Here is a 72089-nt window from a genome sequence, read left to right on the forward strand (position 1 = left end):
AAGTCTTCACTGAAATCTTGAACCAGCAGAATATGAGATGACTTGGAAAGGTATTTACTGAACTAGCTCTATGAAACAAGAATTTGTACTCTCAAAAGTATTTATGCTAATGGTGACAAGTCTACCCAATGAAACCGATTAGTTTAGTATAAAGTTAAAATCAAACTCTGAACACTTGCTCTAGCACAAATCTTTTATTGCTGTTCTGTAATACACGTACATGGCACTGAAAGAAATTGCAGGCTGGAAAGAGGACAGTAGCTGAGCCAGAAGGGAGCTGGAGGACCAAGCACAGACAATATGGCAGTAAAGCAGTGGGAGAACATGTCTAAAAACCAGACCAGGTACAAAGTCTGTCTGTCCTAGCTCATAACAGAAAGAATGCTATGGGAGTTGCAGAAAGACAGTTCGCTGAAAAAGGAGTAAGCAGATGCACAGGAAATAAGTTAACGATGGGTAGTGAGCAGCAGCTGTGGGTAGCAGATATTATTTATTTATAATAGAAAAAAATATTTTCAAATGACTCAGAACCCTCAGGTTGCACAGATAGCTTAACTATGACTATGAGCTCATTGTCACCCTGTCTGCCTCCCCCTTACCCGCCTACACTTTCTTAAATTCACATGTTTTGTCTTGTTTCAAATGAGACTGGAATCTCTTTGGGCCAGAGATGATGTCTTCCCATAGGTTTGTACAAGGCCTACCACGGAGGGGGGGTGGGATGATTCTGACTGGGGCCTTTGGAGGGCTACTGGCATAAAAATAAGAGTAATAGTGCAAGCAGAACAGTAAATAGATGCACTATCCATTGAACCTGCTGCCTGCAAGTATAGCCAAAAAAGGTATTTCTTCCGTAGACCAATACTCATTGTGAGGTTTCATGCCACATTAGTGAGCACAGGAATTGCCTAGAATGCTGGGGGAGTGGGGTTATACACTGTTTGATTTTCCTCTCCTCTCTATTCCCAATGCAAAATGTAATTTGTACCGTTCAAGCCTACAGAGGAGGAATCCAAGTAAATAATGTGGAGTCTGGTCATTATGAACATACGCATAACACATATGTGCACCTGAGGGAAGGTAGCGGGAAAGCGATTGTCTCTGCTTCCACCGACACAGAAAGAAGCCTACCAGGGTCCAAAATGACTGCCTCTGCAGCTCCAAATCCCCCAAACTCCTCTTCTCTCCCTGTTCTCTCCGAATACATTCCTTCCCTGCTTAGCCCCGTGCACACCCTGTGGCAGGAGAGAGAGAGAGAACGCTGCCTTGTATCTTGGTGTCTGTTGGTTCTGGTGTTTAAACATAATGAAGGCGCAGCTGCTGTACATTAGCAGTCGTGCCTGGTGCTTGAATTTAAATGCGCTCTTTCCTCTGAGGCCAAGAAAGTATTGTACAAGCCACATATTGCCGAAAGATTATATAAACTCTGAATACAGCACATCCACTTGTGTGGAAAGTGCAGAGGGAACATGGTTCATCCCTGTTGATATGCACAGTTAGTGGCTGTTGACAATTACATTGTTCTGTTTCCGACTGCCTTTTCTGTTCCAGAAATGTAGCAACAGCGACCTGAGTGAAAAGTGAATAATGGTTTCATGCTGTGCTACTAAACCAACAGTAAGGTCGTGTTCACTGTGACAAACTTGGCCTTAGGCGGTATTTTACGATCATGCATTGCTGATAGAAGTAAGCAAGCAGGATAGAAGTGCCTCATAGTTTGTCCAGCCATGGCGGTGATTAGAGCTGCTTAACTCACTCAGTTTTAATGCTTATTTCAAAAAGATACTTTTAGAACAAGATTTTATTTAAAACTTGTTAAAGTAAATGTAACCGTGTGTGTGTGTTTAAAAAAGAGGGTGCCATTCTCTTCCTTTCATTCTTTGTATAGCAATAAAAAAAAAACCCAAAAAACCTTGAATCCCTTCTGGGGGAGAGATAATTATCCCTTCTTCTTAGAGCTGGAATAGTAGTGATGTTAGTTGTAGGTTCCTTTAGACTTGCACCTTTCAAGTTAAGATGGGGTACCAGGGATAACTAGTCCTGTTTTTTATGAACTCGCTTTTTAATTCTGGTCAGTGTTCCCACATTTTGAAACTACCCCTCTTGGGATCTCTAATAGCAAACAAGGAAAATGTCCACATATCACACATACATTGGGTTTAAAGCCAACCACATTCAAGTAAGCTGCACAGTCAAGCATCAGCTTCCCTCTCTGATTCATGCTTTAAAACCAAGTCTTGGCTTTGCAACTGAACAGTTTTATCATGTGGTCACATAGATTGGTTTTTAGATTAGGTCTGTCTAGAAGGGACTAATCAGAACTGGAAAGGGCATTAGGGGAGAACAAAATCATTTTGTTTTCCATGAGACTAGTTCCTAAAACCTTTTGGAACTTTCTCCTGTTCACCAGTTAGTCTTTACGTACAAATGAATTAAATATTAAGTCATCATACTAAATCCTGCTAATGCTCAATTCATTATACAAAAAGGATATCTACCTTTGTCAAGCACTGATATAAAACAAATTGCTTCCTGCTTTTAGGCAGGTTTCAGAGTAGCAGCCATGTTAGTCTGTATTCACAAAAAGAAAAGGAGGACTTGTGGCACCTTAGAGACTAACCAATTTATTTGAGCATAAGCTTTCGTGAGCTACAGCTCACTTCATCGGATGCATCCGATGAAGTGAGCTGTAGCTCACGAAAGCTTATGCTCAAATAAATTGGTTAGTCTCTAAGGTGCCACAAGTCCTCCTTTTCTTCCTGCTTTTAGTATCACTACACAGTAAATGTAGGCTGTGTTCCTACATCTGTGTGCCTTTAAAAGGTTAAGTTATAGCCTGATAGTTACATCCACTGTCTAGCACCTGAGATTGTATTTGATAGCTGAGATGCTATTTTAGTAATGTAAATATTAGTATTAAAAACATCAACCTATGCTTTGCAGCTTCATATTTTCTCACATACTGTAATAAAAGGCTTTGAAATTCTGCATGCTGAATGGCTTCAGATAGGACCATGCCATCTGACCATGTGAGGAAAGTTTTAGAATTGTTTTCATTGTTGCTTTATTTCAACTGACAGTGCACTGTGTAATAATTAGCAAAACAGCTTTATTATATCTTCGTGTTTTCAGTATCTATAGTATGCCTCTAGCTCAGAAGAGACAAAATACTAGTTTTTACTAGGGTCTGGCAAACTTGTTCGAGAGTATCTGAACTAACCAGAATCTTCCTGGGAGTTAAGCAATCCTGAGTTCTGATCTTGGCTTTGCTACTGAATTGCTATGTGGCCTAGGGCGAATAACCTGGGACCAGACTCTGCTTCTGGTACACACCACTAGTAGTACCTTACTCCACAAATAGTCCCATTGTCGCCAAATTCAAAGGTGATGTAAATGGGAGGTTAAATTACATATCAATGAGTATATCTTGCATGCTAAGTGAGATGGAAGAGGGAAGGAAAAGCAGCAGGAAAAGCAACCTTGATGTGCAACGTATATCACCATTGTTGAATGAATTTGGCCCTTCTCCTCTCCACTTCAGTTTCCCCATCTCTAAAATAGCACAGCAATATGGTCTAGATCCATAAAGGTATTTAGGTGCCTCAACCCCTGACTTAAGTGCTTAACTCCACTGCAGTGCACAAAACTGCCACTGAACCCTGTAAGCACAATTGTTTCAGTCTCTGGGCCTGCACACCACTGCCTCACCCTAAGCATCTGGACATTTATTTCCTGCCCAAGTCCCACAGTGGTTCATGAACCAGGGGAAGACAGGCATTCGGCCACCCAAATTGTGTGCGGGGCGCAATCTAGTAGGCAGGATCAGAGAGAATTTCCCAGATTAGGTCCCATTCAGAATCCCGCTGGACAGGGAGGGAGCGCCCATTTTATAACTGGACTACAGAGTCATTCTCTCGCTCGCTCGCTCGCTCTCTCTCTCTCGCACCCAATGGCTATTCAGTAGTTATCCACAGTGAAACAGTCACTGGGTGAGGACAAGAGAGAGACTGACTCTAGCCCAGTGCTTCGGGCACCCACCGGGGAGGTGGGAGACCTCAGGTCCAGTCCCCCTGCTCCAGTCCCTGTCATAATTTATCCACAGGGGAACTGATGAGATTGAGGGAGACCCCCTACATAAGATCTCATAGCTCAGTTTCCTGAGTGATGGGAGACCCTTGTTCAAATCCTTTTCCCTTCCTCCAGCAAAGAAGAGGGAATTGAACCTGGCTCTCTCATAGAGCAGGTGAGCACGCTCACCACTGTGTTAGAAGGTGAATACGATGACCACCACCACCTGCTCCAGGATTTTGTGTGGTGCAAGGCAGCCACCCAACTCCTTCCCTCAAGAAGTGGCTTAGGCACCTAAGCAATCAGACTAAGCAGTCTGGGACTTGTCTGGATGCTTGTCTCCCACCTACCATGAGTGAGGCAGCAGCACACATGCTCAGAAGCAGAAACACAGGTGCCGCAAAGCCCTTACTGCAAAAACGCAGGTGCTCAGTGAGGTTAAGTGCCTACCAGGTTTAACAGGACTTTTGCGGATCGCAGAGGAGACAACACTGGGACTTAGGTGCCTTAGAGCCTAGACTGGCAAGAAGACAAAGGATTGGAAGGGAAACAGAGTGACAGAGATTTAATAACTTGCTCATGGGCATTCAGCAGGTCACTGGCAGAACCAAGACTAGAACTGAAGTTGGCTGATTCTCAGGCCAGGGCCCTACCCAACTTTTTTTCTCCTCTGCCCCCACCCCCATCGCACACTGATATTTTTACAAGGTTCCCCTTGAGCTGAGTGGAGCACTGTCATGGTCTCATTACAGCACTGGTTAACACAGCCAGCACAAGTTTGTTTATGGCACTGGCATCAGCACAGGGAATAAATGTAGTTGTGCAAAAATCCCAATATTCAGCACATCTTTAATCTAAACAGATCTTTGCTTTCATATTATGTGGCAAAATACATTAAACACAACGAGTAAATACACTTGTGCTGATTACATCACAAAGACAAACCTTTTGAGAATTTGTTCTTTGCTTTGTAAACACTTTTTTAGTCATAAAGTGCATTGTCCCCCTCAAAATTCCTTCGGTATGTGGCTGTCAACCCTAATGGGAAATATCTCACTCACATTTGCTGCTCTGGTCATAGAACTGTCCATTAGTAAAAGTGGGATGTATAGTCGGATAAAGTATATCGAAGACTCCTATCTTATTCAGAGTCTTCACACGGGCTGAAGAATGTGCTACAGTAATTAAGATGACACTTTGAGTTGTGAGAATAGCATTTAGAGAGAAAAACCCTTCGAGGTAGTACAAAGCCAAACCCATTTTATAAAGTGCCTTTCAGGAGAGCACAAAATAGTCAGAGCCCTCAATTAGACCAGCTAAAAGGCTTACAAGAAGAGAGAGAAATGCCTCAGCCTACTTTTAAACATGCTGTAGATATAGGAAGTGCAGTCCTAAATTCATTAGGACTGCTTCTACAGTGATGTGCTGCAGGGGCTCTCAGGGCTTTGAGAGCTCCTTGTTAAGATTCTGCCACCAAATTAAAGAGAGAAATGGGGTAATTTCCCTGCTAAATCATCCTTAGCAGACAAAATCTCTCTTCTGAAGAGCAATTTTTTTTCTCTTTTAGAATGCACCAGATTGCATCAAATGGCAGGTATTTTCAAAAGAGTCCTGGGGAGGAGACTTCATGAGAGATTTTTCCCTCTGCATCCCACATAATCAGGTTGAACACTGTTCTGTATTGTCAGTTGGCTCAGTATAACTGACCAGAACAAAGTATAAATATGCTTCGCAAACTACAACTTAATATTCATGTTAGTCAAGTGGCATTTCCTCCCCCCTTGATGATGGCTGTGAGAAAACATTTTTGTTTAACTGGTGAAATAAATGAAGAGATGTCACAGTCCTTTACTCTTCTTCTCTGTACTCATGTACATTGCAGATACATACACTCTAGCCTAGAGTAAGAGGAAAAAAATTGTGGGAGCCCCTTGTTGTAAGTATTGACCTCACATTAAGGAGTTCTGTAACACTACAGTGAGAGTGGCAAAAAGAAATTGACACCAGCTTATCTGCAGTCTGTGTAGTTACACTGTAGATATTGAAAGTAGTAAGGCATGTATGGCAGAATATGTAAAGAGTAAAATGGTCATGTAAACAGGTTAAGGAAGTCACAATTTGTAAATTATAATAGCCATTTGAAGATTAGACAGGTCCATACTTGATCTTCTTGTTAGTTTTTTACTGCTACACAAAATCCTTCTACTCTTCATCCATGCACAGTTTGCAGGTCACACTCATTTTGAACCCCGTTTACCAAAATGAACTAGTAGTGTGAGTAAAATGAGCAGGATTTGGACCCAAGAGTCCACAAGGTGACTTCTAAGAAAATATTTTCCTCCCAAAGAGTTACTTTCAAAATGTAATGGAGTTAAACAGCTCAGGCTGGATTCACAAAGCCTAAATTAGATGCCTAGGCTCCCTATACAATGAATGGGGAGAGAGAGGTGCCTTAGAATGGGATTCACAAAAGCGAGCATGCTAGGCAGGGAGCTGCCTAAGCTAGCCAATAGGAGATGCCAAGGAGAGGGGTGTGTCCTAAGCCCTGCCGCTTTCATGGAGTTCAGCTCCCGAACCTGCTTGGGATTCTCAGCTTCAAGCCCTCTCTGGGCATGAGGTGCCTGCACCATTTTTACTAGAAGCTAGGTGTGGGGGAATGGCAAAGGAGGAGCTCCCTGATAACACTTAGCTCAGTAGTTAGTGCACTCACCTGGGTTGTAGATGATACCCAGCTCAAGTCCCCCACTGCACCTCACCAGGAGAAGGGATTTGAACATGGCTCTGCCACTTCTCAGATGTGTGCCCCAATTTCTGGACTAGGGGACATCCTGATGCCCAGGTGAATAGGATACAAAATCCTTGTCATGCTTGAGCTCTGTATCTTTGGACTAATTTTCTTTCATTATTTAAGCCACAGTGGAACAGCTTCAACAGGAGAGACTGAGGAAGCCCCACATCAGAAAATCCCATAGCCCCCTGGGAGGGGGTAGATCCCTGTCCTATCTTGTCTCTCCCTCAAGTGGAGAGGGGACTTGAACTGGGGGCCTCTCACATCTCAGATGAGTACCCTAACCACTGGGCTAAAAGCTACCAGGGAGGGCCTCCCCCCACACTTTATATAAGCTCACCAATAGGGTCCTGATCCACTAAGTTGCCTCAGAGCCTGCTTACCAGATTGGGTCCCCCAAGTGGGTTCTGGCTGTTATCGCCTGGTTTGCATAGCATTCTGGATAGCATTCTGCGTCTCAGGCATCTGGACACCTGGCATGGAGCAACACTGTACATGCTCAGAGGCAGAAACATAGGCACTGAGGGAACTTGTAATGCAAACATTTAAGTGCTGGGTGAATTTAGGAGCCTACAGGATTTTGGAACAGCTAAGTGGGGTTTTGTGAATCCCACTAGGACCTGATTCTGGGGTTTAAGCACCTAAAGTGGCACTTCATCTAGTCCCTAACCTCTCTGCAACAGGGATCAGAGACCTTCACAAGTATTTAGCACAGCAATATCATCAAATGTTGCACGGAAATTAATATCCTTTTTTATTCCGTCTTGATTTTCCTTGGTTTGCTTTTTTGTCTTTTTATACTTTGTCCTTCCAGATATTTTCCTTGGACTTAAGAGAAACTCCTCCTAATGAATGGTTTCCCAGTCACCCCGGATTACAGTTGAATTTGATTATAAGGACCTATTTGGACAACGTTTCCTTCTGTGAATAATCATAACTGGCTCTAATCAATGACTTGAACATGAATTAAAGAATGTCACTGTGACTTTCCTTTCAATACTATATTTATTAAATGCTGTTACATAAGGAAGCCCCATGCAAGCCTTATAACTGCAGCTGGAACCATTAGGGATAAGTGCTTTAAAAGAAGACTAAATAGTAAAAAGTAAATAAGGACCAAATCCTCAGCTGGTGTGTATTGGCACTACTCCATTGACTTGGAGCAGTTAAGCTGATTTGCATTAGCAGAGGATCTTAAAACATCACATCCTAAAGAGAAGCCTTGATGTTAGAATGTGGATCTCAAGTTACTGTGGCCCAGATTCTCCAAAGGGCCTTAGGCACCTACATCCCAGATTTAGGCACTATTGTGATTCACAAAACCCCTCCGTGGCTGCCATCTGACCCTGTAGACACCTAAACTCACTTGGTGCCTCAATTTCCACTACAATAGTTCCCTAGGCCCCATTCAAAATCTGGGTAGAGCAGGAGGTGCCCACCTTAACTTTTAACCCAGTGATTAGGGTACTCACCTGGGATGTGGGAGACCAAGTTTCAATTTTCATCTTTGCCTGAGGGAGAGAAGAGATTTGAACAAGGGTCTCCCAACTCTAAGAGGGAGGGAGGTGCCCAAATCACTGAACTATGGAATATTCTAATGTGGAGCTTTTGCAGTCTCCCCTGTTCAAGCTATTCCGTTGTGTATAAATAATTAAACAGTAACTGGAGCAGGGTGACTGGATGCTGGGTTTCCCAGGTGAATGAAGAGCATTCTCTTGCTCTCCCTATCAGGCCCAGTGACCATTTAAGTATTTATGCACAGTTAGGCTTAGGACACATTCCTTTTATTGGCATCTCCTGTAGGCGGCTAGTGTGCTGGCTTCTGTGGATCTCATGCTTCCCCACCTAATTCTCCCCATTCATTTCATAGGGAGAGTAGGCACCTAACACAGGCTTTGTTGATCACAGTTTTAGTCACGTGGTTTTCCCAGCACCAAACATTAAGTGCTACAATGGTGAGCATGCCACTCGTAAGTCCCTTTCTGGATCCGAGGCTGTGTAACTATATCAGTATTCATAGTTTTTTTGGAAAACAATGGAAAAAGATCTTGGTTTTAATAGTGATAACCCCTCGCTCCATATGTCTTGTTTATAGGATAACCGGAGGGATTTTGAAATGTTGCAAATGAGAAAGATCGGGTTCTGTGGGCATTGTTTCAATGAACTGCAAAATCTCCAAATTGTTGTAACAAAAGCCTCTGCACATACACTACCAGACATTGGGTTTTGGTTGGTTTTGTTTCTCATTGGGGAGAGAAGCAGCTCCGCCATGTCACTGGCTCTTATGTACATCACAGTGGACAGGGTCAATGTTAGATCAAGGTCACTTGTCCTTCAGGGTGACTGACTGCCCTGCCGCTACCATGTAATTCCGTGTTAGTGACCACTATTTACAGGATCAGTCCATTATCATGAGGCGTTAGATTTACTGAAATTGATCATTATAATGAACTGATCATTGTAAGTAGTGATCATTAAAACTGAATTGTATGGTAGCTGCAGGGCAGCCAGTCACCCTGAAGGACAAATGGCTTTGTATCAATACAGGCATCTTCCAGGGGAATGTTTTGAAAAACTCCCATCAGACTCCTTGTCTAGGACTTTGGGACAACTGCCAAATAATCCATCCTGACCTTTAAGTATGACCTGCTTTGTGCTGAGCCTGGGCACTCTAGACGTGTGTTATCACTTATATTTCATGCTGACCTGGATATTTTAAATAAAGTGACTTCTTTAACATTAAAATAATGCATTAAAGGGTCCCAAGAACCTGGAATTCAGCTCCCACCAATGTCATGATGCCACTCCCTAATCAAGCTTTAAGTGCATCAGAAAAGGCAAGGTGAATGGTCTTTTCACATTTCTCCATGCTTATGCTGTGAGCTAAGTTCCCTCTAAGCTGCACGGCTGCAGAGCAGGCTATCAAGGCCCGCGCAGGCAGGGAGAGGCACCTCTCCCCTGGCCCCAGCCCCAGAGGTGCAGCGGCCAGGGAGAAGCACTCTCCCCTGGGCCCAGGCTGCTGCGGTGAGAGAGGGGAGAGTCCTCTTTCCCTGCCACAGCCCCGGGGCAGCCTTCACCCCAAACCCCTCATCCCCAGCCCCACCCCAGAGCCCTCACACCCCAACCCTCTGCCTTACCCCTGAACCCCCTCCCATACCCAAAGCCTCTCCTCCCTGGCCCCAACCCAGAGCCTGCACCCCCCAGCCAGAGCCCTCATCCCACCACACATCCCATGCCTATGCCCCAGCCTGAGCCCCCTCCTACATTTCAAACCCCTCAGCCCCACCCCCACCACACATCACCTCCATATTGGTGCACATAACAAAATTCATTCCGCACATGGATGTAAAAAATTAGAGGGAACTTTGGCTGTGAGCATTAGGGCAGCTGCCTCCTGTAACTAACTCACCAATTATTTACTAAATGTTAGTAAATAAAGTCATGAAGAGTTAGAATAATAAAAAGAAGCTTTTTTCTTGTAGTGATTTTTTTAAGCCCTGATTCAGCAAAGCATTAAGCGTATGTTTAAGTGTTTATTCTGAATACAGATGGACCTACAGGCTTAATCTTAAGCATGTGTTTAAGAGATTTATTGCCTCTGGACCTTAATGATTAGGACATTGATCCTATGCTCTTTGACGTCAATGAAAAAGTTCCCATAGGTTGCAGTGGGCACTGATCAGACCCAAAGTGGCTGTGTTAGGCTTCTTTGGCAACAAGAATGAATAGTAAAGATTTAAACATATCACAGCGTGATTTTGTGGTTTTGGGGCAAAAAAAGAAAAGTCAGAAATTTGAGGTTTCTCAAGTGTAAACATTCAAGCAAAGACAAGAGAAAGTAAGAATCTGAGACTCAAAACAGTAACTTCCATTTCACAGGGTCACAGCAGTAAGAGAGAACATCTGTCAGAATGAATCCATCCCCTGAAGGTGTCAGATACAGTTCTTTAAAACGTAAATGCTATGTATATTTAACACACAATATCCTTTTTATAAAAATATATTGACAATATTTTGGTGAATTAAAAACAACTATTCAAAATGTTTCTTTAATTTCAATGTGAGAAGCAGCATGCTCCAGGGAATAGTGTACTGGACTGGGTTTAAAGAAACCTGGGCTCATTTCCCAGCTGTGCCTCTGACCTACTTTGTGAGGGGGGCAAGCTACTTAACCTTTCTGTTTCCCTTCCCACCTGTTGTCTGTCTTGTCTGCTCAGACTGTAAGCAGGGCCTGCCTATGGGTTTGTACAGTGCCTAGAACAGTGATACTCAGACCTCAGAGATTCAGGAGCCAAATTAGCAATCAACGCTACCCAAAAAAGCCAGAGTAGTTTGAATTCATTGTTTCATTTACTATAGCACTAAATATTCATAGTTAAACAGTATGACAGGAAATATTTAGTTTATATATTGTGATACAGCATGGCCAGAGGGCAGCAGGAGAGTGGGTTTTTTTGAAGCAAAAAAAGGTGTTTTTATTTGCATAACACACTTACAAAGAAAAAACAACAGCATATGCAATGTGTAACACAGCAGCCAATCACAATTGTTTTCTCATTAGCTTCAGGGGAGGGAAGTGTTCAAGCTTGCCTGGGCCCAGGGCGGGGGGCTTCCTCGACTCTCGTGGTCTTCCACCCTTCCGAGTTACCTGGTGGCCCAGAGTGAGGGGGCTTCATCGACTCTCAAGGTCTGCCACCCCCTTGAGTTACCTGGCACCACGCCCAGTGTCACCAACAGTTCCCTCCTTTGAAAGCACCCAACAAGAGGGGCAGGCTGTGGGGTGGACAATCTGGGGGGGGCACGTGCACACACGTGTGAAAGGGCCCCTCTAAGGTGGTGGTGTCCGCAGCAGCAAATGGCTGGAGCTGGGGTCCCTTACTCTCTCCCACAATCAAAGGGTCAAACAAAGGGAACCGGATGGGGACACCGAGCAGAGAACCTTGGACAGCGCCCACTGCTCCTCAAAAGCATCAAGGGAGTCGGTGGACACCCAGAGGAACTCCGCCCGGATACATGAACGGACCGAGGATCGGAAAACGGCCCCACAGTCACAGGAAACTCCATCTGCCAAAGCAGGAGAGTGTTAGAAGGGAGCCTTATTCCCTGTAGAGGGAAGAAAGTTTGCTATAAATTAATTAAAGCACCTGAAGCCAATTAAAGCACCCGAAGCCAGTCACGTGATAAAACCCCCCTGCTTCAATCAGACAAGAGAAGGAGTTGAAGCAGAGTGGATTTGCTTTGGAGGAAAGAGCATTTTGGAGGAGTTGAAGCAGAGTGGATTGGTGTTGGAGCAGAGAGCAGTTTGGAGGGAAGCAGAGGAGAGTTTGGAGAAGTGCTGCGGTGGTCTAAGAAGACCAAGACCCTAGGTAAAGGGACACCTGGTTTGTGCAGAGGGAGGGCAGGAAGCCCCACAAGCTGAAGGGCAGGAGAGGGAAGTAGCCCAGGGGAAGGAACCGCTAGTTCTAGTGGTTTACCGCTATCCCTAGGGCCCCTGGGCTGGGACCCGGAGTAGAGGGCGGGCCCGGGTCCCTCCCGCTCCACTCCCCTCCTCTACGACACTAGTGGGGCAGTTAATACCCCAGTTCAGGGGTGAGAAACAGTGCCCTGAACCCCCCCCACCAAGAAGAGAAAGCGCGAGACCCATCATAGTACTGCCAGCAATTTGCCACAATATATAAACTATATAGATAAACTATAAAATATATTATTCTCATAGCAAAGTGACCAAGTATTATTACTTTATCAACTGCAATTGGTTAAGAACATAGTAAAAGCATCCTGGATTGGTTGTTAATTAACATTCATTAATAATTAAATCACAGTGTTTTAATATCATGTGCCGCAAAGGGCGGCAGGGGACACATTAAAGAGCCACTTGCGAGCTTCAGTCTGAGTATCGCTGGCCTAGAACAATGGGGCCCACATCTTGGTATGGTGCTACCATAATATATACAATATTTATAAAATAATTAAATCAGATACACGCCTAAATATGGATTCCAAATCTTCTTAGCTGACTCTGGATGACCACAGAGTTTATTAGTACATGATAATGGGGATTCATACTCCTTCATTCTGACAATGAATGCTCAGTCACTTTCCCCCCACTGTATAATGATCAGTGGAACTGGAATCAGAGGGCCCACATTGCCCAAAGGGACTGTTATTGAGGAGATGCCAGTGGAAGAAGGAATGTGAGAAGTTCAGCTGGAAGCAACTGTGCTGCGTGGACAACTTTTATTAAAGTTCCTGTTGTTCAACTTACCCTGCATTCAGCTTCACTCTTTGAGACTAGAACACATGCAAAAATTCTCAAATCTGACACTTACTCCACAGCTGTGAACCAGATTTGTACACACTGTTCACTTGTTTTGGAGATGTATGTGCCCTGCTTAAAGACAGTTCTTAAGAACTTGTTTTCACTGGGATTTAATCTTAAAGCTAAAACCTGCTTAAGTGCTTTTCTGAATTTCCTGAAAATCCTCCCATGTAGTCCAGTGCCCACAGTACAAGGGACCACAGAGTCAGCTTCAGCCATTTGACTGGCATAGCTTCTACAGAGCCTTGCTGAGACACTGCAAGGCATGGGAGGATGATTCCTGCCCCCTGCATGCTTTACCAGTTCTAGTATATCTAAAACAGTCAGTGAAGTTCTAGTGTGGCAAAATCAATAGCTAATTAAGAAACAAAGGTACTTTATTTAGGTGGAGCTAGAATAGATCATTCATTTTTAATGTTCACTAGGTCAACCATTGTAACTGGAAAGGGGAGGAAGGAGCATGAAAATAACCCTGCACTAAAGGCTCTGGAACATTAGTTTATTTTTAACTCCAGTTCTGTTGCTTATTTAGCCACATGTGCACAGGCACACATCTACAGCTAAGCCTCTCAAAAGAGCATCCATTTGAGGTAAGTCTTTGTCTATAAACTGCAATACATGAATGTGCAAAGACACAAAGGGGAAAATTTAAGCTTTTAAAGACACACTCAAAATCTAGGACACTTTACAGTACAAGGCGGGGTTGGAGAAAACCATATTTATCCCTCTCTAGCCCTGGCAATGGTTAATAGCTCTTTTGCACTCTCTCTTACTCTTCAATCTGCCCCCACTCACACACATCCATTCAAGGTATGTGTATGTGTGGACCACACACACGACAGCACAAAACATGGAGGCACTTAAGTCTGTACCTAACTTTAAGCCGATGAATGATCCCATCCCTTTTTAACAAAGTATTTAAGTCCCATTGAGGTTAATTTTAAGCACATACTTAAGACCATCCCTGTTAAAGCACTGAAGCATATTCTTAAATCCTTTCCTGAATTGGGATGTGATTGCTCACATGCTTAAAGTGAAGCATATTGTAAGTGCTTTGCTGAATTGGGGCCTCAGTGGATAACTGGGCTAATGGCAACATATCAAAGCTGCACAAGCAACGAGGGAAAAAAAGAGTTAAATGAATTGCCTTTGGCCATGTTCATACCCTTTTGCATTTGCTTTCTATAAATATTTGAACAATTGAGTTTGCTTGGCATAAATGTTTGCAGAAAATGAATGTCAGAGTCATGCGTAAGTACTCACATGTTTACATGTAAAATTTAATTTCCACAAGTATTTGCACTTGAAAGGCTGTCGAATCACATAATAGAGACAATACCACCTAACTGATGTGACAACTCAGCTAGTCCATACTAAAACATCATTATTTTGGTTACCCGTCCTCCCACACACTTCCTTGTTTTTTTCATCCCCCTGTTATGTTGTGTTGGAGACTGAGGTCTGGGACTTTCATGAATATATGTTGGTACAGTGCCTAGCACAGTTGGGGCCCAAACAGACCTAAGCCCTCTAGACACTATTGCAATATAGGTATTAATTCACATAGATATTCTAGCTGTGAATTTTTATTACTATTACTAATACAGACAACTGTCTACAATCAGTCCATGGAGGAAAAAAATACAAACAAATCAGTGAATAAATGTGATTCAGTTGTGCTCTGCTTAAAGACACCAAAGAAGGGTTTGGGGGGGGTCATTTAGCAATATTGCTCAGGTCTACAAAATACCCAGTGGATTTCTGCATTCTTCTGTGTCTGGAAAAACTTTATGGCTTTACTTTTTCAATTCCATTCACTTTATCTAGTGCTAAAAGAACAAACACAACAAAACTGTTAGAGTAAAACTGATTAAGACAGGGCTGTCCTACTGCAGGCCAAAATCAGATATAAAGTTAAGTCTCAACCTGCCAACAATTCATGTTCAATCTATACTTGATTAAGCTTTTGTAGCAGCACAGACACTACAAGATGTAGGAAAGAAACATTTGACAATATTCAGAAGCTTCAGGCTGTGTGTGGAAATGTTGAGGGTAGGTGCTGACTTTTCATTTTCTTTTTGTTTGTGTGTGTTCCTTTGTTCAATACAAAATGTTCTTAGTGAAAGTAGTTCACTAAGTTCTGGTTGGAGTTCTGTAAGTTTTCACTTTGCTACAAAATTCCTTTTTGTCAAAATAGTCAAACTCCCATTTTGACTCTTCCAGATATCCTTGCATCTAGTTTAGTTTAGCTTTTTATTTTATTAATTGTTTGTTACTTAAGTACACTTGGCAGTGTGCTTGCTGCTGTACTAGACATGACAATGCATGGTCCCTTCCCTAAGCTCTTTAGAGAGTGTAAAGAGACACAAAATCCACAGTGTGTTTAAAAGTATAGATTCATAGATTCCGAGGCCACACAGAACCATTGTGATCATTTAGTCTGACCTCTTGTATAACACAGGCCATAGAACCTCCCCACAATAATTCCTAGAGCAGATCTTTTAGAAAAACATCCAATCTTGATTTAGAAATTGTAAGTGATGGAGAAACTGCCATGATCTTTGCTAAATTGTTCCAATAATTAATTACTCTGTTCAAAATGTATACCTTATTTCCAGTCTGAATTTGTCTAGCTTCAACTTCCGGAGATTGGCTCATGCTAAACCTTTCTCTAGTTCTTGTTCCCCATGTAGGTACTTATGGACTGTAATCAAATCACCCATTATCATTCTCTTTGTTAGGCTCAAGAAGTTCAGTATATTTAGCTTATCACTATAAAGCATGTTTTATAGTACTTTAATCATCCTGGTGGCTCTTCTCTGAACCCTGTCCAATTTATCAACAATCTTCTTGAACTGTGGGCACCAGAACTGTGTACAGTATTTCAGCAACAGTTGCACCAGTGCCAAATACAGAGGTAAAATAATCTCTATACTCTTACTCAAGATTCCCTTGTTTATGCATCCAAGGATATCATTATCCCTTTTGGGTACACCATCACTCTAGAAGCTCATGTTCAGCTGATTATCCACCATGACTGCCAAATCTTTTCAGAATCATTGCTTCCCAGGATGGAATCCCCCATCCTGTAAATATGGCCTAAATTCTTTGTTCCTAGATGTGTACATTTACATTTAGCCCTGTTAAAATGCATATTGTTTGCTTGAGCCCAGCTCACCAAGCAATCCAGATTGCTCTGAATCAGTGATCCGGCTGTTCATTTTTTACCACTTCCACGATTTGTGTCATCTGCAAATCTTACCAGTGATGATGATATGTTTTCTTCCAAGTCATTGATAAAAATGTTAAATAGCATAGGGCCAAGAACCAATCCCTGTGGGACCCCCAAATACACGCCCATTTGATGATGATTCTTCTTTCTTAGTTACATTTTGAGACCTATTAGTTAGCCAGTTTTTAATTCATTTATTGTGTACCATATTTATTTTATATCTTTCTAGTTTTTTATAAAAATGTCATGTGATACCAAGTCAAATGCCTTGAGAAGTCTAAGTATATTTTTACATCAACACTATTACCTTTTATCAACCAAACTTCTAATCTTGTTTAAAAAAAAAGTTTGACAGGATCTATTTTCCATAAACCTATGTTGATTGGTGTTAATTATATTCCTTCCTTTAATTCTGCATTAACTGAATGTCATATTAGCCGATCCATTGTCTTGCCCCAGGACCCTAACTGGGGGGAGGAGGGGGCACGAGTGGGCCAACAGCTTGGGGCATGAAGCCATGGGGATGGAAAAATGGGGCAGCATGGGGGAGCATGCAGGGTCATGTGCCCCCCAGATTTCTGCCTTCCATTTAGCACAGGTTTTCAAGCTGTGGGGCTCACCCCCTAGGAGACCTTCACAGTTTGAAAACAGTCACCTCCTGTCAGGAGCTGGCAGATTGGAAGCTGGTGGGAGCCCCCTGGCCTGTTAGGGCCCCTGGCTCTCGGTGCTGTGGAAGCCAGGACACAGGTCAGCTGCCAAGTAGCCCTCCCTGCTTCCCAAGCCAGACTGCCTCTGCATGGCCAGGGGCTCCCTAGGCAGGATGGGTAGCACAGCTCTGAGCTTTGCCTCTCCCCCAAAGGAGCCCAGCCAGCGACAACCCATGGAGCCAGCCCTTGCTATGAGATGCTCCCTGAGATACTCACTCCCTACTGCCCTGGTGCTCCTGGCTCTGCAGCTCTAGAGGGGATCACTGGCTGGTATGGGGCTCCTTCAGGGGAGAGGCAAGAGCATATCGGGAGTGCAGCTCACAGCTGTGCCACTTGCCCTGCCTGGGGAGCACCTGGGCATGCTGAAGCAGCCTGGCTCAGGGAGCAGGGCAGGGAGAAATGCTGGGCAGGAAGGGCTGCTAGGCAGCCACCCAGTGCCCCAGCTCAAAACAACACACAGAGCCAGGGGCAGAGCAAGTTGGTCAGATGACTCCCACCAGCTACTGATCTGCCAGCTCCTGGCAGAGGTGATGGTTTGAAAACCTCTGTGCTACATGCAATGCAGAAATTGGGGGAGGTGGGGAAGCAAGTGACCCTGTGTCCCCTCCCACATCACCTCTAGGGGGCGGAAATATGTTTGCTCACCCTGGGCACTAAAATCCCTAGTTATGGTTCTGTCATGTCCAGGATCAATGTCAGACTGACAAGCTTATAATTACCCAGGTAATCCCATTTACCCCTTTTAAATATTGGCACATCAGCCTTCTTCCAATCTTCTGGAACTTCCCCATTCTAAGATTTATTGAAAATCAGCATTACTGGTCCAGTTAGCTCCTCAGCCAGCTCTTTTAAAACTCTCTGCAAGTTATCTGGACCTGCTGATTTTAAAAATGGCTACCTTTATTGGCTGCTGTTTAACATCTTCCTGAGAGACCTATGGAATGGAGAAAGTGTTCTGTTTTTTTCCCCAAACACAGAAGAGAAATTTACAGAACACTTCTGCCTTTTCTGCTTTATTGTTGATAAGTCTACCATTTCCATCTACTAATGGACCACTAGCATTGTCAGGATTCTTGTTGTTCCTAATATGCTTTTAAAATTTGTTGCTGTCTTTGTGGTGAGGAATCTCCCCCACACTGGCAGAAAAGGGGTTAAAACCTGCCCTAGGGAGGCTGCACGAGAGACAGCCAATCAGAGAAGGGCTGAAGGGAACAGCCAATGAGGGCAAAGCAGGCCCATATGAAAAGGGAGCTGCAGGGCAGAAGGAGGCAGCTCTCTGTTAGGAGTCTAGGGAGGAAGGGCTAGGTTGGGTCCCTGAAGGGCTGAGAGAACTGCCAGCACCCTGGACAGAGCAGTGCTGCTATCAGGAGCCAAGTGAGCAAGGGACAGCTCTTGGCTGGCTTCTAGGGGTTCACAGACTGAGCCTCTGACACAAGGGCAAAGAGGGTGCTGGAGTCACATGGGAGGTTGCCCTGGGGTAATGGACTGCAGTTGGCCATTGAAGTGAAGTGGCTGAACAGTGGATGGCAGATCCCCTGGAAGGGGGGAGCACTGTTTGTGGCACAGCTGGAGGGCAGTGTTGCTGATGGGGATGCTGCAGTTCTTGGAAGAGATGTGGATACAGGAACAGAGGTGACAGTGAGTGAGATGCCAGCAGATGTGAGGGTGCACTGGCAAATTAAGATAATCCCTAGGACAGCCAGCAGGAGTCGCCACAGCGGTGAGTTGAGCCCCATCACAGTCTTTAACTCTGCTGCCCATAGATTTCTCCTTGTGTCCCTCTGCCTCCCTGAGAAACTTTCTACAATTCCTTGCTTCTGATTTATATTCATTATTGCCAAAGTCCATTTTTTGCCAGTTGCTATATATTTATAGCTTCCCCTCTAAACCAGCTCATTTTTTTAAAAACCAAAAGGGCCTCCTTCCTCAATTGTAGATTTTTAGCATCTAGTAAAGTATTCTTAAACAATTACCAGTTGTCATTCACATTTTTCCAATTAAATTCTTCCTCTCATCTGATTTGGCTCATAATTGTTTGCAGCTTTGTGACATTGGCTTTTTTTAAAGGGCTAAGTTTATATATCACTGGTGTGGACTTGATTCACTTTGCACATCATAAATCAAAAGGAAAATCAATACCATACTATCTTCTGTCTAGTTTGGTCTTGTCTTTTTCATTAGTTTTTCATATCCTGCTCTGTACCTCAGATTTGTCTGTGCCCCTTACCTGAAAATATTTTCAGGCATTTAGCTTAAGGCAATGTGATCCAGTGTACAGGGCATAAGACTGGAAGCCAAGAGACCTAAATTCTATTCTTGACTCTGCCACTGCTTTGCTGTTTGTCTTTGAGCCAGTTACTTAAATACTCTGGGCAAGATCCTCACCTGGTGTAAAAATGGCATAGTTCCATTGAAGGCACCTGATGCTCAGGCACCCTTTCCCCCTCAGTTTTCTCAGCTGTGAAATAGGGATACTAACTTGTGGATGAAAAATACTGTAACAAATATTTCATTTCAACCAATAGGACTGTGAATGAATTGAGTAGGATGAAAGGGAGACTCGCCTCAAGTGTCATAACACACAAGGATAAAAGTACTCCCCCTGTCATTCCATGTCTTCTCCAAAACCTTCCAAGACACCTTTAATTTTTAAATCCCTCACCATCATGCAGACACCACACATTCCTGTCAGCCTATGCTTCACTGATGTTTTGTTTGGTTGTCAGTATTGTCACCATCCTGTTGCCAGTGTTAATGAGAAGGAATGAATGTCGTGCTCTGCTACAGTCCTGTCACTTCAACATTTCTCCTTAGATGCAGGGCAATGAAAAGCACTGAGGTCTTGGGAACATGACGCCTCCTTCCTGCAGAAAAGCAGTGACAGGACTATAAGTCCTTGAGCTGATATGATGAAATACAATGTAACTGGTAGTTGGAGTAGTCTTAATGTATGTAAATATTTACACACATTAAATAGGTCACAAGAACCCCTTCATGGAATCCAATTGGGTCATCGTTTATTTTTTTAAACCAGCTAAAACATTTTGGCTCTTTCAGAGCTGTTAAGATATATCTTTGACATGACACCTCATTAGGGTGTATAATATGATTCATTAAGATGTTGTTGTGCATACGATTATTAAAATGTTTCTGTACTTACATGGTAACCAAGTTGAAACAAGAATGAAGACAATTTAGATTTTCAAATTGTATGCAGAGTAACTCAGTATCTTTCTGCAACAGCCTCCAGAAAATATTTTGTTTAAAAACGAAATCACTTTTGACTGCTTTGCTCCAAAATGGGCAAGCTGAGTACATCTTTCACATTTGTAATTTAGCCATTTAACTGCCACTGGAATCAACGACAGTCTTTCCTTTGATTTCATTTTTCGTTGGATCAGGCCTCTTGCACAGAAATACATAGAGAAAAAGGATACAGTTTATATAGCATTTTTTGTTCAGTTTTATGGAGAGTATGGATTAAGAAAGATGTGTAATAGCGCAGTGGTGACTAACGTGCTGGCTAGTGCCTATTTTTTTATATATATAAAATCTGCATCATATTATTAGTGTGCATTAAGCACCAATAACATTAAGCACTAATATTGTACCAGTGACTTAACCTAAACTGGCCTATACCATAATCCAATTCATTTATGCTAAAATATCCCATAACTCCTTGCATTTCCTGAAGTAAGTATTTGGCATAAGCAGTTAGAATGAATGTATGTTTTACTACAAGCTAGGGAAGTCCCTTCACAGACCTGTACCTGGAATGTTAGTTTCCAAAACAAAGTTAGGGAACTGGGACAAACCAATGGGTTGGATTTTAATGCCATGTAAAGAGATGTGTAACTTGTACAATCATCATAAATAATACCAGCTGAAATTGTGTAACTTGGGGAGCACTCCTTCTGTGCAAGGTGAATGTAACATCACTGCATGAGATGGCTTCTTTTTCCACAGACCCTTTTTCCTGTACTATATTAACCAATGCTAGTCAGGTTTATTATTTGGTCTCTTGAATGTTTCATAACTAACCAAAGTGTGAGGTCCAGCAACTGACTATACAATTTATCAACAACTGAATTAAGTACATTGTGACAAATTACTCTGTATAGTAAAAACAAGTCATTACACAATGGCCAGCAGTTTCAGACTTGGATGCCTAACTTTAGACACCCGCATTTGAAAATTTTAATCAATATTTATACAGTAATATGAAAAAAAGGCTTTCTTTTCCCAACCAATTACTAGAATAAGGCTAGGATAATGAAAGGGGCTTCCAAGGCATCCAAATCCCAATGAATTTCAACAGCATTTGTGCACCTAACTCCCTTAGGTGCCTTTGAAAATCCCAGCTTAAATATCTAATATGGGGCAAATCATCAGCATGGCAAACCGTAAGGGGCCCATCCTTGTTAGAGTTTGAGTACTACCAAGATCGATCTCTAGTGAGGTCCTTAAAGTGGTCTGGCTGGAAATTCAGTTTATCCATTTCTATCATGCCTCAAAAGCTTCAACCCATTTTGGAATTCATTGGTTTTCCATCCTAATAATTCATCTCTACCAAGAAAGCCACTGAAATTGAACAATTGCTGATGGAGGTGGTTGTTGGGTTTGACTTCGAATATCTTTTTCGGTTCTTGTTGTGCAGTATCAAAATTTACTGTAATATAGAATTATGCAATAAAAATAATAGGACTAATCAGGCTGTTAATGTCTTTTTAATGACCCAGGAATGCACCCACATCTATACTGCTGGGCTTGTATATAAATATACATGCAGCAGGAACACTTGCCTTTTTCTCTGAAAATGAATAATGTAAAATAATACAGTAGCTGTGAGTGTTCCTCCTTCAGCACATACAACCACTGACCCCCCAAAGATACTTTTGTTCACATCCTCAGAAATCTACTTTCTATGCAACATGAAATATACTGACTCTTCTTACCAGCAAAGCAAACTCACTGTAACTGAGTCTCTGTAGTACAAAGGTCTGCAGAGGAAGATTAGATACTCTTTTCTGGATGCAATTAATATTTATTCTTCCCAGTTTCCATTTGGTAAAAGGCTGAGAAATCTGTCAGTCATACAAATTTTACTGCACTAGCCAGGAATGACTCCAAACAGTTAGTTAGAAAGTGGATTTGCCCTGGATCACCAAAGACAGATTCCTGATCCATTTTTTTTTATTGATGGGAGGGGTGAAATTCATCCATTTCCAAAATTAGCAAAATGGGAATATTTTAAAGTTTCAGGTCAGCCAACACTTTTACATCCAATTTATTTGAGCTGCTTTATTTAAAAATTCAGTACAGTTTCATGTCGTGTCAAACTATCCAGCTCTTTCAAATTTGTTAACATTTACCAGGCATCTTCTAGCAGGGCTTACTTAAAGGATTTGGAAACAGCACATCTGTTAAAAATAAAAGCTGAACACTCTCCCCACCCTCCATAGAGCATCCAGGTTTTTCACAAGGTTTTTTACAGTACATAATAGTAAAACAAGTACAGATGATTAAACCAAATAAAAGCACTTTTAGTGAGGTTCACACAGGCCTGGCCTATGTTACACATTTGGGTCGATGTAAGGCAGCTTATGTTGACCTGATGTACATGCTATAGCCTCGTCCTGCCGATGTAAGTGCCCTACTACACCAACATAATTACCACACCTCCACGAGAGACATAACATATGTCGGTGTAATTAGGATGACACTAGTCTGTGTAGACACTGCATTACTTCCATGGGCTGTCTTGTCAATTTCACAAGGAAGCCATGAAATTGACAAGAAAAATGGGTAGCTAAAGCCCAGCTCCCAACTCCCAGTTGGGCTGCTGCCTGGAGGCTCCCTACACCCTACTCAGGGAGGCGAGAAGCTTGGGTGGCTGCCCTCTAGGAGCGGGGAGCAGAGAGCCCGGGCGGGAGGGGCATAGCTGGGCTACCAGCAGGGAGCTGCGCAGAGCTGAGAGCCTGGACTCTCAACCCTCCATGCTGCCCCTCTTCAGTCAGCGGAAGTGCTCCTCGTGAGGACACTCACCACCGCCAGAAGGAGCATAGTGTTGACATCAGCCACCCAGTAATTACTGCAGTGGCTGTAAATTGACCTAACATAGGTTGATTTAGGGCTGTAGTGTAGACATGCCCACAGTCTCCTGGGCAGAATTAAGATGAACACTTGAACTACCCATACCTTATTGTCTAGAAGAGAAATGCTCAGTCACAAGCTGTATTCGATGCACAAAGGGGAGTATGAAGAACCCGAATGCACAGATAATCCAGGAAGTTTTTGGAGAGTGTTGGGGACAACTTCCTGGTGCAAGTTCTGGAGGAACCAACTAGGGCCGTGCTCCTCTTGACCTGATGCTCAAACAGGGAAGAATTGGTAGGGGAAGTAGAAGAGGGTGGCAACCTGGGCAGCAGTGACCATGAGATGGTTGAGTTCAAGATCCTGTCAAAAGGAAGAAAGGAGAGCCTGGGAAAAGCAGACTTTGATTCCCTCAGGGAACTGATGGGCAGGATCCCCTGGGAGCCTAATATGAGGGGGAAAGGCATCCAGGAGAGGTGGCTGTATTTTAAAGAAACCTTATTGATGGTGCAGGAACAAACCATCCTGATGTGTAGAAAGAATAGCAAATATGGCAGGCAACCAGTTTGGCTTAACAGAGAAATCTTCAGTGAGCTTAAACACAAAAAGGAGGCTTACAGGAAGTGGAAACTTGGACAGATGCCTCAGGAGGAGTATAAAAATATTGCTTGAGCTTGCAGGGGTGTAATCAGGAAGGCCAAAGCACAACTGGAGTTGCAGCTAGCAAGGGATGTGAAGGGTAGCAAGAAGGGTTTCTACAGGTATGTTAGCAACAAGAAGAAGGTCAGGGAAAGTGTGGGACTGTTACTGAATGGGGGAAGCAACCTAGTGACAGATGATTTGGAAAAAGCTGAAGTACCCCATGCTTTTCTGTTCCCCCAGCCTCAGTCTTCACAGACAAGGTCAGCTCCCAGACTGCTGCACTGGGCAGCACAGTATGTGGAGGAGGTGAGCAGCCCTCAGTGGTGAAAGAACAGGTTAAGGACTATGTAGAAAAGCTGGACATGCACAAGTCCATGGGGCTGGATCTAATGCATCCGAGGGTGCTGAGGGAGTTGGCTGATGTGATTGAGAGCCACTGGCCATTATCTTTGAAAACTTGTGGCAATCAGTGGAGGTCCCAGATGATTGGAAAACAGCAAATATAGTGCCCATCTTTAAAAAAGGGAAGAAGGAGAAACTGGGGAACTACAGACCTCAGTCTGAGCCTCCCCTTATCCCCTGAAAAAATCATGGAGCAGGTCCTCAAGGAAACCATTTTGAAGCACTTGGAGGAGAGGAAGGTGATCAGGAACACTCAACATGGATTCACCAAGGGCGAATCATGCCTGACCAACCTGATTGCCTTCTATGATGAGATAACTGGCTCTGTGGATATGAGGAAAGTGGAGGATGTGATATATCCTGATTTTAGAAAAGCTTTTCATACAGTCTCCCACAGTATTCTTGCCAGCTACTTTAAAAAGTATGGATTGGATGAATGGACTATAAGGAGGATAGAAAGCTGGCTAGATTGTTGGGCTCAACACGTAGTGATCAATGACTCGATATCTAGTTGGCAGCCACTATCAAGCAGAGTGCCCCAGCAACCGGTCCTAGGGCCGGTTTTGTTCAACATCTTCATTAATGATCTGGATAATGGGATGGATTGCACCCTCAGCAATATCATGGATGACACTAAGCTCAGGGGAGAGGTAGATATACTGGAGGGTAGGGATAGGGTTCAGAGGAGTGACCTAGACAAGTTGGAGGATTGGGCTAAAAGAAATCTGATGAGGTTCAACAAGGACAAGTGCAGAGTCCTGCACTTAGGCTGGAAGAATCCCATGCACAACTACAGGCTGGAGACTGACTAGCTAAGCTGCAGTTCTGCAGAAAAGGACCTGGGGATTACAGAGGATAAGAAGCTGGATATGAGTCAGCAGTGTGCCCTTGTTGCCAAGAACACTAATGGCATATCGGGCTGCATTAGTAGGAGCATTGCCAGTAGATCGAGGGAAGTGATTATTCCCCTCTATTTGGCACTGGTGAGGCCATATCTGGAGTATTGTGTCCAGTTTTGGGCCCCCTGCTACAGAAAGGATGTGGACAAATTGGAGAGTCCAGTGGAGGGCAACAAAAATTATTATAGGGCTGGGGCACATGACTTATAAGGAGAAGCTGAAGGAACTGGGCTTATTTAGTCTGCAGAAGAGAAGAGTGAGGGGGGATTTGATAGCAGCCTTCAAGGAAGAGGATGGAGCTAGGCTGTTCTCAGTGGTGGCAGATGACAGAACAAGAAGAAATGGTCTCAACTTGCAGTAGGGGAGGTCTAGGTTGGATATTAGGAAAAACTATTTCACTAGGAGGGTGATGAAGCACTGGAATGGGTTACCTAGGGAGGTGGTGGAATCTCCATCCTTAGCCCTGGCTTGACAAAGCCCTGGCTGGGATGATTTAGTTGGGGTTGTTCCTGCTCTGAGCAGGGGGTTGGACTAGATGACCCCCTGAGGTATCTTCCAACCCTAATCTTCTATGAATCTATGAATGTGATACAGAAGGAGAACAGAAGCCAGTGCAGGGATTTAAGGAGAGGAGGGAGGCTAGAGATGATTTTAGAGGTAGCATACTGGATAAGGGTTCACAGAGAATCCTGGAGGCCAGAGGAAAGATGTAGCAGTCAAGGAAAGAGAGGACTGGGGTACAGGCACCAAGGTTTTGGCATTAGTGATGAGAAGGAAGCAGACCATTTGGAGACATCATAGAGGAGGAACTAGCAGGATTTCCCAGTAGTCTGCTGTCATACATATAAAGGAAAGGGTAACCACCTTTCTGTATACAGTGCTATAAAATCCCTCCTGGCCAGAGGCAAAATCCTTTCACCTGTAAAGGGTTAAGAAGCTAAGGTAACCCCTCTGGTACCTGACCCAAAATGGGCAATGAGGGGACAAGATTCTTTCAAATCTGGAGGGGCGGGGACAAAGGGTTTGGGCTGTCTGTGTGATGCTTTTGCCGGGAACAGATCAGGAATGGAAGCCTTACAACTCCTGTAAAGTTGGTAAGTAATCTATCTAGAAAATGCGTTAGATTTTCTTTTGTTTAATGGCTTGTAAAATAAGCTGTACTGGAGGGAATGTATATTCCTGATTTTGTGTCTTTTTGTAACTTAAGGTTTTGCCTAGAGGGATTCTCTATGTTTTGAATTTGATTACCCTGTAAGGTATTTACCATCCTGATTTTACAGAGGTGATTCTTTTACCTTTTCTTTAATTAAAATTCTTCTTTTAAGAACCTGATTGCTTTTTCATTGTTCTTAAGATCCAAGGGTTTGGGTCTGGGTTCACCTGTGCCAATTGGTGAGGATTCTTATCAAGTCTTCCCCAGGAAAGGGGGTGTTGGGCTTGGGGGGGTGGGATATTTTTGGAGGGAAGACGTCTCCAAGGGGGCTCTTTCCCTGTTATTTGTTTAACATGCTTGGTGGTGGCAGCATAGGGGTCAAGGACAAGGCAAAGTTTGTACCTTGGGGAAGTTTTTAACCTAAGCTGGTAAAAATAAGCTTAGGGGGTCTTTCATGCAGGTCCCCACATCTGTGTATCCTAGAGTTCAGATGGGGAAGGAACCTTGATACCTGGGTAGAAAGGGGAGTGGGGAACAGAGGGGAGAAATCAAATGACATTAGGTCTCTGAGGCTGGTTAATCAGAAGAACACCGCAATTCTCAGCAAGAAGGGAGGAAGGAAGTAGCTGCTGGTTTTAGGATTTGGGGTGCAGAGGAATACATGTTCCTTTCCTACCATGAAAATTTGAGTTGAGATGTCAGACAGGTCCAGACTCAGGAGTGGATGGAGTGGGAAAGGTGAAATGAAGAGGCAGATTTTTGGAGCTGTTGGCATAGAGCTGACAACTGCATCCTCAAGAATGGGTGCAGTCATTCAGTGATTGGCCCTGAAGGGAGGATGGTGTCCTGAGGGACACTGACAGATATGGGGAAAGGAAGAAATCCTTTTTAAAATCTCAGGAAGTGGTAAATGTATCATATCTTGCTGATTAAGACACATTTCATATATAACATTATATGCATGTATAAAATATTAATTTGTGTCTTCAGAATACCCATATATCTCTTGGATAATGTTATAAATATTCTGCAATTTAGCACTTGCTCAAGGCACATGCTATCCTTAAATAGCACAGCAAAGCATACAGACTAATTCAACAGCTTTCTAAAAGATTTTCTAACATACTGTCAAGGTTCCTTCCCCACTCTGAACTCTAGGGTACAGATGTGGGGACCTGCATGAAAGACCCCCTAAGCTTATTCTTACCAACTTAGGTTAAAAACTTCCTCAAGGTACAAACTTTGCCTTGTCCTTGAACCCTATGCTGCCACCACCAAGCGTGTTAAACAAAGAACAGGGAAAGAACCCACTTGGAGACATCTTCCCTCCAAAAATATCCCCCCAAGCCCTACACCCCCTTTCCTGGGGTAGGCTTGATAAAAATCCTCACCAATTTGCATAGGTGAACACAGACCCAAACCTTTGGCTCTTAAGAAGAATGAAAAAGCAATCAGAATCTTAAAAGAAGAATTTTAATTAAAGAAAAAGTAAAAGAATCACCTCTGTAAAATCAGGATGGTAAATACCTTACAGGGTAAACAGATTCAAAACATAGAGAATCCCTCTAGGCAAAACCTTAAGTTACAAAAAGACATAAAAACAGGAATATACATTTCCTCCAGCACAGCTTATTTACCAGCCATTTAAACAAAAGGAAATCTAACACATTTCTAGCTAGACTACTTACTAACAAGTTCTAATACTCCATTCCTGATCTGTTCTCGGCAAAAGCATCACACAGACAGACAGACCCTTTGTTCTCCCCGCCCCTCCATCTTTGAAAGTATCTTGTCTCCTCACTGGTCATTTTGGTCAGGTGCCAGTGAGGTTATTTTAGCTTCTTAACCCTTTACAGGTGAAAGGGTTTTGCCTCTGGCCAGGAGGGATTTTATAGCACTGTATACAGAAAGGTGGTTACCCTTCCATTGATATTTGACACATACATTGGTTTTACTGTAGAATCAGTTGTTTCATTTGGTCTATCATTGTAGTATTTAGGGCCAATTTTTTTCAAAAGTGATTTGGGGTTCCTTAATTTGGGGGCTCCCAATTTGAAGTGACAAACTGGACTCTATTTTCAAAAATGCTGAGCATCTACCCTCTGAAAATCAGACCTTGTAAGGTCTCTCAAGATGGGAACACCAAAGCACTAGTCACTTTTGAAAATCTGACCAAGGTGCTGTTTCTAAAGCACATTATTGAGGAGTGGGTCTGTAAACTGGTAGACAGTTTAACCCACCTGGGAAGAAAAATACAGCTCCAAGCATTATCTTCAAAATGAAAGCAAATCAGCTGTAAACATTTGGGCAATGACTTCCAAAGGCTTCCTTCTCCTCTTATACTTTGCCCCAAGAAGCCATGGGTTACAGGCAAGGACCTGTTAACCCTTTATGGCTGCAGTGCCTTTACCTTGTCACACATCACTTACAGATAGAGCAAATGAGATTTGATAAATAACAAATAGGTATAAGCTATGGAGAAAGTTCTGTGATGTGTGTTTAAATACCATGCAAGATCTCTTTGGAAATAGCTTGCACAACCTTGTCTTAAGTAGCACATCCTAAATGTTGAATTCACTGAGGACAAAAGATTGCTGTAGGTTCTTATGTGGGAAAGCTTTACAAAAAAAGCACAACATTTATATTTTGTTTTAAAATGTTTGTGAAACTCCTTTTCATCTTAGTACTCTCTTGAACTCAAAAGAAACAATGCTCCTTCTAAAAGAATATTCAGCACTCAAGGCATTAAAATGACAATCTTCTTTCTACTCCTTTTCTTTTTTCTGTATCCAGTAAGTCATTTTCCCCCTCACATGTCACATTAAGAGGAAAAAGATAAATCTATCTACAATGCAAACCACTCTGCTGTTTTGTTCACCCCTGAAACAATTTCCTTTTGAACAGAGCACAGTACTTCAGCCTTTATATTGCATGTGACTGAATCAGCACTAATAGTTTGCTGTCTTATGCACTTGTATCCCCATTAAAATTCTAAGAATACAATTTCTAGTCAAGACTTTATCAGTGGACTACAGGCACTAAAGGAACCCAGCAACATCTAACAGTGCCATAAAGTCATCTTCTTTGAGACCCCCCCGCCAAGTAATTTGTTAGTCTTCTGATACAAAGGTTCTCTTTGTCCTTTTAAAGTATATTAAAAATATATTTACCTCACCAAAAAAATCCATGTATAATGTGGTGGGCATCACACTGTAGGTCAGAATCTCGAGTACCTTGTTCTCACTTACAATACTCAAAGGCTTCTTACAAAAATCTGTTCTAGTATGAAACATTGCTAATATTCAACTTGAAGGCACAGGGGTTAATCCTCAGACCATACTATGGCTTATGAGTACTGCATATTTTCCTTATTTTTTAAAATAATCCTTACTGAATTTTCCTCAGTATTTTTTCTGCAATATTTAAAATATTACAGCTAACATTTCAGCTCCTGTAAAATAACCTGGCTTGGTTTGAAAGATTTGATTTGGCTGTAGCAGAAATGTATGCAGAAATAGTGAAGATACTTTACCTTATCTTATTTTGCTTACTCTGAAATAGACCCAAACAGCGTAAGTTATTTGGTAAGCAGGAATGCAACAAAAGGCACACCAAGACTTACTATGTATAGAACCCCAAAGGGAATAACAACAAGTTGGTTCTCTTCTTCAGACACGCTTGAATAATGAAAGGCAGCTTTGACTATTTTGGGCAGATTCAATTAAACCTTCAATTAAACCTATTAGTGAAGCACCACAAATTGGCTTCTACTAAATGGAGGAGCATTCTGCCTGTAGCATATGCACGCCAATTCATAAAGGTCACATTCAGGTGGGACCAAAAGAAGCAGCGTCTCTAGTGCTGACCAAATTTGGGAGGAACGAGTTTGTCTGTGGGAGCAGGACTTAAGGACAGACACTCTTTATCCACTGCAGCATAGATTCCAACCACTAGGTTTTCCTCTTGTCAGTTTTATTTCTTAATCTTTCTATAGCTGCACGGCAGTTTCCATTTTGTTTGGTAAGGGGGGGAGACAGATAATTAAGTTCATGTTCCCCAAGTTAAATTGTGGTTTTCAGGACAGACAAATGGGTCACTCAACAAGGGGCACTTTGAGGAGGAGAAAAATCTGTTTAGTCTCCCTCTAGTGGTGAGGTTGGGGTGGTTGGTTGAAGCCACTGTGAGTTGGACTCACTAAGTTGGCTGACTGTTTGCTGGAGGGTAGAGAGTACATCATGGTGTTAGCCAGGGTTCTTTCAACCCAAAGCTCTTGGTAACTATTCTGTGTGAGGTGGTGTCAGAAATAAATCAACAGAGACACGGTCGTCCGACCGATAGATGACTGGCACAAACTGTACAATACCAGAGTTCTCTCACTTAAAGCTATACTTTATTTAGTCTCAGGCACTTATATATGTCCCCAACAGGTTAGTAAAATGCCCCCAACCCTCAGTTACCGAAGTTTGGTGGGGCTCTTGAGTGGTACAACAGCAGCCTTCTAAAACAAAATTCACCACTAGTTTGAAACTCACTAATCATAACATGTGCCTTCATTTAGAGCCATTTATCGGCCTTGCATTCTGCCTTGGAAGCTCCGCTCCACACCTCCAGCTGCAGTAAATTTCACATCTAGATTCCCTTCTCCAAAAACATCCGGCCTCCATCTCACCTAGGAACTGTCAGCACCTTCATTTCAGCCACAATCATGGAATATAGGGAAATATAAAAGCCTGTTGGTAGCTAGGTTGGAAGCCATATAGGGTTTAAAGCCAACAGTTCTTAGTAGCATCCAGAAACAGATGGGAAGTCACTACAGGAAGTGGAGCAAAAATAACATGGGAGAAGTAATGTGCTCACACCCATTAAACATATTTTCATCGTGTCTGTGGTGGGTAATACCTCTGAGGCAGACTAGAGTGTCACTGTGTTCTGAAGTGTTTTAAATTTTAAGCAGAAGCACCAGTTGCAAAGGATGAGGCAGTGGATAGCTGTCCAGTGGATAGCTTGTGGTAAATCAGTGGTTGGACTGTCTGAGGGGGGGCAGGGTGAACAGAGCCACCTGCTGTTTCAGAGGAGGGAGCGCTGCCTGAAATAAAGGAGGTGAGGGCAAAAACTGAGGTACAGGAGAAAAACACAAGTGCACTCATCCAGCAGCCAAGAACAATAAAGTCCTAGTGCACTCTCTCTTGAGATGCAGGCCATGAGGCTGACTCAGACACACAGAGATAATCCACAGGCTGGTAGGGTGGTCGGGTCCCCATTCCCCTTTGTTGCCTCTTTCTAGCATCTGCAGAAGATGTACAGGAAGAGGCACAAGATTATCTCACAAAAAAACAAGACTGGTAAGTATACAGCTCTATACAGCATACTCCCTAAAGCATTCTGCCTGAGACTCACCTGCCTCATCTAAATGCCTCAGAGCACCTATACTTGGCCACTACAGCTCCATTCCATACACACCCAACCTCCACCCCACTTTCCAGTTAACCACAGAGGAGCAAACCCACAACTTGGTCCCTCTGTTAAATACCAGATGCTGCCCCCCTCTCCCTCCTCCAGCCATGATTTAGTTCCAAAGTAAATATTATCCCCAGGCTGTTGAAATGTAAATTCTAATCCAATAGAGGAACCTGGCCATATTTTGTAAAGGCAGTGTTGAAAAATGAGATTTTTAAACATTTTGAGTGTTTCCTTCTGCTACATTTAGCTTGAACACGCTAAAATTAAGAAACTTACAAATCCATTATCTTTTTTTGAAACTTAGCATTCTACAAGGTTTCAGGAGATGACTAAATACTCAAGGACATGATTTAAAAGAGCCAGGGCAAAGTAATTGCACAATGTTCACTGAAGCTCTTAAGCAGTAATGACGACCATTAATTCAGCAAGTAAATAGACTAAGCTGTTTGCTTATGATCTTATTGAAAAAAGGCCACCAGCTTTGCTGTGATCTCACTGAATGTGCCAGTAAGTTCTTACCTGTTATTCTGCCTTACTATGGCAAAGCAACCAAAATACATAATTCAAATTTAATATCTTCCTTGTCTACAAAGAGCTTTTTCTGACAAGAACAAACACAAAAACAAGTGAGCCAGTTACCCCTGCAGTCTCCAAATGAGTAAATGAAGTAACTGTGTGTGATTAAAGTGTACTTCACTGATCACAAATGATCCAGTCTAGAAAGGGTGGAGGGGAGTAAAATGCAGCTTTCACGTTTTCTTTTTGCTTAGAAACAATGATGTACAACAACAGAGTGTGCGTTTACCATAGTATGCTATTTTAGCACCTGCCTTTTTCTCTCTAGTCATGCCTTTGGCATTCAGAAAATGCCTTAACCCAACAGAGCTGGTATAAGACTTAGACAGGATGGTTAAGAAGAAATCAAGTTTTATTGATTTTTTTTTCTTTTTAAGTGGTTCTGCATGGCTCATTAGATTGCATTTACCAGGCTTTCTGAGAAGATTTGGAGACACTCAATCAGTTTGAGTTGAAATGACCTGTCTGAAATTCGTTTAGTTTATAAATGATGATGGAATCACATCAGTCCAAAAATAATTTTGAAGAAATAAACAAGAGTGATCAAGTATTTTATAACTGTAACTGAACTTAGAAGTAGTGTTGCTATCACTAGATAAGCAGATCGCAAGCCTATATTTAACAAGACTCTGCCAACTTTAATTTTATTCTTTGGTTAGATCATTTGCCTTCTAACATAGTAGAAGTACATTCTGTTTACTGTGTTCCCACTTGTAACCGTTTCAGTGGCTCTGGTTGTCTCAGTCATAATTTGTCAAGTATCAGGGGGTAGCCGTGTTAGTGTGTATCCACAAAAACAAGGAGGAGTCCGGTGGCACCTTCAAGACTAACAGATTTATTTGGGCATACTTTTTTTTTTTACCCATGGAAGTTTATGCCCAAGTAAATCTGTTAGTCATAATTTGCTAAACGACTATAAATATCTGATGGAGAGAGAAATACAAATTCATATATATATATATATGAGATTTAAAAAACATATTTTAAAAGGTGGCAAAAGAGGTGACAGTTCTGCTAAAAAGATTAAAAATCAACAAATAAAATTTAACCAACGATAAGCAAATTTCATCCTCCATCACTGCCAGAAATAGTTCTATGCCTTTACAATGTTAGGTGGTTGTTTCCTTATTGTGTGCTTGACTTTAGTTTATGATTAATGACTTAGGAAAACTGTGTCTGAATAAAGAAAAGGAGTACTTGTGGCACCTTAGAGACTAACCAATTTATTTAAGCATAAGCTTTCATGAGCTACAGCTCACTTCATTGGATGCATACTGTGGAAACTGTCTTCTGCAGTTTCCACAGTATGCATCCGATGAAGTGAGCTGTAGCTCACGAAAGCTTATGCTCAAATAAATTGGTTAGTCTCTAAGGTGCCACAAGTACTCCTTTTCTTTTTGCGAATACCGACTAACACGGCTGTTACTCTGAAATGTGTCTGAATAGGATTTCATTGGCTGCCCTACCTACCAATCTATCATCTGAATGTTCCACTCATGAGATTATAAGAGGCCGTATTGTATTTATGTTTGTGTTTCAGGGGTAACCTGCAGTTAAAGCCCATTCTGATAATTGTCCTGAAGCTTCCCTCCTTTACACTGCATGATTTTTGAAGAACTCCACTGCTTTCAGTGGAGTCACATCAGTTCAAAACCAGTTTAACAGAGTGGAGAATCAAGTCCAATATAACGAATAGATTACTGCATAGGTGCAGTGGGAGTACATGAAAACCAGGGAAGGCCTTTAGGGCCTTTCCTATTCTGTAACTTACTCTTAAATTGACATTAAGGAGCATCCGAGGCATCCAGGGATGCATCTGTGACACCCTGGCACTCCAATATTCACCACTGTCATGTAATTAGGATATGTTTTGTACAAAGTATGCCTTGTGAGGTATCATTCTAAAAGTCTTGATCTGCTAGACATTAATATCTCATTGGATTCTATGTGTTATTGTCGTATGGGAAGTTATGAAGTTTAGTATGTGTGTGTTACTTGAAACATGTTGTGAGGTTGAAACCACCCACAAGCAGCCTTTCAGGCACAACAATAAAAAGGCCAAACAATGTTAATGGTTTATTGAGGAAATGCACACAAGCACAAGGATTACCCCAGGAACTGTGTAGAAACCTCTCAGAGAGCACTACCCAATGGGAACTCTTTGACCCAGGTCACAGCAAAAGAGCTTTCCAGCAAGCGGGAAGAAGATATAAAAGGGGGGAAATGACATCATGAGCGGGACCTCACTCTCCCTACAACAACACACCTGGAAACACCTGAGGAATAAAGACTGAACAGGGGGGAATTGATGGTCCCAGGCTAAAGGGATTTCTAGCCTGTGTATGAAAACCTGGGACACCCAAGCTGCAAAGCTGAGGCAGCTTGTGCCTTAAGAATCTGCCAGCCTGTTTATCAGTCATGGTGAGAATCTGCTAATTCATATCCTACCTATCTAGGATGTTCAGCACAGTTTGCGGTTTTGTTTATTATTTACTACGTAATCTGTTTTGATCTGTTTGCTATCACTTATCACTTAAAATCTATCCTTTTGTAGTTAATAAATTTATTTTATGTTTTAATCCAAATCAGTGTGTGCTTGACTAAGGTGTCTGGGGAAAAATCTCAGCTCGGTTATCACAAGTGTGCATGATCCTCTTCACATTGAGGGAGAGGCAGACCAGATGTTAAACCCATGTACTAGCCAGATTTGACCAGGACAGGACAGTACTGGTCTGGGGTCCTAGGCTGGGAGGCTGATGGTTAGAGAGCCTGCATGTGACTGCAGCTGGGTGTGTCCCTACCTGTGTGAATGCTGGTGAAAGTGCAAGTTTGGAGGGCTTTGCAACTTGTCACAGCAGCACCATGTGAGAGGGAGGCCAGGCTGGTGGGTCAGAGGGCTCAGTGGTACCCCAGTTCCAGGTGGCACCCCAGGGGGAACCCGTCACCGCATATCTCTCTCAATCTTGGATATGTAGTCCACTTTCTTTATTATTTATTATTTGTATTATGGTAACATCTAAGGGCCCTAAACAGGATTGGGATCCCATTATACTAGGCATCGTATAAACCTAGAGTAAGGGACCATATTTTCCCTGAGGCGCTTACAGTCCAAATAGACAAGACAGACAAAGGGACAATATACAAATTGAACAATATTTTATGGGGTTTTTTTTGTTTTTCAATGAGTCTATGGAAAATAGATCCTGTCAAGCTAAATTGATATATATTTTTTGATGAGATTACAAGTTTGGTTGATAAAGGTAATAGTATTGATGTAATAATATACTTAGATTTCTGCAATGCACCTGACATACTTCCACATGACATTTTCATTAAAAACTAGAAAGATATAAAATAACATGGTACACATAAAATGGATTAAAAACTGATTAGTGATACATCTCAAAATGTAATTGTAAATGGGGAATCATCATCAAATGAGTGTGTTTCTAAGGGTGTCCTACAGGGATCAGTTCTTGGCCCTGTGCTAGTTAACATTTTAAATTAATAACCTGGAAGAAAACCAAATCATCACTGATAAGGCTTGCAGATAACACAAAAATCAGAGGAGTAGAAATAATGAATAGGAAAGCTCACTGAGAGATCTGGATTGCTTGGTGAGCTGGGCTTAAATGAACAACGTGTTTTAATAGGGCTAAATGTAAATGTATACATCTAAGAACAAACAATGTAGGCCCTACTTACAGGAGGGGAATATATCCTAGAAATCAATGATTTTGAAAAAGATTTGAGGGTCAGATGGATACTCAGCTGAACATGAGCTCTGTGTGAGTGACACTGTTGCCAAAAGAGCTAATATGATCCTGAGATGCATAAACAAGGAAATCTCAAGTAGGTGTGTGACCGGGATCCTCGTGGGGACCAACTGTGGTCACTCAATTAGGGTGAACTCCAAAGAATAGGGCAGCCAAACCCCAAAAAGCTGGTGGATATTCCAATACTTAGGGCATGTCTACACTTACCTCCAGAGCAATCAATCCACTGGGGGTCGATTTATCGCGTCTAGTGAAGACGTGATAAATAGAACACCGAGCACTCTCACGTTGACTCTGGTACTCCACCGGAGCGAAAAGCATAGGCGGAGTCAACAGGGGAGCAGCAGCAGTTGACCTACCGCAGTGAAGATACCTCGGTAAGTAGCTCTAAGTACATCAACTTCAGCTACGCTATTTTTGTAGCTGAAGTTGCATAACTTAGACCGACTTAGCTTGCCCCCCCCCCCAGTGTAAACCAGGCCTTAGATTTATCAAGCCAGCATTTAACAGCTTCTTTATTACCTCACTGGTTGCTCAGAAGTCCAAACAACACAGTTCCCTTAAAGTGATCCAGCCTCAGGTCTCCATCCAGCTACCCACATCAAATATGATGATTTCTGAAAATCTTATTTCATCATAGAAAAGGTTCTACCAATCCCAAAGGATCAGACACCCTACCTCCCAGGTTAATGAATGTTTCAGATCTTACCCAAATACACACTACAGCCAATTCTTATTAACTAAACTAAAATTTATTAAAAAACAAAAGAGAGAGTATGGTTAAAAGATCAATGTACATACAGACATGAGTTCCATTCATTTAGGTACAGATTCATAACAGAGATGGTCAGCTTTGTAGTTGCAAAGAGTTCTTTCAGAAATAGTTCAGAGTTTATAGTTCAATGTCCAAATATCATATTCAGGGTGTCCCAACATAACCGGGACCTCAGTCTTGTGACTCAAACTCCCCTGATGAAGCCTAAGTAGATCTGAGATGACAGAATCAGGACCCAAGGGTTTTTTTATACAGTGTTCTAGCATCCACTTGGCCACACAGTCCTGGTTAAACAATAGGCTTTTGATGTAACCTTTTGCTTTCTAAACACCACCAGTAATTAGTTACATGAATTAACACAGGACAATTTATCCATTAGGCAGTCTATTACAAACTTCAAAGACATATAGATAATGACATTATTTTACCCAAGATTCATCCAGATGTTAATATTCCCTTTTAATCTCTGAATCAATAGTTGTAGCGACAGACAGGAACTGTCTGTTTACAGGTAGCATCAGAAATGATCACAATTAGTATTACTTCTAACAATATAGGTTTGCATTTCAAAGTTCTAGCCTATTTAGCATGAATGGCCCTAATTATAATTCGCATATCTTTCTAACCTGACTTTAAAGGTGGGCTTGGGGTCATTCAGGCTGCAAGTTGTTTAATCCTTTCTAGCCATGCATCACAAGGAGTAAAGGTTATTTTTACCTCCTCTATTTGGCATTGGTGCAACTGCTCCTAGAACACTGTGTCCAGTTCTGGTGGCCACAGTTCCAGAAGGTTGTTGATAAATTGGAGAGGGTTCATAGAAGAGCCATGATAATGATTAAAGGATTCAAAAACATGCCTTATAGTGATAGATTCAAGGAGCTCAATCTATTTATCTTAACAAAGAGCAGGTTAAGGGGTGACTTGATTAGTCTATAAATACTTAAATGGGGAACAAATATTTAATAATGGGCTGTTCAATCTAGCAGAGAAAAGTATAACATGATCCAATGTCTGGATGTTGAAGCTAGACAATTCAGACCGGAAATAGGGCATACATTTTTAACACTGAGAGTAAATTAACCTTTGGAACAATTTACCAAAGGTCATGGTGAATTCTCCATCACTGGCAAATTTTAAATCAAGATTTGAAGTTTTTCTTAAAGATATGCTATATTAATTATTTGGGGGAAGTTCTACGGTCTGTATTATACAGGAGGTCAGACTAGATTACAATGGTCCTTTCTGGATTTGAAATCTATTAATATGATGCTTTGCAAACATTGTTAATTCCACCATATTTTTTGTTTGTCGTTTAGGTTGGTTATTTGAGTGGGGGTTTGTTGGGTGGGCATTAGCTGAATGGCAGGACAAAAGGAAGGTAAAGGTAGAGGGGATATTGAAGGGAGGTTGGTAAGTGGGGAAGGAAGAAAAGAAAACAGAGCATGGAGGGCAGTGAGAGTTATGCTGAGGCGAAGAGACTGGGAATGGGGAAGGTTGGAACAAACAGCTAGTCAGTGGACAGGAAAAAATGCTGAGTGAAAAAGAACTCAGATGACATCATCCGAGACTAAAGGGCCCTGCTGCAGCTGTTTCTGTGTCTGGTCCTGCTGGCTATGTCTCTGAATCATCCCAAACTGGCTCTGCCCTGGAGTCCTCCCCCCAGAGCTCACTTGGCTGGGGTAAGGATGGGGCTGCATGGGTCCAGGAGCCCCCAGATTATGTTTGCATATGTATGTGTGAAGGGGGCATTCCTCCTCTGCATATGTCTGGGATTAGAGTGTCTAGGGGGAGGGGTAACTGACTAGGCCTTATCTTCCACATCTCCTGTAGTATGGCTGCAGGTTTGCTTCTATCTTTAGAGAAGTCTGAGCCTGCTTTTCTCTTATTGCTTACCTTCCTTTTCCTGTCCTTAATTTTTTTCCTTGTTCCCAGCCGCAGTATGTATCTTTCAAATAGTTTCTGGTTTTAGAAAACCCAGTATTCGCACTCTGCTGCAAGCTTATGTTACTCCCTTTCTCTCCAGAGATCACTCAGGTCCTCAGAGACAATGGTTACTCTGGGGACACTGCTAATTCAATGCAGAAGAGGTGGTGAGAATCAGATATAAGAAACAATTCACCTACTAATATTCAGCAAGAAAAATGGGTACAAGGAACAGGTGCCTTGATACAATATTGTTTTGGCGAATGGTGCTCACCTGCCAGCTTACATCCTCCATGAGTCATCATGATCTCCCCTCTTGTTGATCCACCACAGTGCATCATGGGAGTCCCAGGCTGTGGGGCACCATGAGAGATTGTCTGGCTCGGGAACCCCGGGTGAATCAGGCACCTGAACTACAACTCCCATGAGCACCGTGGAAGCATTTATATATCAACATTTCTGGTTGTCAGATGAAAACTTTTGGGGGTTGATTTTTCACTGACAGCTTCAAATTTTCCAAGGAGGGGGAAAAAATTCCAACAAGCTCTACAAATTACACTAATACCTGATGAGGTATCAGCAATTTCTGCTCAAAACAGGCAAATCACCTACAGTGCCTCGGAATCTGTGTCCGCTCAGCAAAGGGGCAACAATGTGTTCCACCTTCAGATCCAGCACAGGCCTCCTCACAGGAACAAGACTTCCTGGGCTTGGCGGGAAACTGGAGAAAATACAAATGCATACAAAAGAGCATCTTTGCTAACATACTTTACTTATTGTGGCTGGCCCACGCATGGCAGGTAGTGTGGGAAAGGTGCGAGGAACCTCCACTGCTATCCACAGTTCTGGTTCTTCCTCTCACAGTAACACAGGCCCTGCTCCAGCATTGCACTCCTGAGGATGCATTCCATCTCGAAGCAGAAGCAGAACCTGTAATACAGAGATACGTGTGTTAGCCCCCTGAAGCGTGCAGCAATTGGCGTACTCTCCATACCTAGAGAGGAGCGCAGGGAGGAATTATAAATGTGGTTACCAAAATAATATTTCAACATTCAGCAGTATGCAGTGGATCAGGTGTCTGACTCTGAAAAAGCTTTGTAAAAGGGAAGAAGCAGCCACTAAGGTTTCTGGGGATGGCTAGTTTACATCAGTTTCTCACTGGTACAAGCAACCTTTTCAGGTGGAATATAATAATTACCCACATAATTTTACCATAAAAATAAAGGTAAATATCTCTGCCATATCCCATATATAGTTTGATCCAACTATAAAACACTTCTAAATACAAGTGTTCATACACCAGTTTACTAGGTAAACAGGGTAATAAATACCATAGAAACAAGCAGCTGGGTGATTTCCACCATTAAATTAGCCACATTATTATAAGAGTCTAACATAAAATGTACTAAATTTGCATGACAAATTATGCCCCCCCCCATCAGCTGTTATCAACCAGTGACTGACAGCTATGTAGTCTCAACAATGGATTAAAATATCAAATAGAGAGACAGAACAGAAAAATCATGGAGGAGGTCCTCAAGGAATCCAGTTTGAAGCACTTGGAGGAGAGAAAGGTGATCAGGAACAGTCAAGATGGATTTACCAAGGGCAAGTCATGCCTGGCCAACCAGATTGCCTTCTATGATGAGATAACAGGCTCTGTGGATATGGGGAAAAGTGGTAGATGTGATATACCTTGACTTTGGGAGACTGTATCAAAAGCTTTGCTAGAGTATTCTTGCCAGCAAGTTAAAAAAGTATGGATTGGATGAATGGACTATAAGGTGGATAGAAAGCTGGCTAATTCATCAGCCTCAACAGGTAGTGATCAACAGCTTGATGTCTAGTTGGCAGCCGGTATCAAGTAGAGTCTCTCCGAAGTCAGTCCTGGGGCCAGTTTTGTTCAACATCTTCATTAATGATCTGGATGGATTGCACCCTCAGCAAGATCATTGATGACACTAAGCCGGGGGAGAGTAGATACTCTGGAGGGTAGGGATAGGGTCCAGAGTGACCTAGACAAATTGGAGGATTGGGCCAAAAGAAATCTGATAAGGTTCAACAAGGATAAGTGCAGAGTCCTGCACTTAGGACGGAAGAATCTCATGCACTGTTACAGGCTGGGGACTGATTGGCTAAGCAGCAGTTCTGCAGAAAAGGATGAGAGGATTACAGTGGATGAGAAGCTGGATGTGAGTCAGCAGTGTGTCCTTGTTGCCAAGAAGGCTAATGGCATATTGGGCTACATTAGTAGGAGCATTGCCAGCGGATTGAGAGAATTGATTATTCCCCTCTATTCAGCACTGGTGAGGCCACATCTGGAGTATTGTGTCCAGTTTTGGGGCCCCCACTAAAAAAAGGATGTGGACAAATTGAAGGTAATCCAGCGGAAGGCAACAAAAATGGTTAGGGCATGGGGCACATGACTTATGAGGAGAGGCTGAAGAAACTGGGCTTATTTAGTCTGCAGAAGAGAAGAGTGAGGGGGGATTTGATAGCAGCCTTCAACTACCTGAAGGGGGGTTCCAAAGAGGATGGAGCTCAGCTGTTCTCAGTGGTGGCAGATGACAGAACAAGAAGCAATGGTCTCAAGTTGCAACGGGGGAGGTCTAGGTTGGATATTAGGAAAAGCTATTTCACAAGGAGGGTGATGAAGCACTGGAATGGGCTACCTAGGGAGGTGGTGGAATTTCCATCCTTCGAGGTTTTTAAGGCCTGGCTTGACAAAGCCCTGGCTGGAATGATTTAGTTGGGGTTGGTGCTGCTTTGAGCAGGGGATTGGACTAGATGACCTCCTGAGGTCTCTTCCAACCCTAATCTTCTATGATTCTGTGACACAGATCAGGAAAAACACACACACAAAGTTGATCTGCACCCTTTGGTAATACACAAGTTACATTAATGGCTATACAAGGTAAAAGCTGTACTTGCTCCTACCTCATGTTTAGATAGTGGCACCTACATCATAAAACCATTTTAATGATGGAACAGTAGTTTTTATTATCATAACAAATCAAGTTGTCATATTCCTATTACATAAATCATTCACAGATCATATAAAATACAAACAACTTTTAATGATTTTCAGAGTCCTCCAAAATCTTGACAGTCACATAAACAGATTCCTGTGGAACTATTAACTTAGAAGACCAATATCTTATCTCACCCGTAGACTGTAAATGTATATTCTTGCCCTGAAGTAAATCACAAATTTTAGCAGAAGGTTGGGAGCATTCACAGTGTCAGCTAGAGCTGGGTGGGCAACCATTTTCCCATCCTGGGGGCCGGGGAGCGGATGGGGGATGGAGATTTTTAAAAGGGTTCCTATCCTGAATTGGGAGAAAAAGTCAAAATCTTGAAATTTTTTGAAAACTGATGGTCCAAAACAAGTTTGGGTCAATCAAAACGCTTCATTTCAATTTTGACCTTTTTCTTTTTTTAATTTTACTATAATTAGCTTAGATTTCAAAATATACAGTAAGTAGGCTGGCTACTCATTTTGTTGAACTAACTCATCAGTTTCTATTTGTAGTGAGTTTAGAAGGACAGACTGTTCCAATACATGAAAAACATGATTAGAGTTCTGAGAGGAGGAATTAAATCACTTGCAAATTCTGATGATATATCACAGGCTCTGCGGTTGGTATGTGTGATTACATTTCTCCTGATTGAATTAATTTGAACCTTTTAAGTTTTCATAACAGAGGGGAATCAGTTTAATCATATGATCTTCAGTGAGCCATTTGTGTTGATCATGCAAGTGAGTCACCAGCTATCTCACTTTCAAACACATCACTGTCTGATTCCAGAAATGCAGGTAAAGGGATATTTTCTGGTATCCTTTTTTCTATCTTACTGTTCTTTTGAGGGGTGGGACACTAAGTCAATAATACCATCCAAGGCTCATTCTTTTAGCCCATCCTCAGAATACAAAATATAGAATGAGATATGTTAAATTTTCTTAACTGTGAAATCCCATTGGTTGGCCAACTTCTTCAAACACTTGGAGTAAATTTATACCTAGCATAAGTATGGACAACATCACTGTCTCTGACTTTAATGGAGTTGCACCTATTTTACACCAAGTCTGAATTTGTCCCTCGGCCTCCTGGTTAAGGAGGAATGTCTGTTTCTTCTGAGGCCCTTGAGAGTGCTGCATGTCTCTTGAGCCTCCTCTGTTTGCCAGGAAGGAGTACGTGAATTGTGGTCATTTGGAAGTGAATATTCGCATCATCTTTAAATTGCTAGTCGGAGCTGTGAAGGCTTTCATTTGTTTCTTCTCATTGTTACAATTTCAGGGGATTTTTTAAAGGGGGTACAAATATGTCTAGTTCCTTATTGATGATTTTTTGCCTCTTTTTTGCTCTTCTTAGGGTCACAGTTTGTTTTCTTTTGGTTTTTGAAGTTTAGTTAACCCAATTGCATTAATATTCCTCTCAATTAGCAATGCTAGAGCTCAAGAGACAGGCAGAGGCAAATAGTGCTACGAAATCTGCATGCTTACAGTGAGATCCTCCCTTTGCTCAGTTCACTCTTATTACTGGCAGGATCTCCTTCCAAGGGACCGTAAATGGTTCCTGGATCTTCTTTCACTGTGTTGTAAGGCAGGAGAACAACACTTGACCAAGTGCAAGGGCAGTAACTGCAAGTGTAGTCAAAGGATTTCTGCTTCTTCTCTCCCTGCACCTGGGAGAACCCCTTTAAATTCACTGATTTTGACATTTATTTCTTCTTGTTGTTGCCTCTATTTGTGATATGTCAGATTTGGTTTCCCTGGTTTCCATCTGAGATGTCTAGTTCCTCCTCCATCTTGCACTTCATACTTATGTAACATTCCTGGCCTTCATTCAGAAATGGGAACATTGCCCAGCTGCTGCACTGGACTGTGTTGAATCTGCTAAGCTGTTCGGTGCTGCAGTACAAGCTCCTTAATTCTGGTGATGCTCCTGGAATCTTTGAACTAGTCAGTGCAGTGCTGCTTTGCTAGCCTTCCTTCTGTTTGTGTTTATTTTCAACCGGGGGCGGCTCTACCAATTTTGCCGCCCCAAGCAGTCACCACCGAATTGCCGCCGCCTCAGCGGCGGAGCTGCCGCCAAATTGCCGCCGTGGGACACCGACTGCCACCCCATTCTGAATGCCACCCCAAGCACCTGCTTGGAAAGCTGGTGCCTGGAGGCGGCCCTGTTTTCAACCCTCAGCAGTTATACCTGCTTCAACTCAGCCACCTTGTTAACAGCAATGACTCAAAGCTCCATCTGTTTTCATAACGTTTCCAAAATAAGACTGTTCAATTTCTCTACAAAACAATGCTGTTTATATTAGCATACAGTATTTTACTGGTGCTTTATCCAGACTTTCAAATGGGACTTCCATATCTTACTCTTTAAAGGCTATTCCACCATCTAAGTGGATCTCACTATCAGGCAGTTTTACCAAATATTCAGCCTACATTGTCCTTTATTCAATTTTTATCCTTAAATTCCTAGTAACAACCACTTTTAACTACCTAAGTTCCTTTGTCTTGTTGGCATTTACACCACTCAAATATGTGAATACTGTATGTTTATTTTGTTCCACTCCATTAGTTAGTTGTCCTTTACCCAAATTGTACATAGTTCTTTTATTCATTTCTGATACCTCAAAACCAGCTCCTAAATCAGTTCGAGAATCCCTCCGATTAATTGCCACCGATCTGCTTACCTTTTGTTGAGGTGCCCAGAACTGAATTTGGAATTATAGGTATAGCCTCACTAGAGAGGGAAAAAAGATTGTCCCACCACCATCCATCTGTAGAGGAGACATATCTAGTCCTTGGATAGTGGGTACAGTAAAAGGAAGATCCTCTGGTAGAACAGCAAATGTTTCAGGACAGTCAGTGTAAAATGACCGTGGGCTGAGTGAGGAATTATATTTTCTGATTTCCTCAGGGCAGCAAAAACCTAGAGAGAGACTTGATTAGAAGATAACATAATATCCATCTATGATAGGTAAAGCTGAATTTGTGCTACTACTGAGAACAATTGTCTGTACTATGACTGGAGGCTATCACTTAAAACAACAAGCAAATGCAGCAGGAACTCTTCTAGCTGGAATTTTCCAGAGCACACAGTAAACAGGATGCTGGTCAGAGTGACAGAGGGTGCACATGTTTCTATTGCCTGTGTATGTGATGGGCTGACAAGGCAGTGTTGGGATCCATATCCAGATTAGGCTGGGGGCTGGGTTCAATCTGACAGCACTGAAATCTGGTGAGCTCTTCTCACTAGTCTTCATCTTAAAAAGGAGGAAAGCTTTAATAATCCTTCTTCTTGCCAGATTTCTACCACATCTGAACTGCACCCAGAAAATTGGCCCACTTTGATTTTTGGATCTAATCTGGAACAAAACCACAGTGGTTTGTCTAAAGAAAAGGAGGATTTGTGGCACCTTAGGGACTAACAAATTTATCTGAGCATAAGCTTTTGTGAGCTACAGCTGTACTGTGCCACAAGTACTCCTTTTCTTTTTGCGGATACAGACTAACACAGCTACTACTCTGAAACCAGTGGTTTGTCTGGATCTGTGAATTCAAATCTGAGCTCCCTTGAAATTCAGGTTTAGGTTTGAGGCTATAGTTCATGAGTGGCTGGTGTTCAACCCATGTGTGATCCATTCAGCTGTCTGCTGGTCTCCTTCACTTACTTTGCATTCTTTCAAGGTACTGGCTGAAGGGGGATGGGGCTAGTCTTTTTACATCCTTCCAATAGATGCCATGGTTTAAACTGGTAGCAATTTCTCAGGAATAACATCCTGCACAGCCAATGCTGCCATGTTATTCCACATTGGATGTAGTTCTTCCTTGCACTCTGTTCATTCCTGGAGACTGTACTATAGGATGTGATAGTGGTCATCTTGAAAGCTCTCACCAGTTCATAAACATTTCAACATAACACTTGAATTCCTCACAGGAATTTGACCAGCCCCGTAGCTGGAAGGCAATGGAGGTCTGATGAAACAATTTAGTTCAACATGACTTACAAGCTACTTATTAATTTTTAAATAGTGACTCTTTCTATTAAATTTTCTTTAATTTTTTTTTCTGAAAAAAATTATACACTGGATGCAGACATAACATTTGTTTTAGTACCCAAAATTAGGTTTGAGGTAACCTTTTCAAATGCATCAAAGTGATTTAGGAGCCTAAGTCCTATTATAGAAGTGACTTAGGCATTTCAGGAACAGATTTTCAAAAGTATTTAGGTGTCTAAAGATGTAGAGAAGCACCTAATGGGATTTTCAAAAGTGGCTAAACAGGCCCATATTAACTCAAGTGTTAGAATTATTAATATTAATATGAGTCCACCAGACACTAATTTAACCATAAATTCCTATATTTAGTCCACAGGCCAAATGGTATTTTATACAATTGCTCTAAACATGCCCGATAGCCTAAAAATAAGCTCTCACTACACCCAATATAATAATGAAGTATTCATAAGCATGTGATCAATATACTTACAAATAGGCCAGACCTAGGGAAAACCATCTTATCCTGGTGTGCTCCAGCATGATCAGGTAGGGTCTGACAAAGAACCCTCAGATTCATAACTCTTTTTATACCTTTAACAAACAAATTGTGTCATTGCCAATTACTGACTTCAGCTAAAAAACAATTTGAGACAATTCAGCCTTACTTAATCCAGATAAGATTTACAACCTCCTTTTCCCTCAAGGCCTCTTCTCTGTATGACCAGCAGTTTTTCCATTACACCTGGGTTTATTTAGGCTTTACTTTTAAGATAACACTGGTATATGGGGTGAGCTGGCTCGTGTTGTCTCCTTTTAAGACAGATTGGTTTTGTCTTATTTCAAACCATCTGCAGTCACCCCTATTGGTCAGACGTCTCCTTGTTAGAAACTTCCCCTTATTTCAATAAGAAAAGGAGTACTTGTGGCACCTTAGAGACTAACCAATTTATTTGAGCATAAGCTTTCGTGAGCTACAGCTCACTTCATCAGATGCATACTGTGGAAAGTGTAGAAGATCTTTTTATATACACACAAAGCATGAAAAAATATCTCCTCCCACCCCACTCTCCTGCTGGTAATAGCTTATCTAAAGTGATCACTCTCCTTACAATGTGTATGATAATCAAGTTGGGCCATTTCCAGCACAAATCCAGGTTTTCTCGCCCCCTCCCTCCCCCCCAACACACACACACAAACCCACTCTCCTGCTGGTAATAGCTTATCTAAAGTGACCACTCTCCTTACAATGTGTATGATAATCAAGGCTAACACGGCTGTTACTCTGAAACCTGTCCTTATTTCAATAGTTATTCTTTGAACCAGGTGTCATGGAGACACCGGGCGATGCTCTGGAACTACTCCTTATGAAGCCAGTCAGGACTCTGGGGGAGCATGCCCTCTCGCTCTGAGCATACTGTCACCAGGGCAAGAAGCTTACACAGCTTCAACCTTCCTGGGTCTGACCTCTGAGCATTCAACATCCCCTTCCATACTGTGCACTTCCTGCAGTGAGTCCAGCCGGGCGGGGCTCCTGGGGAAGCCAGAGGGCCCTGCACCCCAACTCCACAGTCAGATGTGACTCTCAGACAGCTGGTAAAACAGAAGGTTTATTAGTTGACAGGAACACAACATAGGACAGAACTTGTTAGCACAGAAATCAGTGACTTTCAGCCAAGTCCATCTTGGGGAGTCCTGGGCCAGAAGCCCTGGACTCACCCTCTTCCAGTCCCTCCCAAGCAGACTCCCAGCTTCCAGCAACCCGACCTCTGACATTCCCCCACACACATACGTACATACATACACGCCCCGTTGCTGCTCCTCCTTGTCTTTGTCTCGCTTCCTGGGCAAAGAGTCACCTGGTTGCATCCCCCTCCTCGGTCTCGGGTTACGAAGGGCACTGGTTATAGCATACATGCAGACAACTGGAGCAGCCTCACCTGCCCTAGAGGTCTCAGCCAAAGTCACACACCCCTATTCCTACCACCAAGGTATTGGTGCAGCACAAAGGGAAACTGAGGCACATACAAAATTCATGCAAAACAGTAAAACTCACATAGGCTCAACAGTAAGACTTATATACAACATAACAAGGGAAAATCCCCACTTCATCACACCAGGCATCCTCCCTACTTCATTCCTTCTGGCCTTATAACTCATTATTTTGAAGACTTTCCTTCTACTTGCTAGCCAGGGCCTTTCTTTACAACACACATATTTCCTTAACCAAATTAAAGCTAATCTTAATTCTTTAATTTCATATTTATCCTACACCATCTGCACTCTGTGCACTTGCAGAGAGCCCCTGTCTTGGGCCAGGGAGGCAGTGATGGGGGAAAAACAAAATAAATCTGATTGATGCTGTGACTCCATGTGCCAAGTTGTAACACACTACTCCTGCATCATGGTGGAAGGGCAGCAAGGCCAAACCTGAGAGGCCCAGGGCCATGTGAGTGTACAGGGAGCGGAGCTGGGCATCTGGGAGCAGCAGGAGCCTCCCTGGCCCTGGACAGGAACAGACTGCTGAGAAGGGTAGGTCACTTTGAGAGGCCAGGAAAGTCCCAGTGGCAGTGGATCAGGGGCTGGGGATGAGTTGGTGGGCTGTGGGGTGAGTGGTGGGCATCTGTGGATTTTGTGGTTGGGGGGAAGTGGGAGATGCTGGGGGTGAGTTACAGGGTCTGTGGAAGAGAATTGGGGCTGTGGCTGGTGGGGCTGAGGTGTTGGGGGCTGCGGTGAGTGGGATGTATGTCAGGGCTGCTGGTGTGAGGAGGGGGTGTAAGGATAGGTGGGGGCATGTGGAGGGTTTTTGGGGTAAATGTGGGGTGGGGAAGGCATTTGAGGGTCTCTGTGTAGGGTAGGGCTTGGGGCAGGGGCTCTTTGCTAGTTTATGGAAGGTTGTGGTTAGGGGATCAATTTCCGCACTGCGCAGGGCCCCAAAATTCTTTAATTTAGGCCTGTGCCTATGCAGGGTAGGTGGCACACCTCCACTGATTTCAACGGAGAGAGGTGGGTGAGGGAATATCTTTTACTGGACCACTAAGAAGTTGGTCCAATAAAAGATATTACCTCACCCACCCTCTCTCGCTAATATCCTGGGACCAACACAGCTTCAACAACACCTCAGACAACATTGATTTCAATGGGAGTTAGGTGCCTAACCTGGTTAGGTGTTTTTAAAAATCTCAGTAGGTGCCTGTCTGTATATTTAGCCATCTAAATATCTTTAAAATCTGGCCCTTGGGGTCTAAATCCCATTGACTTTTACTGAGATCTAGGTTTCTAAGTACCGAAGTCACTTTGGAAATGGGACTTGGGTTCCTAAATCACTAAGGCACCTTTACAAATTTTACATGTATAATTTGAAATGTTACACTAACTAATGTTAATGCACAAATATATAAGGTGTGAGTAACTTAAAACAGTTAACAGCAATAAATTAGGAATGATTGAAATTCTGGTCCCACTGAAGTCATTAGGGCCAAACTCTTCTTGGCTTCAGCGGGGCCAGGTTTTCACACAAGATGTATATATTTTTCATTTTCTTTCGGTGTGATTGTGATTTATAACAAGATTAGCTGGATGCCTTTAGATACTACTCGTATCTCAGTTTGAGTCTGAATAATGCAAACATCTGCGTATGGCAGGATAAAATTAGATGAAGTTTTTTTTTGATATTATAAATCTCTTGTTTTCTAGATGCACTATTGTATAAACGGTGGCTGATGTGAAAGAAATAAAAATTAGCTGAAATAAAGTCTGAGTCTTATTGGGTGAACGCAACATTCTTTTGTGCAAAGCTCTTGAGCGAAGAAAAAATGACAGTGTGATGTATGGATTTTGTCAAGCATGAAAAGGCTTTTACACCTTTTTCGTTTCCTCCTTTGTTCTATTATCTTGCAAAATTACCTTTTATACAGATTTTGGAATACTGACTACATACTGAAAATTCATGGTACATGTGCCATTTGACTCATTATAAATCATTTTAAATTAGACAGCATTTGGGATGGATTAAAGAAAGGAGGGTGGAGAAAGCAGGGAGGTTGGAAAGAAAAAGGCTATAGCAATCCAGGCAAGAAAATGCCAAAGCAGATACTAGGGTTTTAGCAAAGAGGATAAAGAGGAAGTGGAAGCTGTTAGCGAAGTTATAGCCAGTGGTTAAAGTGGATCAAAATGGGAAAAGAGCTCACCAGTTCTGGTGGCTGTTGCAATAGGTCCTGAAGCCATGTGGTGACATGACCTAGATTTACCTTGGGGTAATGAGCAGAGATTGAAGACAAGGAGATAAATGTATATCTCAGAGAAATTCCTTTCCCCAAGGAGAATCCTAGCTACCCAAGCAGAAGTATAAATATACTGAAGGCAATAGGAGCTGCTAAGTGATCAGCAATTTTGATTTTGGTACCTAAGTATAAACTTTAGAAAATATTGGCCTGAGTGACAAGAATTTGTTAACTTCTTGATTGAATCCTAAAGTACATTCTTTATAGAAATGGGCTTTAAAGTCTCATTTCTCTTTCCAACGATGGCAAAAATTCTACAGGCTAATTGTCATCAGCATTTGTACCTGCAGCCTCAGGATGTGAATTCTAAGATTTTCCATTGCCTGTACCTTTCAGAAATGCCATTTTGCACCCACTTTGTGCTCACTCTTCACAGGTGTAAAAGGCTCCTCAAAGTACAAGGTGTCAAGGTTCCTTCCGCACTCTGAACTCTAGGGTACAGATGTGGGGACCTGCATGAAAGACCCCCTAAGCTTATTCTTACCAGCTTAGGTTAAAAACTTCCTCAAGGTACAAACTTTGTCTTGTCCTTGAACCCTATGCTGCCACCACCAAGCATGTTAAACAAAGAACAGGGAAAGAGCCCACTTGGAGACGTCTTCCCTCCAGAAATATCCCCCCAAGCCCTGCAGCCCTTTTCCTGGGGAAGGCTTGATAAAAATCCTCACCAATTTCTACAGGTGAACACAGACCCAAACCCTTGTATCTTAAGAACAATGAAAAAGCAATCAGAATCTTAAAAGAAGAATTTTAATTAAAGAAAAAGTAAAAGAATCACCTCTGTAAAAATCAGGATGGTAAATACCTTACAGGGTAATCAGATTCAAAACATAGAGAATCCCTCTAGGCAAAACCTTAAGTTACAAAAAGACACAAAATCGGGAATATACATTCCATTCAGCACAGCTATTTTACCAGCCATTAAACAAAAGAAATCTAACACATTTCTAACTAGATTACTTACTAACTTTTTACAGGAGTTGTGAGCTACATTCCTGATCTGTTCTCGGCAAAAGCATTACACACACACACACAGACCCTTTGTTCCCACCCCCTGCCCCGCTCCAGCTTTGAAAGTATCTTGTCTCCTCATTGGTCATTTTGGTCAGGTGCCAGCAAGGTTATCTTAGCTTCTTAACCCTTTACAGGTGAAAGGGTTTTGCCTCTGGCCAGGAGGGATTTTATAGCACTGTGGACAGAAAGGTGGTTACCCTTCCCTTTATATTTGACACAAGGCAATGGAGAATCAGGACCAAGGTGTTTCTCTGATATCTTGGTCAGATTTTTGGATCAGTTTTTCTTTCGATGGTGTCTCATTAGCACCATTCATAGGTGTTGCAGTTGTCATGAAATCACTGTATTGACATATTCAAGTGATGGAAGACGGCATGATATTTTTATCAAAACTGATTTTTTTGTTTTTCTTTACACAGTATTATTCCTTCTGAACTATGAGTCTTGAATAGTCCTTAATTGCTGAGTAAGCTAGAGTTGATTAGTCTTCCCATTAGTAGCTGAATTGGTGACATTTTATTATCCACTGATGCTCTGTAGCATACCAGAAGACTTTGCTTATATATACACATCACTCCTACAGCCTGATCACTTTAATAATATTCTTGGTGCTGATCTCTAGCCTAATCTACTTGATGAAGGATAATTAGCCCTGGAACATTGTCTGTTTAAAATCTCAGTCAGTTGCAAATACTATGCTGGAAGTTCATGACCTCAGAAGCTTATCTTCGGCATTTTTCAGTTACCAAATAGCCCTTCTGGATCTACTTTAGCATCTCCAAAAAGAAAAGTGCTGGCATACTTTAGAGTTTTCTGCCTTGCGGAGATCCTCTGGTATTTTATTGTTCTTTTCTGCAAAGTAGGCTGAGCGCTGTCTGGTACTCATTCTTTATAAAGAATTAGAGGATGAGACTATAATTGATGCCAGTCAAGATGGTTTCACAGAAAACAGTTCTTGTCAAATAAACCTGATTTCATGTTTTGATACAAGGTCAATTAAAGATAACTGCATAGATATAATATACTTAAACTTTTGTAAGGCATTTGACTTAGTACCACACAATACTCTGATTAAAATATTAGCACTATACAGTATCAATAAAGCACTTTCAGTTGATTCATAACTGGCTAGCTGACATTTCAAAGCCTGGTTGTCGATGGGGAATCATCACTAAGTGAGGATGTTTCTGCTGAGGTTCTGTGCTGTCTAGTTGGTACTAGACTCGACTATTCAGTATTTTTCTCAAATGTTTGGAAGCAAATATAGAAAGAACAGTTGATAAGATTTATGGATAACCTAAAGATTGGCAGAGTGGTAAATAATGATGAGGACTGAGCAATTTTACAGAGCAATCTGGATCTCTGGGTAAATTGGGGTGTTTAAATACAGCTAAATGCAAAATCATACATCTGGAAACAAAGAATGTAGGTCATGCCAACAGAATGGAGGACTGTATCCTGAAAAGCAGTGACTCTGTATGATACTGTGTTAAAAGGACTAATGCAATCCTTGGATGTATAAACAGGGAAATTGTGAGTAACAGTAGGTAGGTGATTTTACCTCTATATACGACAATGGTGAGTCGGATAGTGGAATACTGTGTATAAGTCTGCTGTCCACATTTTTAAAGGGATGTTGAAAAATTGGGGAGGAGGCATAAAAGAGACTCAAATAATTCAAGAACTAGAGAAAATGGCTTACAGAGAGACTGGGGGAGCTCAATCTGTTTAGTTTATCAGAAAGGAGATTGAGAGATGACTTGATTACAATGTATAAGTACCTTCACAGGGAGAAAATAGCATATACTGAAGAGCTCTTTAGTCTGTGGAAAAAGACATAACTTCCAGCCATTGCTTCTTCTTAAAGCCAGACAACTTTAAATTAGAAATAAAAGAACAAGCTTTTAACAGTGAGAGTGATTAACCATTAGAACAAACTATCAAGGGAAGGAGTGGATTCTCCATCTCCTGAAGTCTTCAAATCAAGACTTGATGTCTTTCTGAAAGATATGGTTGAGTCAAACCCAAATTTGATGAAATTCTATGTCCTGTGTTTTATATAGGGGATCAGACTGAATGAGCTAATGATCTCTTCTGGCCTTAAACTCGCTGAATCCATACAGAATAGCTATGCCAGATATGACTTTGTACCTGTGACTGCAGAAGAAAGAAGGCTCACCTGACATCCTCTACTGTGGTAGTACAGTCCTGCAGGAAGTCTTTGTACTGCTGGTAAATAAATTTGGAGCATTAATTTGTTCCTTAGGTTTACAGATATGGCCAGATGGACTTTACTAAGCGAAGAAGGGAGTTCCAGTCCACTCTATTACTGGAACTGCTGCCTGGGGTCCTGAAACCAGGGATTAGAGGCAGAGCTTCTGTCCTAGTACCGTGCTGTTTTTCAGTGGACACTTCTCCTTACCCTTGATATCAGTATCTCCTTGTCACACTTTTCCTTTATTTAGGGTAATTTTAGAAAAGGGAACATTGCTGCCAAGAGGATAGGTGTGTTTTCTCTCTCTCTCTCTGTGTACATACATGTGTGTATTTATTGACTCACTTGAGTTATGCCATATTTGTCTCATTCCTGGAAGAGATGAGTCCCTTCAGCATGAGCAATCTATATGGCTTGAGTAGGATCAACATTATTCCCTTGGGGGGAGGGCTTATGTTATTAACAAACAAATGGTCTGTAAGACAACTTAACACACCTCCCCTCCAGTCTGAGACTTCACTCTGGGCTTGGTTGCTCATAGGGCTTTCAGCTCAAGGCTGCTCAGTTCACTTCCTAGGTCTCTCAGATCCAATATCCTACTGTCAGGTCAACCCACGTAGGAGCTCTGCTTACCCCTTTTAATTCCCTCAGGCTGAAAGGGCCTCTTTTTGGACTTGATATTATGACAGATGTTGAAGGGAAGGGCTGGGTGGAGTGTAGCAGGACAGGGCTGACTTCAGCTTCTGTCTGCAGGACAGACCATCAACTCCTTCTTGTCCTGATTCAGTGTGGGGACTGACCGCCCCCTCACATTCAATTTGTGTGACAAAGCTTTTGCTAGAGTCCTTTCCAAACATATTTTTAAATGCTTATTTGAAGCACTTTCTTTGCTTGTGTGACTGGAAACTGGTGCATATCTCAGTCTCAGGAAGGAAACTATTTATTGTAATTGTTCATGAATCATGATCTGAAAATCAAGTTGATTTTATTTTAGAGCACTAATTTGTTCCAAATATACTTATGAGTTATTCATACTTAAGTTTTTGCATAATGGAGGCCACTGTGGTAAAAAAAAACTCTAGAAAATTTCATGACACCCAACTTCCTATGAAATCACCATCACAACAGGAGGTAAATAAAGTGTGTGCGTATGTATCTATATAAGTAGGTGTCACGATAAGGATGGAGGTAAATCATGTGTATGAGAGGGCCTCAATTATTAGATTAGGTTTTCCAAATAGGATGAAAATATGATGATTTATATTTTCATTGATAGTCATGCAGCAGAGTTTTTTGTGTGAAAAACATGCCATTTTTCTATTTATAAAAATGTAGGGGCCTAGAATACAGCAGAAGACAAAAATCCAGTCACTAATCAGGCAAGCTCTTTGACACAAGAGGACGTTATAGAAAGTGAAGCAACACTGAGCACTCTATTGCTGCAAAGGCTAATCATGGGAGCTTTACAAGAAGTCTTGCTGTGGGCAAGACTGTCAGTAAATCAATTGCACAATATAGAAGAAAGTACAACACACATTTCTAAAATCTATTGGCTTTCTGACCTTGTTAGTGTGTAATTCTCATATTATATTGGTACCCTAGGAGACAGCTGCAGACTGTAGTCATTACAATTTGTTCTTTCTGATAAGTCAAATGGATTAATATACTGGGCACAGTAATTACATTATATCTAGAATTCCCTTGGAATTCCAATACAAATATTTTTCTACTTCCTGTCCTTAACTGTTATGCAGTTTTGCCGAGTCATTTCCAACAGCATTATCAGTTTGTAGTTCACTGATGTGTGTATGTGTCATATATGAGAGAGCAAGCGAAGAGATGGTCGTGATTTTTTGTTCAAAACTTCTTGTCAATTAAAATTGGCCTTTTATGAAAGCCAAATACTTTCCAGGAAAGCCTTGTAAAAAATGTTTTCCACTTTTTCTCAAAACAGAAAGTTTTGAAATTTCATAAATGTTTGGATTTTAATTTTATGTTTCCCTTCTCCCCTTATTCCTTTTTGACACTGATTGCAATAGAATGAAGTTTGTTTGTTTTTGTTTTGATTTTACACTTTCATTTTTCCGTCTGCCTGCCTTTCTTCCTATGCCTTTTCAAACTTTCTCAACTTTGATAAAGCTTCAGAATAGCAAGAGGAAAAATGAAAATCTGTTATATTGACATTCTAATTTTCAAACCTGCCTCAACTTTGCACACAAAATAACAATGTTTTATTTATCCTTTTGCCACTTACAAGCTTCCTCAACTTTGAAAAAGTTAGTTACAGTGTAGAAAAAGGAAACCAACCATCCAACCCTCGACATTCATCTTCTTGCATGTGGCAAAGGGAAAGGGGGGGGAGAATCAAATCCAAACTTTAAAAATGTTTCAATGTTCAAAACTGAAACAAATTTCAGTTCAAAATAAAAGTGATTTTGTTTTGAAATTTTCTGTTGAATTTTTAAAAAAATGTATCAAAAAAGTTTTCCCATGAAAAATTTAATTTTCAATAAAATCCAACTTTTGGGCAGGAAAACGTTTTGGCCAAAAAATGTCAACCAGTTCTCTAGACTGTTCTTGTATCAGATAATTTCACGCACAATGCCCCAAAAGAAATGAGAATTCCACAACCTTGAGACACTTCATTTTCCCCTCATGGTCTCAGCCAGATAGGGCATGAACAGAGAGATGTCCTCTCTTATTAAGGAGTACTTGTGGCACCTTAGAGACTAACAAATTTATTTGAGCATAAGCTTTCGTGAGCTACAGCTGTAGCTCACGAAAGCTTATGCTCAAATAAATTTGTTAGTCTCTAAGGTGCCACAAGTACTCCTTTTCTTTTTGCGAATACAGACTAACATGGCTGCTAATCTGAAACCTCTCTTATTAAGGTGTACTGCCAAGGGCCATGGCTGATAAGGGAAGAGCAAAAAAGAACAAGGAGACGTCAGTTTGTGGGCTTGCGGGTAACACATAGCCTTTGGGGAAAATTGCAGAGAGGAGCCAGCCAGAGACGTTAGCTGGTAAGAGCACAAACAGCCAAAGGCATAACTTCTGGACATTTAAAGAACTTTCTACAGTTCTGACTGGACTTTCTCAGCCTTGTGCTGATGGGCTGTTTGCTCCATCCCCATACCCCAGTCTCTTCACTCCACTCCTGCCTCTCTTTTCTTTTGCCTTGTCCATTCTCCCATTTTTATTTAGCTTATCCCCTCAACTAAAACGAATTGTGGAACTAACATGATGTTTGCTGCTACTACTTTGTTTGTCCTGCTTTGTACCACACCCTGTGTCTTCTCATCTCTTTAGTTTGTAAGCTCTTCACAACAGAGAGGGTCTGCTACCCTGTGTTTGTACAGTGCCTAAAACAATGGAGCCCTGTCCTTGGTTGGCAACACCATAGGAACCAATGATAAATAATAATCAGCTTTCCCTCCATTGCATTAGAAGGATGATGTGATAAGTTGGTTTGCTCATGAAAGTGTTGAAATCCTACCCTAAGAAGGATAACCACCACCTGCAAGGCCATGGTGCCAGATGAACTTGTGAGTATAGGCACAAGAAAGCCACAATTACAGATGTCTTGTCCCCCAAGTCATCTCCTTCCCCTGCTTCTACTGCAAAGACCACCATGGGATAGAGCACATTGACATTAAAAAATAACAAACCTAGGTTAATGTGGCTCTGGGTTCTATCGGAAGCACTAAATTCCAGAGAATATCAGATAAAAGGTTTGGATTTTGGCCCATTGACAGTAATAAAGGTATAAAAAATGGGCACCACTTGCTAATTTATATCCACCTAAATGTAGAAAAGAATTTCAAAGGCTTTGTCAACAGAAGCTGTTGAATTGAAAATTTTGTTCTCCGGTTCGCACCCAGGCATATACACCATTGACTTCAATGGGAGCTGCCCAAGTAAATCTGAAGGTAGAATTTGTCCCTACATTTTTGGTAGATGTCTTGTCAATTAGACTGATGTGGCTTGAATACATCCTGCACATCCTCTTTCATCTGGGAGTTGTTACCTCATAAGAGTGGGATTTGGAATTTGTGTTATGCTTATAAGAAGCACAAGGGATCTTTTTCACGGAAAAAGGCAATATGCTGCATTTATTGAGAATACAGCAGTTAGCATATGCTTTTCAGTTATACACACACACACACACACTCCTGCCAGTTGATGTTTATAGTTACCAGTCCAGAGTCTGGATCAATCTAGTGGCCAGCCAGATTGGTCCCAGAGGGGAGCCGGGCTCTGTCAGTCGCGATCCCATGCTCCTGGAATTGTGGCAAGATGAACCCAAAGTCCCATGGCCAAGCACCCTGTTCTTCTAGTCTTTTTTCTCTATTGAAGTCTATGGATTTCGCTGTGTCAGTTTGTGACCATTTATTCCTTAATTGGTGTTATATTTTGATGTTAACATTCCAAAACACCTCTAAGAGGGTCATCTTGTCCTGGTTTCAGTTTAATCAATTGTTCTGCCTTTAGGGGTGCCAGCCTCCACCTCAGGATCGTCAATCTGCCCTTCCTTCATTATGGATGCACGTTGATGGTTCTCTGATGTCATTAAGTCTCTTCACTCCTTCTTCCTTGACCATCTGACTGTAACAATGGCCTTCACACCTTATCTTTTCTGATGCATACATTCCTCATTCACACAAACAGTCTTTTACAGAGACCTTCAAAGGTATACAGCAGTTTTTATGTTGAGCAAGAAAGGCATTGTAAATTAAACCTTACTAAATCGTGTAATCAAAACAGTTCACATTGTGGCCAGGGCCTTCAACATTCATTTAATCTCATGAACATAGACACAATACAAGATCCTATCTCTTACTTACTAAACTTTAAAACAAAAAAATGTATATTTAACTAGAGTGCCTAATTTATAATACATATAGGAAACCATAGTAGACATTATAACTTCTCCTAAAACAAAAGGGTGACCATAATCAGTCATAAGGATTGTTCTGGTCTGTCCCTGCCTTAACATCAGTAAGACACTGGCAGTCTGTTAGATGCGTTTCTACCAATGTCCCAGAGGGTCATTCCTTTCTGCTATTCAAAAAGGGTGGCTGGCAGGATGATCAAATCATACATTAATTCTTATAGTAGAAATATAAAATCCTGCTCCTACATTTGGGCCAGGGAAGTTAAAAAAATTCAATGTAGAGCTGTGACAGAGTGCTGGGCAAGAACACAGGAGCCAGCCCTCTGGTCACAGCAGTGCCAATCCATACAGTATGGAGCTGATTAAACAAAGCTGTGCCTAATTTGTGGGTGGAGGAAAGCTGGAAGGCTAATTAAGCCATTAGACAAAGGCTACTACTAGGCAAAAGAGTCACTAAAAGGGGGTGGAAAAGCAGGTAGCAGGGGGAGGAGAGAGATTGATCTTCCCTGCTTGTTTCAGGAGCTGGGGACTCCCTAAGACTGTTGGAGCAGAACTATATAGAGTATGAAGTTGGTGGGTACCAATATTGTAAATAAACTACACAAGGTGTCTGACCAGCATGAAGGTCTCTGAGCAGTTTGTGGACCAGAACAGAGGCAGGAGCCAGAGGACCCTGGTACAAGGGCACTGGTAATGGGCATGAGTGTTTCTCTTCCAGTTGACGAGCTATAATCAGGACCACGTTGTTCTAAGCAATGTACAGACAGAAGCAAGCCCTTGCCCTGAAAAGTTTATTATCTTAATGCAGTATTTCCCAAACTTGGGACGCCGCTTGTTCAGGGAAAGCCCCTGACGGCCTGGGCCGGTTTGTTTACCTGCCGCGTCCGCAGGTTCGGCCAATCACAGCTCCCACTGACCGTGGTTCGCTGCTCCAGGCCAATGGGGGCTGCTGGAAGCGGTGCGGGCAGAGGGACGCCGTCACATTGTCACGCTAGCACAGGTAGCAGCAGCAGAGGCCAGCCTAGCAGTACCAAGCATATATCAACCGGTTCAGCCATGCCTCCGCCACTACGGCCCATGCTTCTGCATTACGGTAGTAGGAGCATCGTACCCCTAGCTCATAGTGCAGCCATAGCCTATGTGGGTCTGTGTTCTCACAGGCTAGTCACTCATTCTCTGGGTATTCGTCATGCTCTCAACTGGATCAGTGTCTGAGCCTTGCCTTGATATAGCCCATCTGTCACCTTTCCTATGGCAGTCTCTCTCTGATTACTGACATTGATATCCTGGACTGGCGAGACAGTAGGCCAAAATTGTTTGCTTTTTTGTTTGACCCTGATGATGTGTTCCATGCTGCACAAGATAAAGATAAAGACAGTCCATGTCTCAGAGAGCTGAAGGTCTGAGATGGCCAGAAGTAAGAGAGGTGGCAATGGGAATCCTAGAAGAGTGAGTTAAATTAGATAATTCTTTGTTTTAAAATCATTTTGGTTTTCATGGGCAGACAACAGAGTAGCTGGCTAAACAGGTCTCAGCTTTCCTGTTTCACGCCCGATGCTCCCAGTTAGGCCAATTATGAAGGATGAGCAAAACCAGGGGGGCTACAGAAGGTCAGTGAGGAGTCAGGCAGAAAAACAGGAGATGAGCATGGCCAGAGAGAGAAGGTGGTTCCTGGGAGAGGACTGAAGGCAGGAGAGAAGCAAAAGGAGTTTGCTGGCTGGTGTCCCCGAGCCAGGGCTGGAGAAGGCCAAAGTTGGCGGCGGCAGCAGCCGTGGGAGATCTCTCTCTGGCTTAGAGCCAGTTGGGTGGAGCCAAGGGCCAGAGAGGGCTGAAAGAAGTGGGAGCGGCGGAGGGGCTTTCTCGCTGATGTCTCCCTGCTGGAGACCTGAACCCCAAGGAACAGTCTGAGGTCCCAGGGGAGTGAGGGATGTTCCCACAGCACGGATGCTCCCAGCAAAGAGGCTGTCGGAGTTCTCACTGGGAAGAGCCGGGTTGGGCCCCAGAAGGAAGGGCTGTGGTGGCTGTCCTGACACAGGGATGGAAAACGATGGTTAAGGAGCCTAGGGACAAAAGACATTGGGGTATGGTAAAAACAAGGACTATGCATACTGGGGTTATATGGACTGTGTTTGGGGACTTTTGTTTTGGACTATCTTGTTGAAATAAACTGGCCCCCAAGATGGGTATTGTTTAAATAAGACCCTGAAGTGGAGTCTTTTGGATTACCCTAGAGGGAAACTGTGGCAAGGGGCCACTTGTAGGGCTGCCCTGAGGTCACGAGGGATGCCTAGAATGAGACCTATTGTTTTAAGGCCTTGCAGAATAAACACGTCTTTAGGAAGGATGTAATTTTTTTTCCAGTGAAGGTCCTAGTCCTCAAACAAAAAACACAAGCCCTCAAAAACAAACAAACAAAAGGAGATGGTAAGGATTAAAGAGCTCCAATCCTTTGTCTTAATTCCATTAATTTGAGAGGGTCTACACCATCTGAAATAGTCTAATGAAGAAAAGCTTTCCCAATATTAATCTGCTAGATGCTTTAACTATGAAATCGATGGAGAAGGCATGTTCTAAAGTGGTGGTTCTCAAGCAGGGGTACATAGGTCTTCCAGGGGGTACATCAACTCATCTAGATATTTGCCTAGTTTTACAACAGGCTACATAAAAAACACGAGCGAAGCCAGTACAAACTAAAATTTCATATGGACAATGACTTGTTTATACTTCTTTATATACTATACACAGAAATGTACGTACAATATTTATATTCCAATTGATTTATTTTATAATTATATGGTAAAATGAGAAAGTAAGCAATTTTTTCTGTAATAGTGTACTGTGTCACTTTTGTATTTTTATGTGTCTGTAATCAAGTAGCTTTTAAGTGAGGTGGAACTTGGATGTATGCAAGACAAATCATACTCCTGAAAGGGGTACAGTAGTCTGGAAAGGTTGAGAGCCACTGCTTAGAAAAATGTAAAACAGTTTGCTTACCATTTTCCTGTCTTCTTTTTTTAAAGCAGTCTGAAATCTTTTTAAGATTCTGCTCAGAAGAGAGCTGCAGGAAATCAGACAATAATGGTGATCATTTTATTGGTTTTGACTTGAGAAATATCAAATGGGAATACTAAATCATTCCTCCTTCAGCAAAATCTCTGTACACCACCAGTTCTCATAACCTGGAGTATTTCTGATGTCAGCATTTAATACATTTTTTCTAGTCATGTTGTATCTAATGTAACTTTCAGAACCATGTTTGTTTCTTCTTTGGTTGTGTATTTATATTTAAATGAATCTCAAAGATAAGCTGAATTGGATCAATTCCCCTTATAGGCTTTGGATGCAAAAATGTTCATTTTTTTTTCTTATTTCATCTAAAAATCAACTTCTAATCTCAGACTTGGAGCTAGAGTTTACTTTGCACTTTTTCTTACAGTTCAGGATTTTCACAGAGAAATCTCCTCACTGAGGCAGAGATTAAATTGATTTTTAATCTGTATTGCTCACACATAAAGCATATATACAGACAGTTGTAGGAGACAATTTTCATATGTAAAATGCTTTACAGTATGAATGTGTCTATTATATACACAATGTAAAGATACTCCAGTAGAAATCACAGTAACATTAGTATTCCATTAAAATTCTTCCAGATTTGTAATACTGTATCTGTATTACTCGTACTTTGGAACAACATTGAACAGACAACTCACCATTAGAAGAACGGTTTTGCAGGTGTAATAGATCCCAGTGGGTGGACTTCTGTTTCCACAGTACACAGCACAGAGAAAGTGAAGTAGCATTCTCATATTCCAAGAAGCCAGATAACAGCAAGGCAAATTATATTTAAATGCTATTTTTTCATTTATTATCCCTCACTTCACTGACTATTCCTGTCAGAAGATACAAGATACTGTGCCTTTTTAAGTACTCTTCCACTTTGACCTTTCTCAAAGTCTCTGACTTTATGTAGCATGTACTCGCAATACTTCCAACTTGTTCTAATTCAAATGCATACACCCAAATAGCTTTTGTTTTATAACATCAGTTTCAGTGCTAATAATTATGGATGAACAAGTAGATTTCCTTGAAGTTATCATCAGCCCATAGGGTAAAAGAAACCCCAGAAAATTCCTGCAAAAAAATTAAAACTAGTAATAGATATTTTGTGGAACAAAGTCCCAGTGAGCAACTCTATGCAGGATTTCAGCAGGTACTTACCTTTTGGTCTCATATGCATGGGACAGTAGGCTTTTCTACTAACCCTGAAGTTTTCTTGAAGAAATAGGGCTTAATAAGTGAGATATCAGTAGTTTTATATGCCTTCTGCTGGATCTTTGCACAGGAGTGAATTTCATCCAAAATGCAAATCTACTTTGGAAAAAACAAACAACAGATCTGCTTTGCTCCCATGTATATTCAGTTCTATATGCTCACTTTAGTTACCAAAGTAAGTTTCTATGGCTTTCTACACCTTTTAGTAAAGCAGAGCCAGCAAGGCTTAGAATGTGAGCTAAATTCTATTATATCAATAAGACACAACAGTAGATTATTGGGCACACTGTCAATGAATTGTAGAGCACATAGCTAAAAGCAGAGTGTCTTCAACCACCCAAAAGTGTGTCAAACCCCTATTTAATGCACACCCCCTAATGACTTATTGTTACTGGAGTAAAGGTGGTAAATTTTACATGTCGCTTTTTAAAACAGTTTGTTTTATGCAATGAAGCCTTCCACGGTGAAGAGCAGTTCCTAGGAAAGGAATAAAAAAAAGAGTAGGCATAAGGATCTGGCCCAGTAATTATGACTTTTCTGCCCTAAACTCTAGGCAAAGTGAAGAAATGTGATCCCTCACTCACAGGAAGGAAAGCATTCACAGATCTAGTCTTGGAAGAAATAGAAACACTTCTAGTTCCATTTTTTCTGACTCTCCTAACTCAGTGAAATGTTTTCTCTGTTCTATTTCTTGCTAAAGAATTGCCAAAAAACAAAGTACACGGGGCCAGATCCTTAGCTGGTGTAAATCAGCATTGCTCTATTGCAGTCTATGGACCTATGCAAATTTACACTAGCTGAGGCTCTGGCTAATAAGTGTTTAGAATCTATTTTCAATGATAAGTGGGAAATGAAAGAATGAATTAAGAAAAATCATCATTTTTAATCGTTCTTTTGAGTAGCAAAAGCATTAGGCTAATTGCTACTTTTTCGCTTCCTTTCATGATGAAATATTACTTTAATTAGCCTACTAATCTTAGAGACTTCCTACAAATTTAGTTCACTGTGCTTACTTCAGCTGTCTGTATACATTAAGTGGTTATATTTGTGTATGTGGAAAATGGCAATTTAAACAGGTGCCCTGAGCTCCTTGTAACATGTTGGTTATTTTGGGACATAAAATAGCCATTTGTATCATTTGGTATGTAAACTAGCTTCACTCACTTCATCAAATTGACCATTTGAAATGCAAGTGTATTTTCTATTTGATATCTTACTAGCTCTAGCATAATTTGCCTTCAAGCCACAATAAGTTTTAAATTGCTTTTTTTTTCCCTGTAGAAGATCACACTATGATAAGGAAACAGCAGGAAAATTCTAATAAATCAAATAGCACAACAAATACAAGTGAAAAATCCATTAAGTGGGAGATCAGTGTTCACAAAAATTTAACAGAAAATCTTCCCTTTTTTAGCTTTTTGCACTTTCAGTAACACATGTGGCAAGCATGTATATTGTGAGCCTTATCTCACTAACTTAGCTAAAACCAAGATGCTTTCCAGCTAATTTTCAGAGTTAAGTAGAGTACAATGGAATTATTAAAACTACATGTCTGCCTTTTTCTTTCTAAGGTCCTGCAATGAGCTCCATCTGGGCATCAGATCCCCCACCTAGCGCATTGCACAATAGAGGCTTAACTTTGTAAGTAAACTAAAACAGCAAAAATCATAGCAGACTGGCCACTTTTTTTTTTTACATGTAATCACGAATTAGAAGCATCTCAGTTCCTGCATGTCCATCTTGAGATCTTTGCCTCTGATTTTCACCCCCAGATCCCAAGAAAGCTAGCGGGAGCAACAGACACTCAGCATCTTTTTAAAAATCAGGTCAAAGGTATCTTCAAGCCAAAATGAAAGGCACTCAAAATCAGTGGCTGCTTCTAAAAATTGCAGCCTTGCTTTTGGTCTCTTTAGACTTGAGACCAGACATTGGTGATGACTCTTGTGATTTTATTGCCATTAATGAATGTTGGCCCCTGCTGCAGTTAGTCTCCCGGAGAAAGGAAAAGCTGAAGTTTTCAGGCAACTTTCAAACTGCCAAAAGGAAAACCCGCTTCTGATTAGAGTCCTTCCCCATCTCCTGGGGAACAGCAGCCAATCAGAGCTTTTTCAGGAGTTGGGATGGGGCGGAGGTTCAGAGAACAGCTGGTACCACTTTCCCCAGGGGAAAGAGAGAAGGGAACAGAAAAGAGCCCAGAAGCTTGGATAACTCTATACCTCCTTCTCTCTCTTTCTCCCGACTTCTCCCTCTACATCTCTGCAACACCAGGCCTGGAAAAGGGGAGAAGAGGAACCCAGCTGGAGCAGCTCCTCTCCCCTAGCCCTGGGAGGGAAGAGGAAAGACTCCAGAGCTGCCCCTCTCAGATCTGGAAGAGGGTGAAAAGCCTCCTGAGTTGCAGGAGGAGCAGAGGTGGGGCTCTGCGGGAAGGGGTTGTGCAAAGCTAATTGTGTCTAGGTATTGGGTGGACCAGAAAAGTGATGTGAGGCTAACAAGCTGCATTAATAGTTGATGTAGGAGTGTTGGGTCCAAAATCTCCTTACTCACGGTACGTTTGGGAGAGCTGGCAATACTAATTGACACTTGTGGCCTGGGCAGAGAGAGTTCAAAAATCAGAATATAGACTCCCCCCCCCAAAAAAAACCCACATGATTTCATCTTTTTGTGCTGGGGGAGGGGAGGGGGCAATCGCATGACGTATTGGTTCTGGGTTGCTAGGAGTTGTTAAGTAGCGTAGTAGTCAGGCCTGTATATTTGCCTGGGATAGAATTTTGGGTCATGCTTTCCCATTTGAGTTTTGATATTTGTATATTCTTACTAATATGTGTGAACAAAGACACTGTGTGTTACATCTCCCCACGAGCAGATGGGGTGAAAAGAGAGAGAGCTAAACTGTTTCTGGGTAGAGTGGGAGTTTAGTATACGAGTGTACATTTGAAGGACAATCCTGCCTCAACTCCTCTCCCGGGACAACCAATCAGGAGGGGCAAGCGGGGTGTGGGGGGAGGTATAAGAAACACTAAAAGCCAAAGAAAAGCCTGGCCTTGGCCAGTACACAACCTTACTCCTTACATCTCCCCTGGGATACAAAAGAGGTGGTACCAAGACCCTCCAAAATGGAACATGACCATAAATGGTAAGGGGTGGGACCCAGGGCATGCACTGCAGGTATAATTATGCCTGCTAAGAAAGGGAAAGGGGAACGCTGGGAAGGCTCTGTGGCATACAGAGCTATGGATATGCTTGCTCGATTAACCCCAATAAACATCGCATTGCCTGTACTTTGGACTTCTGGTCTTCTGCTTTCTGTCTGCACGACAAGAGCCGGGGAGGATGAAGGGAAAGCCCTTAACATGGGTTGTGATGTTGGAACTTCTGGGATTGGCAATACTAATACCTGCTGGTAGGGCATCAATGAAGGTAACCTTGTGGTAATATATTTATTAATAAGATTACTATAATGACCCCGGGCCATTTTGTACCAAAATACCAACAAGTTATACCAACAAATTGTAAAAGTACTCCAAAGATCTTGCAGACTTGGGGGTGCTCTTAGCTTAAAGACTGATAAAGCAGGAGTTGTTGCAGGTCAGGATTCAGCTGCTTTAGCAGAGATGCTGGCAGAAGCTTCCACAGCTGCACCTGCCTGACATCAGCATTTCCTTAAGCTACCGCTGCTTTTCCCCTCACTTTCATGAGTCCCAAATTTATCCATTTAAAACAGAAAAGAAAATCAGAATTATATTTATCATAATTCAATCTCTTTGTGGCCAATAGCAGACTTAGGTAAGTAACGAGGCATGGAAATGAAGTGCATCTTCTGACATGGCAGCATTACACATGCTTAGATGAAGTGATACTCTCTTTGGGTAACAGTCATGTTGTTATAAAAGAGAGAAGAAAGTTGTAAATTGACTCCTTTTTACATGTAATTTCATGGGAGACTTTCTAGTTAGGAGTCTTCTAGTTAGGAAAGTTTCAGCTGGAACTGAGACAATTACTCCCTATATCACGCATGGGACCAAAATTGCTTTAAATGATGAAACTTTTTTTTTCTTATCTGCAAGTCCAGTATAACAGATTTTAACTCAGCACACTTAGATATCTGCATTTTACAGAAGACCTTGGACTCTCAGAAAGTTGATCTTCAGAACTGCTCGTCTATCAGTTTCCTTTACTAGCAGCTGTGATGTATTAGGTTTAGCTAGCTAAAATCAGCTCTTTGTCACAAAACGACATAGGAAATAGACTGAGCTTTGCTATTTAGCACAGGAAAAAAAATGCTGGATAAAAGATAAATTCAGCCACCTGATAAATTGGGGAGTAGTAATTACTCAGTGCAGGATATCATTGCTCAATGGTTTCTAGTTGTAGTACACTGTAGAGTATAAACGATCATGCCTAATGGTAACAAAGCAGGTCACAGTTTCACAGATGCATGACAGTTGTTAATTTCATGGCAACTTTATTTGAACATTTTTAAAAAAGCTAATAAGCCTGTCAGACATTCTCTGTTCTTCTAAAGTCTCGTGTATGGTGAGTTAAGGTTGAGGTTCTGGGGGGCATTATTTTTTTTCACACTGTTAAAGCTGATTCCTCACTCTGGCACTTCAAGTGCAGAAGGTGGGGGCCCTCAAGGATTCTAAAAATTAATACTGGCCACTCCAGGTCTGTATTAAACTCCCAAGATTACAGCTTTTCTCTGATCTTGGATGGGTAGATGCTGCCACCACCCAAGTGCAGAACCCCTTTGAGAGCCCACGAAGGCACACTTGGGAATTCCTCCCTGTGGGGTACCCTCAAGCCCTTTCACCCCTCCTACGGGGAAGAGCCGAGAAAGAAAAGAAAAAAAAAATCAGCTGTTGCCACCAGGTAATTAAACAACATGTTCACAAACCTCTTAAGACACAAAAATCCAATTCTGTTCTTTAAAAAGGTAAATTTTATTAATAAAAAAAGAAAGAAAATACATCTGGGAGCTCAGGTTATTGCTAGATTTTAAAAGAACAACTACAAGGATTAAGCACCAAGAATAGCTTTCTTGAGGTCCAGCTTGAAGGTTACAAGCAAAACAAAAACACCTGGGGTTAGCACAGAGTAATCCACAAGCCATAATAAAATAAAAGGGATAAACCTAATTGCGTCTTCCTAGACATTTCCTGATCTACTAACATATCTGGGGTTTTAAATGAGTAAGTTCCTAGGTATGATACATACCTGGCCCAAGCTTCTTACAGGATAGCTCTGCCCTGTCCACCTCTCCGTGGAAGAACAACAGACAAAAGGGGAGTCTTTGTTCAATTTTTAAATGTTCTAGCCTTCCCATTGGCTCTTTTGGCCAGGTGCCCACTCACTTCTTTTTACCTATGTATAGCAGTGAGACTTTTTAACCCTTTACAGGTAGAGCAATTAGAGAACAGCAACTAAGAGGGATTTTGTAGCTACTGGCTGGCTGGGTGTCCATAAAAGGGAGCTACCCTCTCCCTTCATTTATCACACACACAAATAGAACACGCGTTATACACATGAATGTTACAACAAATATATCAAAATTAACTCTACAAAATCTGTGGGGTGTGAAACATTGAACTAGAACAATCATGGAGTCATAGGACTGGAAGGGACCTTGAGAGGTCATCTAGTCCAGTCCCCTGCACTCAAATCAGAGCTAAGTAAGTAATAACTAGACCATATACTGCTGGTTTCCAACCGGCAACTTGGAATACTATCTGTCTTTGCCAACTTGGCACCACTAGAACTGTTATGTCCTCCAAAATGTGGAATGCCTGAAATGATAGAGAAACTTTTTGTAGCTCAGCCACCAACTGCTTCCCTCCTCCCCATACCCCATCCTAAGTTGTTCTGCAATTTTCAAGGGGGAAAAAAGCAGCTGTAATTTTTTTCAACTTACCATTGTCTTGGCACTTCTTTCACTCTGGCTGTGTCCAAGGAACTTCTGTGGCCTGAAACATCTCTCTCACAATGTACTGAAGTTCAGTTTGGAAAAGTAGTATTTTATGTCCTTAAAATTCCACAAGGATTTTTTTTCTGTGCTCCTGCACTGAGCTATGTGGGGCAATAACCCTCTGTATTGTGTCCTAGTCCAGGCCTCTCAACCTCTGCAGAGTGCAGTAACTACACATTTTGCCCACACTGCAGAAGAAGCCTGGGTCAACATACCTTCACTGACGGTTCAGCGAGGAAGCATTTCCGTGATGAACTTCTAGTGGAAGTGGTGGACAGGTCCAACAAGCACATTCAGTAAAAAAGACAGAGGGACTTACAGCTAGGGGAAAGGCATGGCAAAAGGAAAGGCTTAGGCTGTCTATACAGACTGAGAACAGGAACAGTGACTAAGAGAGGATTAAGGAGCCCAGCAGGAAGAACTGTTTGAGCATCTGCTACTACTAATGACCTCAAGAGTACCAGCTCCTACTGCACCTGCACCACAGCCTGCGTCCTTTCCGTGGTACCTCTGTGCAGTCCAGGAACAGTGTGGACAACTCCATGGCTGGGTGGCTTGTGCATTTGGGCCCTATGAGCTGCTGGCGCCCCATGCAGTTATCCATATTGACCTCCTCCCAGGTGGACACCTCCACCCTTCTCTCCTAGCATCAATTGTGCAGCAAATGTGGAAGGAAGGGAAAGGAGAACAGGGGCGATGCAACAGTAGGGGAGTTTTGGCCTTGTACATGGTTTCACAGTTTGTACTCGTTCTTGCACTTTATTTTTTTGGTGATTATTTTAAAGGTTTTGTTGTTACTGGGGTTTTGTAGTAATGGCAGCTGCCTATCAATGAGTTAAAGTTGTACTTTTCTAACAAATGTTTATAAATAAAGCTTTTTTATGTTATCAAAAACAAAATATTGTTATCACTGCATCTCCTCATACAACGTGTATTTCAAATAATAAATAGAAACACATGATATGGGACAACTGGGAATTTTGTATGTAAATGCTATGCCTTATTACAATTAGCTACATCAATCGCTTCCTTACATCAAGCCACACTGTGAATCAACTCACCTGCCCCCCATTTGATAAGTGGTCGGGTCATTCATAAGTACATTGCCAGGCAATCAACCCTCCACCCATCCGCAAGCCTCCGCAAGCAATCAGCCCCTTTCCTCCCACCCCAGGCACATTCATTAAGGTACTATCCCTCCTCTTCCATTGGGCCATGCAAGTCCATTCTGTTGCCCAGGTACACTGAGCTCCAGCTCTGGTAGCTGCATTTTCTGGCTGAGGGTACCAGTTCAGCAGCCCCTCACTGTCCTAGGTCCATTTAGGAGGAAATGGCTCATGTCTGCTTCACAAAGATTGTGAAGAGCGCAGCAAGCCACAGTAATGTGGATAGCATCTGTAGACATCTCCAATGGGATTTAAAACTGTCAAAAGCACATTCAACAACCATTCTACACCTGCTATGAGTGTAATTAAACCTTTTTTTGCCTTTCTGATCTCAGGGTACGGTTTCATAAGCCAAGGCAAAAGGGACATGCAAGATGCCCCAGATACTGATGGGGACAGTAACTCTATTCCCAACAAATGACATTGTCATAAACAGTGTCCCAGCCTGTCTATGAATGTAAATTCCTGATTGGTGAAAAAATCCTGGCATCATTAACTGTTCCAGTGGAGCTCACATTGACATTCATAAATTGCCCTCAGTGGACAATGAGGTCCCGCATAACAATGGAGTAGTACCCACTGAAGTTTATGTACTCCTATGCTCTTGGGGATGACAAACCATGGGTTCATGATTCCCATCAATGGCCCCGGTGCAGTTTGGAAACCCCATTTTCTCAACGTCAGCCCTTACTTCAAGGAATATCTTCAATAGCCACCACCTTGGGGTAAACCACATGCCTGATTCCTCAGAAACCTCTGCCACCACTTTACCCACAGTCAACTTTCCAACACCAAACTGGATGGCAATGACTCTTTAGTAATCTGGGTAGCCAGCTTCCACATGGCTATAGCTACCAGCTTCTGGACTGGCATACCTGCCCTCCTGTGTGTCTTTATGCACAAAGCTGCAGAAATGTAGTTTTCTTCATGCAAAAGTTTTGGACCCACTACTGGTCATCCCAGGTCTACATGGTGGTGTGGTCCCACCAGTCTGTGCTTGTGGCCCTGTGCCAGAAGTGCTAGACTGCATAGGCGAGCATATAACAAGTGTCATGAGCAGCATCAGTCTGTTTGAGTCTACCATGTCTGCATCTGCCTCCTTGTCCTCCTTCATCATCAACTCTGTCACGCACCATCAGTAGGTCAGAAGATGCTTCCAAAATGTCCACTAGTGTCTCACAGAAGCTCTGCCTATTCTCTGCCTATTCTCTAAAACAGGAGTGACAGTGCAAGCAAGAGAAGTTCACCACATGGTGCCTCCTCCATATTTCTGGCTCCAATTACTGGGAGCACACAGACTAAAATGGTGGCGCAGCAAGATGTGTTGGTGGGCTGTTCAAACTTCCTGTAATGTGCAGGGAGGGCAGTCAAATTTTCCCACACTGCACCAGATCAGCATGCTGCAGTGTAGATGCCAGAACCCCGGGATTGAGTCTGGAAGAGACCTCAGGAGGTCATCCAGTCCAACCCCCTGCTCAAAGCAGGAACAACCCCAACTAAATCATCCCAGCCAGGGCTTTGTCAAGCCAGACCTTAAAAACCTAAGGATGGAGATTCCACCACCTCCCTAGGTAACCCATTCCAGTGCTTCATCACCCTCCTAGTGAAATAGTTTTTCCTAATATCCAAGCTAGACCTCTTCCACTGCAACTTGAGACCATTGCTTTTTGTTCTGTCATCTGCCACCACTGAGCACAGCCTAGCTCCATCCTCTTTGGAACTCCCCTTCAGGTAGTTGCAGGCTGTTATCAAATCCCCCCTCACTCTTCACTTCTGCAGACTAAATAAGCCCAGTTCCTTCAGCCTCTCCTCATAAGTCATGTGCCCCGGCCCCCTAATCATTTTTGTTGGCCTCCACTGAACTCTCTCCAATTTGTCCACATCCTTTCTGTAGTGGGGGCCCCAAAACCAAACACAATACTTCAGATGTGGTCTCAACAATGCAGAATAGAGGGGAATAATCACTTCCCTCGATCTGCTGGCAATGCTCCTACTAACGCAGCCCAATATGCCATTAGCCTTCTTGGCAACAAGGGCGCACTGTTGACTCATATCCAGCTTCTCATCCACTGTAATCCCCAGCTCCTTTTCTGCAGAACTGCCGCTTAGCCAGTCGGTCCCCAGCCTGTAGCGGTACATGGGATTCTTCCGTCCTAAGTGCAGGACTCTGCACTTGTCCTTGTTGAACCTCATCCAGATTTCTTTTGGCCCAATCCTCCAATTTTTCTAGGTGTCTCTGGACTCTATCCCTACCCTCCAGAGTATCTACCTCTCCCCCCAACTTAAGTAGTCTGATTCTTCTCTTCACTAGTAATGTAGGTTACTTGGGAAAGGGCAGATGGTATCTTTCTAGGATTCCTGATAGATCGTACTGATCAAACAGCAGAAACAATTTCACTCGTTTTCTTAGAGAGAACCCAGGTTTTAATCAATCTTTCTGATCTGGCTGGAAAACAGCAGAA

The 72089-nt window shown here is 42.1% G+C and overlaps 1 long non-coding RNA gene across 1 annotated transcript; it reads left to right on the plus strand.

The window, feature by feature from the left end:
• Positions 1-33638: 33638 nt before the first annotated feature.
• Positions 33639-56217, plus strand: LOC122464237. The gene is made up of 2 exons (XR_006288179.1): positions 33639-33712; positions 56148-56217. It is a non-coding gene; the product is annotated as an uncharacterized LOC122464237 (long non-coding RNA).
• The last annotated feature ends 15872 nt before the right edge of the window (positions 56218-72089 follow it).

The sequence above is a fragment of the Chelonia mydas genome, chromosome 2 (genome assembly GCF_015237465.2).
Source record: "Chelonia mydas isolate rCheMyd1 chromosome 2, rCheMyd1.pri.v2, whole genome shotgun sequence".
Classification (NCBI taxonomy): Eukaryota; Metazoa; Chordata; order Testudines; family Cheloniidae; genus Chelonia; species Chelonia mydas.